We start from the raw sequence: 72,089 nt of genomic DNA on the forward strand, positions 1-72,089 counted from the left end.
GCGGGGCGGGGGGAGTGCAAACTGCTTTGTGATGCATGGAGACAGCTCAGTTCTGGCCTGGGCCTGGCCTGCCGGGGCTGCTGCCGCTCAGAACTCAACAGAAATACCAGAGCTCTGAGGATAGCAGGGCCTGGGCCAGGAGACAGGAGCGCTGCAGGAGGAGAGCTGCAGGTCACAACAGTGGTGCATTGACAGAGCTCTGAATGTGTGTGGGGGGTGGGGGGACTGTGAACTTGGATCGCAGAGGGTCAGGATGGAGGGGAATTGTCAGCGTTGAGTGTCTGGGACAGGACAGCAATGACAGCCCATTACTGTGACATATCGGCAGAGCCGGGGAGCAGCGTTATTACAGGCTCAACAGGGGTGTTGTAAGTCAGGGCTGAGATCCATCGGCAGAGCCGTAAGGGAGTCAGGGCTGGGACAGCAGGTTGGGATTGAGGGGCACCAGCACAGTTGTGTGTGTGTGAGCCCAGAGATGGAACGGGGTGGGGGAGAAGGGGACTGTGGGTTAGGACCGAGGACATCGGCAGAAGTAGGGGTTGCGGGCAGGACAGCAATGCCCGTCAGTCACTGAGGCCTAGAAACCCGGAATTGCCATTTGCTCAGTGCCCCCGGGCCGTGACGCCTTTGCTAACCTCGTGGGAAACTGAGGTTTGTTTACATGTCTGTTTCACTGCAGACCACCCCCCCCCCAGCCCCCTCACTTTCCCTCACTACCTGAGGGTCTGATGGAATTTATGAAGGGAGGGATCACCTGTCACGGGCACTGGGAATGAACGGCTTGACTCCTTTGGCTTTACCCATCGGGGCTATCTGCCATAGGAACAGACCTGTCCCTTCCTTTGTCTAAGTTTAATCAATGCCTCTGACTTTCTGTTCTAATCAGACGAGACTGCCACGGAGACCAACATTTCCCGGCAGCATTGTTGTTCTAATGGCCCGCGGCGGGACCCATTAAAGAGACGAGTAACTTTGTTTCTGCTGCTGGCCTGTAATTCCTCGAGAGTGTTGTCAGCTCTCCAGGCCGGGCCCAGCCCTTCTCGGAGCGCTCATTAAGGCACTTGAAGTTCTAATGACCAGTGTGTCGTCCTGTATGCCTCTGTTTGCTCAGAGGTGCTGCAAGGCTAATTGGAGAGATTTCTTTTTAGAAGGAGCTTTGCTAACAGGACTGATTTTAACGAACACATAATGAAGCAGGCTTCTTTGGGTTTTGTTTTTTTTTTGAATGATTATTTTTGTCCTAAGCAGAGCGTTCCTGTTTCAAATGAAATTGATCCAGGTTGTGCTGAAGGTCACCATGGCCTCCTACAGCTGAGTGTGGCTCTGCTGTGGGCTGCTTCAGTTTCCCCCCTCAATGAGATCACATAGACTCAGAGACTTGAAGGCCAGAAGGGACCATCATGATCTTCTAGTCTGACCTGCTGCACATTGCAGGCCAAAGAACAGCACCCACACACTCCTGTAACAGACCCCTAACCTCCGGCTGAGTTACTGACATCCTCAAATCATGATTTAAAGACTTCAAGTTACAGACAATTCACCGTTTACACTAGTTTAAACCAGCAGTGACCTGTGCCCCATGCTGCAGAGGAAGGTGAAAACCCACCAGGGTCTCTGTCAATCTGACCCGGGGGGGAAATTTCTTCCCAACCCCAAATATGGTGATCAGTTAGACCTGAGCATGTGGGCAAGACTCACCAGCCAGACACCTGGGAAAGAATTCTCTGTAGTAACTCAAAGCCCTCCCCATCTTGTGCCCCATCTCTAGCTATTGGAGACATTTGCTGCCAGGAGTTGCTGATCGGCTCCATGCCATTGTAGGCAGTCCCATCATACCCTCCCCTCCATAAACTTATCAAGCTCAGTCTTGAAGCCAGTTAGGTTTTTTGCCCCCACTGCTCCCCTTGGAAGGCTGTTCCAGAACTTCATTCCTCTGATGGTGAGAAACCTTTGTCTAATTTCAAGCCTAAACTTGCTGAAGGCCAGATTATATTTCATTTGCCCTTGTGCCAACATTGGCGCTTAACTTAAATAACTCCTCTCCCTCCCTGGTATTTATCCCTCTGATGTATTTATAGGTAGCAATCATATCTCCCCTCAGCCTTTTTTAGTTAGGCTAAACAAGCCAAGCTCTTCAAGTCTCCTTTCATAAGACAGGTTTTCCATTCCTCGGATCAACCTAGTAGCCCTTCTCTGCATCTGTTCCAGTTTTAATTCATCTTTCTTAAACATGGGAGACCAGAATTGCACACACTTAAACAGCCTGCTCAAGGAGAAGCCAACCACTCCACTTCACAGCAGAGTCTCTCCCTTTAGTACCACCCTCTGAAAGTGGCACTTGTAGGAGGGTTTAAGGCTCTTACCTCAAAGCCCACATAAAACTTCAAAGCCCCAAAACAATAGCCCACATATGAAGAGACACACATGGGAGGTCAACACATACAGACCCCCCCCCCACACACACACAAAATGCACACACTGGCAAAGATATTGGGCATAAGCACACACATGCAAAATCCCACTAACACGGACACAATGAAATAAATCAGTTACTCCCAGGCAGAATGACCTCAAGCCATGTGGGGTTTAACTCAAAGAGGTGACGTTACACGTGTTCCCACACACGTATCCCACACAGTATGGCTGCCTCTTCCTCACCCATCACCCTCTGCTGCCCCTAGTGCCCATTATACAGTATAGCTGCCCCTTCCCCACCCCTCACTTTCTGCTTCCCCAGTGCCCATTATACAGTATAGTCACCCCTTCCCCATCCCTCACCCTCTGCTGCCCCTACTGCCCATTATACAGTATTGCCACCGCTTTCAGCCCCCACCTTCTGCTTCACCTAGTGCCCATTATACAGGATAGGCGCCCCTTACCCACCCCTCACTCTCTGCTACCCCTTGTGCCCATTTTACAGTATAGCCACCCCTTCCCCACCCCTCACATTCTGCTGCCTCTTGTGCCCATTATACAGAATAGCTGCCATTTCCCACCCCCATCCTCTGCTGTCCCTAGTGATCATTACATAGTATAGATACCCTTTCCCCACCCCTCACATTCTGCTGCCCCTGATGCCCATGATACAGAATAGCCGCCCCTTCCCACCCCTCACCCTCTGCTTCCCTAGTGCCCATTATACAGTATAGACACCCCTTCCCCACCCCTTTTCCTCTTCTGACCCTGGTGCCCACTGTACAGTATAGCTGGCCTTTCCCCACCCCTCACTCTCTGCTGTGCTAGTGTCCATTATGCAGTACATTTTAGGATCTTCTGAGTACCCCACTCACATTTCCTGAAGGACAGTTTTAGACAGCAGTCTCACCTGACAGGTGGCCACCTTGCTCTCCTGGACTTTCAGACCCTCAGACAAAGCCCAGGGAAACCACTCCCATTTATATTTGGAGAACACAGTGAGTAATGAGGGCTCCCGTGTGGGGCAGAGGGGAGACCCCGTGCTTCAGGGACAAGGTAGCTGGTGTACAGAGCCTGTGGGAGCGGAGTATGTCGGCAGGTGCCACTCTGCCTTCGACGGAGTCATCTCCACTTGAGCAAGCGAGACTCTCTGCAACCTTCAGACACCTCTTCTGTCAGTGGACGGTGACCCTGACACTGGGAGAGACCCTTGGATAGAGCAAGAGAGAAACAGGTTGTCCCTCGGCTTGGCCCCCTGGGGCGAGATTCAGCCCAGCCGCAGCTGGGTACACAAGGTACATAGGTGGAGAGGGGAAAGAGAGAGAGAGTCACGCTGGAGGGCCTCCGAGCTCTGATCCCCTCTCTGCACCAGCCTGAGTGGGGGGCCTCAGGGCATTTCTCGGCATGTACCCAACTCACAGACCCTTGTGACACAGTTCCGGGCCAAATTTTCAGAATGAGTGAGCAGTAAAGAGCAAATCTGCATCTGCCCAGGCCGTGCAGGAAATCCCAGAGCCCTCCTAGAACTATATTCTTTGGACACAGCTGGAATTGTAGCTCATTGGGACTTCCAGGGCCAGGGCCCATTGTAATCCCACCACGAACGGGAAACGGAAAACACAGTAAAAGGCCGTAATCACACTTGGACGGTTATTGTTGGGCCTCTGACACAGATACTAAATATCCTAAATTTCTAATGGGGACTGGCATGCAAATCCTGTCGTTTGAGTTGAAAATCTCAGTCTAAAGGTGAGTTTTTCCAGAGTTGGCTTAGATGCTCCCATTGAAATCAGTGGAGCTGCCGTTGGAAGTCAATGGGAGCCTGAAACAGGTAGGTACGCAAAATCGACATGGTTCAGATGTGCTTCTGCTGCAGCTGCCCATGCTGCCGTGGCTACACTTCTGTTTATACTCATGCTAGCTAGTTGAGAGCTGGTGTGGGTGCGTGTACATGAGCAGAGGAATCACACCCCTTGCTCATAGTGTAGACGCAGCCAGTGTGTGTGTGTGAGAGAGAAAGACACCCACACACACACGTGAAGAACAGATATTTCAGTACGTCATCAGATGACGATCTGCCCCTAAAACAATGGGATTTCATTATTCTGTAGATCTTTTGTGTGAACCATCACGGTGACCCACCACGATCCCCCCTCCTGAGCTGTTTGCTAGTATCCAGCATTGTGGCTCTTCCCAAACTCAGACCCTGGGATCTGGAAATTAGCAGGGCAGAAAGTCATCATTAGTAAAATGTTTTATTTTGCGCAACAACAACAAAAAAGTTGGTACAATATCCCCTCTATTATGGGTGGGATTTTTGAAGGGCTAAGAGGGGGATTTAGGTGCCCAGCTCCCCTGGAATTTCCACTGACTCCACTGAGCCCCTTTGATAATGCCAGGCTCTATCATTTTCTTCACTAAATTGGTGTTTGTGTCATGGGAGGAAGTGGTTGGGAGCTGGGAGACCTGCCTTCTATTTCCAGCCCTACCACTGACCTGCTGGGTGACCCTGGGCAAATCACATGCTCCTCCAGCTGAGCGGCGGGGAACCAGCTGAGCAGCGGGGGACAGCAGAGCAGCAAACAAACAGCAGGAGTTTGCCTGGGATATGTGTTGGTGAGTATCTGGGTATCTGAGTGTGTGTTTGTTGAGAGGATCGGAGTGTTTGTAGTGAGGGCAGCTTGAAAGTTTGAGCAAGTGCTTGATTGGTTGGCTGAAAAGGGCGGGAGTTGGGAGTGTTTTGTTTCAGGTGAGCCTGGTTGTTTAAAAAAGCCGGCGCTCCGCGAACCAGCTGAGCGGTGGGGGACAGCAGAGCAGCAAACAGCAGGAGTTTGCCTGGGAGTCCACCTGGGGTGAGCCCACTGAGGCTTACACCCTAACGGCTTCTCTGAGTAATTACTGCATCTCCTGAGGAAGTTCGTAGTAGGAAGGTAATATGGATGGTGAGTGTTCAGCTGTTGTGACCTGCACTGGATGTGTCATGTTTGTCTTTCTTCCACGGGACAGAAGCGACTTTGTGTGTACAAAGTGCAAGCTGGTCTCCATATAGGAAGAGAAGGTTCAAGGTCTGGAGCAACAGGTATCGACTCTGCGTTGCATAAGAGAAACTGAAGATTTCCTGGACAGATGTCAGGATATGCTTCTACAGGCACAAGGTTCTGAAGATTCAGAGCAGGCTGCACAGTGGGGACAGGAGGACGGTGAAGAAATTTGGCAACATGTGACCTCCAGAAGAAGAAGGGGGAACATCCATGTACCAGCAACGCAGATACAGGTAAGTAACCGTTTTCATGTTCTCTCCACAGGTACCATTGCGGGGAGTGGCCCAGATGATATGTCTGGGGGAAGGGAGCAGAAGGAGACTCCACCAGTTGAAAGGCATGAGATGCACTGTCCTAAGGTTGGGGGTTCCACGACCACCACGCCCAAGAGAAGGAGGCGGGTGGTGGTGGTCGGGGACTCTCTCCTCAGGGGGACTGAGTCATCTATCTGCCGCCCTGACCGGGAAAACAGAGAAGTCTGCTGCTTGCCAGGGGCTAAGATTCGCGATGTGACGGAGACTCTGCCGAGACTCATCAAGCCCTCGGACCGCTACCCCTTCCCGCTTTTCCACGTGGGCACCAATGATACTGCCAAGAATGACCTTGAGTGGATCACTGCAGACTATGTGGCTCTGGGAAGGAGGATAAAGGAGTATGAGGCGCAAGTGGTGTTCTCGTCCATCCTTCCTGTGGAAGGAAAAGGCCGGGGGAAGGATCATCAAATCATGGAAGTCAGTGAATGGCTACGCAGGTGGTGTCGGAGAGAAGGCTTTGGATTCTTCGACCATGGGATAGTGTTCCAAGAAGGAGGAGTGCTAGGCAGAGAGGGGCTCCACCTAACAAAGAGAGAGAAGAGCATCTTCGCGAGCAGGCTGGCTAACCTAGTGAGGAGGGCTTTAAACTAGGTTCACCGGGGGAAGGAGACCAAAGCCCTGAGGTAGGTGGGGAAGCGGGATACTGGGAGGAAGCACAAGCAGGAGCGTGTGAGAGGGCAGGGTTCCTACCTCATACTGAAAATGAGGGGCGATCAGCAGGTTATCTCCAGTGCCTATATACAAATGCACAAAGCCTGGGAAACAAGCAGGGAGAACTGGAGGTCCTGGCAAAATCAGGGAATTATGATGTGATTGGAATAACAGAGACTTGGTGGGATAGCTCGCGTGACTGGAGTACTGTCATGGAGGGGTATAAACTGTTCAGGAAGGGCAGGGAGGCCAGAAAAGGTGGGGGAGTTGCACTGTATGTAAGGGAGCAGTATGACTGCTCAGAGCTCCGGTACGAAACTGCAGAAAAACCTGAGAGTCTCTGGATTAAGTTTAGAAGTGTAAGCAACAAGAGTGATGTAGTGGTGGGAGTCTGCTATAGACCACCGGACCAGGGGGATGAGGTGGATGAGGCTTTCTTCCAGCAACTCGCAGAAGCTACTAGATCTCATGCCCTGGTTCTCATGGGAGACTTCAATCACCCTGATATCTGCTGGGAGAGCAATACAGCGGTGCACAGACAATCCAGGAAGTTTTTGGAAACTGTAGGGGACAATTTCCTGGTGTAAGTGCTGGAGGAACCAACTAGAGGCGGAGCTCTTCTTGACCTGCTGCTCACAAACCTGAAAGAATTAGTAGGGGAAGCAAAAGTGGATGGGAACCTGGGAGGCAGTGACCATGAGATGGTCGAGTTCAGGATCCTGACACAATGAAGAAAGGAAAGCAGCAAAATACGGACCCTGGACTTCAGAAAAGCAGACTTTGACTCCCTCTGGGAACTGATGGGCAGGATCCCCTGGGAGAATAACATGAGGGGGAAACGAGTCCAGGAGAGTTGGCTGTGTTTTAAAGAAACCTTATTGAGGTTACAGAGACAAACCATCCCGATGTGTAGAAAGAATAGTAAATATGGCAGGCGACCAGCTTGGCTTAACAGTGAAATCCTTGCTGATCTTAAACACAAAAAAGAGGCTTACAAGAAGTGGAAGATTGGACAAATGACCAGGGATGAGTATATAAATATTGCTCGGGCACGTAGGAATGAATTCAGGAAGGCTAAATCACACCTGGAGTTGCAGCTAGCGAGGGATGTTAAGAGTAACAAGAAGGGTTTCTTCAGGTATGTTGGCAACAAGAAGAAAGTCAAGGGAAGTGTGGGCCCCTTACTGAATGCGGGAGGCAACCTAGTGACTGAGGATGTGGAAAAAGCTAATGTACTCAATGCTTTTTTTGCCTCTGTCTTCACGAACAAGGTCAGCTCCCAGACTACTGCACTGGGCAGCACAGCATGGGGAGGAGATGGCCAGCCCTCTGTGAAGAAAGTAGTGGTTTGGGACTATTTAGAAAAACTGGACATGCACAAGTCCATGGGGCCGGATGCATTGCATCCGAGAGTGCTAAAGGAATTGGCGGATGTGATTGCAGAGCCATTGGCCATTATCTTTGAAAACTCATGGAGATCGGGGGAAGTCCCAGAAGACTGGAAAAAGGCTAATGTAGTGCCAATCTTTAAAAAAGGGAAGAAGAAGGATCCTGGGAACTACAGGCCGGTCAGCCTCACCTTAGTCCCTGGAAAAATCATGGAGTAGGTCCTCAAAGAATCAATTATGAAGCACTTAGACGAGAGGAAAGTGATCAGGAACCGTCAGCATGGATTCACCAAGGGCAAGTCATGCCTGACTAATCTAATTGCCTTCTATGATAAGATAACTGGTTCTGTGGATGAAGGGAAAGCAGTGGACATGTTATTCCTTGACTTTAGCAAATCTTTTGACACGGTCTCCCATAGTATTCTTGTCAGCAAATTAAAGAACTATGGGCTGGATGGATGCACTACAAGGTGGGTAGAAAGTTGGCAAGATTGTCGGGCTCAATGAGTTGTGATCAATGGCTCCATGTCTAGTTGGCAGCCGGTGTCAAGTGGAGTGCCCCAGGGGTCGGTCCTGGGGCCGGTTTTGTTCAATATCTTCATTAATGATCTGGAGGATGGTGTGGATTGCACCCTCAGCAAGTTTGTGGATGACACTAAACTGGGAGGAGTGGTAGATATGCTGGAGGGTAGGGATAGGATACAGAGGGACCTAGACAAGTTGGAGGACTGGGCCAAAAGAAATCTGATGAGGTTCAACAAGGACAAGTGCAGAGTCCTGCACTTAGGACGGAAGAATCCAATGCACCGCTACAGACTAGGGACCGAATGGCTAGGCAGCAGTTCTGCAGAGAAGGACCTAGGATTGACAGTGGACGAGAAGCTGGATATGAGTCAACAGTGTGCCCTTGTTGCCAAGAAGGCCAATGGCATTTTGGGGTGTATAAGTAGGGGCATTGCTGGCAGATCGAGGGACGTGATCGTTCCCCTCTATTCGACATTGGTGAGGCCTCATCTGGAGTACTGTGTCCAGTTTTGGGCCCCACACTACAAGAAGGATGTGGATAAATTGGAGAGAGTCCAGCGAAGGGCAACAAAAATGATTAGGGGTCTGGAACACATGACTTATGAGGAGCGGCTGAGGGAACTGGGCTTGTTAATCTACGGAAGAGAAGAATGAGGGGGAATTTGATAGCTGCTTTTAACTACCTGAAAGGTGGATCCAAAGAAGATGGATCTAGCCTATTCTCAGTGATAGCAGATGACAGGACAAGGAATAATGGTCTCAAGTTGCAGTGGGGGAGATTTAGGTTGGATATTAGGAAAAACTTTTTCACTAGGAGGGTGGTGAAACATTGGAATGCGTTACCGAGGGAGGTGGTGGAATTCCCTTCCTTAGAAGTTTTTAAGGTCAGGCTTAACAAAGCCCTGGCCTGGATGATTTAGTTGGGGATTGGTCCTGCTCTGGGCAGGGGGTTGGACTAGATGACCTCCAGAGGTCCCTTCCAACTCTGATATTCTATGATTGTATGATTCTATGATTCCATGCCTCGGTTTCCCCATCTGAAAAAGGGGGTTAGCCACACTTCTCTTCCTTTGTAAGGTGCTTTGAGATCAATACCTGAAAAGTGCACTGGGGGTGTGATGGGGTGTCCACACCACAGGAGCCCTGAGTGGGTTAATGTGGGCTGGGAGGGGCCAATCAACCTTAGATGCTGTGCATGGAGGGAAACCAGGGCTTGATAGGGCCTAATGGCAGATGAAGCCCAGCTGTGGGAGGAGCTGGGCGAGCATTATCAAGCCAGGAAGCCCAAGCAGGAATGGGCTGCTGGGAGGCAGGATGTCTGCAGTTGCTCACTGAGAGAAATGGAGTTGTCCTGGGACAAGGAGGAGATACAGGGGGTCAATAAGCCCTGGTGTTCTGCCCTGGACTAGGGAGTCTTACAGGAGGCCTAGAGGGGTGAAGTAGCCATAGGGAGTGGAGGAACCTCCAGGGGTGAACCCAGAGGTAGGCAAGGAGATAGAGCGTTGGGGCACAGCAACAGGATCTGAGACTGAGCAGGCCTAGCGTGCTAGTCAGAGGGTCCCTGGAGTGGCACCTGGAGTTGCAGAGGTATCTGGGTTCCCCACCAGCCACTGGCAAAGTGGCCCAGGACCTGGTATTGGGACAGAAGACTGCCTGAGAAGGTATATGGACAGCTCATCGGCTGGGGCTTCAAAGACCACAAAGAGCAAATCCAGCAGGTTCGTGAGGTTGGCGAATCCCAAGAGGATGAAGCCAGGTGTTGGGGTATGATTGCCACTCGCCATTGGATGGGTACATTGAACCTGCAGAGACAATAAAGGCAGAGGACACGGGCATGTCACTTGCTTAGAGTGTTGGCACAGAACTGTCTCTCACAGATGTGAAACCATGCATCTCATCTGTCAGCGATAGAAGCCTGCATAGATACCCACACCCTCCGGACTGTGATCGTCGTATATTCTGGCTAATGTGTGTTGGGAGTGTGGCGAAGTTGCTGCCCCAACACGCCCGTTCTGAGCTGGCTGCAGCAGTCTGGCAACTTTTGCCTCAGTTTCCCCCATTGTCTTTTAGCCTCCAGCTACAAGAGTGTCCTGGCCCTCCACTTTTCACAGTCCTTCACTCAAGGTCCAACAGAAATGTATATTAACAAAACCTTCAGCCTGGCTGGGCTCAGCCGGTAGCCACCTCCTCACAGGTGTGCCTCTGTTGTTCTAGAATGGCCCCCTCTCTAACACAGGCTTCTGTGCCTCAATCAACCCACAGCCCAGGGGCCTAGCACATTCCTCCCTTCACAGCGGGGTTCACACAGGCTATAGCTCCTTGAGGTGCCTGAGTCCTCTCAGGCTTCCAGCTGACTCTGGAGTGACCATTCTACTCTACCCTTCTTTCAGGCTGCTTCCCAGAGAGAGGGAACTTTCTTCCCCTCTTCTCTGAGTCTCCTTTCCCCAGCTGGGCTCACCCTGCTTAGCTTTATCTTTAGTTAGGGCTGGCTAGGTGAGAGCAGGCAGATTAACTGGCCTCTCAGCCCCATTTCAACCCATTCCCAGCATGTGTGGGTGACAATCAGACTTGCTTAACTGTTTGTCAAAGGCCTTGTACTGGTGACAGGTAACACAGATTCTCTTTGAACTCCTTAGAGACTAACCAATTCATGAAAGCTTATGCTCAAATAAATTGGTTAGTCTCTAAGGTGCCACAAGTACTCCTTTTCTTTTTGCGAAAACAGACTAACACGGCTGTTACTCTGAAACCTTTGAACTCCAAAGACTGAGGCCTGTGATTTTGGAGCAGGAAGAATGGGGTTTCATCTAGGGCTGGCTGACATTTTTTCAACCAAAACTTGAAAAATGGGGTATTGACAAAACTTCAATGGAAAAAGTTGAAAAAAGTTATGTTTTTTTTTGTTTTGTTTTTTAAAGGAGGTAAAACACCTCATTGTATCTTAAAACATTTTTTCCCTTGCTGGAAAAGTGTTCAAAAGTTTGAACAAGTAAGAAAAAGTGTTGCTTTCTCTCACATTTTAAACCTTTAAAAAAACTCTGCCCCCTGTTTAATATTGGGGAGAAAAGGGAAGTAAATAAAAACATGAAAGAAAATGACTTTTTCCCACTTTCTTTCATTTTTTTCTTCCACTTGAAAAATACAATTTTTAAACACATTAATAAGCACTAGAAATTAAACAGAGGGACATTAGTAGCAGAGTTCAGATCAAATTTTGGGCGATGCCTGGTGCTCAAGTCATGCATTTTGTTATCGGAAAAGAAATCAGCTCAGCCATGAGTTCAAGCCTGGCTCCAAAAACTTCAGCACCTTTATGGATCCACACAGTCCAGGACTATCTTATCAGATGCACTTAATCTTCGCATTGACCTCTCTGTTTCTCTTTACCAGCTCCCTGAGGGGTGGCATGTTTACAAGGAATACCCCAATGACAACTGCACCCAACTCCTTCTAACGTGAGGAGAAGGAATCCAAGTAAGGTAATGTTGGCCATGAACAGTCTGCGGCCAGGAGTAAACACTGTACCATGGTGATAAGTGTCTGTGGAATCAGGCCTGAGCACCAGAGCTGGATTTTCAAAGAGGCCTAAAGGGGTCAGGTAGGAATACCTAGTGAAATTCAATTGGATTTGGGTGCCCAACTCCCTGAGAATCCTTTAAAAATCCCAACCCAGACTGCTGCCACTCACCCCTCCAATGAGTAACACCTAACTCCAGGAGTAGTTCCGAAGAACTGATATGTCTATTCAGAGATTAAGGCACTACACCGTGAGAGGGAGAAAGGCAGATTCCAGCCCTTGATGAATTTAAAGTAGAACTGTCTTCCCAAAAATTAATTAATGGAAGCTGAAATAAGAAAGGTTTCAATAAATTAAAATTCAAATGTTATTTGAGAAGCTGGGAATCAGAAAGCAAAAAGATATGAGGAAAAGCACAAAAACCAAATCCAAATAATGGGGCAAAATTTTATAGCAAAAAATCAATGAAGGAAAATATTAGATCATAAAGAAAAATGGATTTTTTAAAATAAAATATACATTTTTCTCAGACATGGTGTAAAAATGTTTTGCTCTTTTTTGATCAGTTTATAGAATTATTGGTATTTTTCAGAAATGTGAAATTTTGATTTTTTTTAATATTGAATATGGGTATGGGAAAACAAATCTTTTGTTTCTCCCACCCCCCTATCCAATCCTGCCATTACTAACACCCGTGATGAATATTATTCACCAGTGTAGTCTGACTGACTCTTGAAGCATCAATAACCACATGGGTTTTGTTGTTTTGTGAGCACAAGGGAAAATACAATCCATTGAAACTTAATGGGACAGACTCTGCTCTCAGTTATTTTAGTATAAATCTGAGCTAGCTCCACTGAAAATGAGGTCGCCCAATGACTAGTACATCAAATTCAGACCCTCGACACACAAGTTCTATTCCTGGTTTTCCTGTTTCTTTGTTTCTAAAATGGGGCTATGGCTCATTTTGGCTGATCTGTTCAAAAGCTCAGACACAAATGCAAAAATACATATCTGCATGCACACACACAATTATACAATAGGCACAAACACAGACACAATGGTATAAACACAAATGTGTTCTTATTCACGTAGAAACAAAGCAAACATGCTAATTATGAGCATTAAAAACATACATGTTCAAAGGGTCAGAGGCACCACACACACACACACTCTCTTACACAAGAACAATACATATACACAGGATGCACTCCCTAAGAAATCCCTAACACATATACAGGGATACAGGTGCAAACAGTGTTACAGGGTCTGTAACACAATCACAGACAGACACAAATACACAACTCTGCAAATGCACTCTCATTTTTGTGAACACACATTTGTTATAAACATACACGAGGACTTTTACAAACACATAGAGATTACAACAAATACACACAGCAATTACTGTGAAATACACCCATGGACTCCCCAACAAACACCTGTTCACAAACTCACAATTCAAACACATGCTCTTGATATTACATTTTGGGAGGAAAAGTCATGCATTTCTTTTGTTATAGCTTCTTATTTTAATGACCTAAAATACAAATGATTTATTTAGATGGCTGACCAGGTCATTGCCTTGAATCATAGAATCATAGAATCATAGAGTTGGAAGGGACCTCTGAAGGTCATCTAGGGGTTCACTCCATTGTCTTCCGTCTCCTGTCTCTCCAAAGTATCAGTGGGGTTCTTGGGGGTGGAGATGGGGTCTCCACTGAGGACGGCGTCCAGTTCCTTATTGCAGCAGCATGTCTTCGGTGCACCACCGGAGTGACGGTTTGCCTCCCTTGCCTTCTGGTACGCTTGCCTGAGCTCCTTTATCTTGGATTGGCACTTCACCGTGTCCCGTTTGTAGTCTTTCTCGCTCAAGCCATGAGAAATCTGCCCGTAGGTGTTGAAATTCCTGTGGCTTGAGCGGAGCTGGGACTGCACAGCTTCCTCTACCCATATACTCAGGAGATCCAACAACTCAGCCGTGCTCCAAGTGGGAGAGTGTTTGCTGCATGAAGCCACCATGGTCAGCTGGGAAGATGCGATGTGAGGTCTCTACGCCAAGCAAACAGGAAGTGGAATTTCAAAATTCCCGGGACTTTGGGGGGTGGGTGGAAGGAGTGGATGTCTGTGTACCTGGGAGCAGAACAGCGGAGTTTGAACTGCTGACCACAGCGGTCAGAATGGGCATTGTGGAACATGTCTGGAGGCCAATTACAGAGAAAAAACCAAGTGCGGTGTCCATACTTTCAGTTTGTTGCCAAAACGTTGCCACAAAAACCTCTACACCTCTCTTTGAGGTGGTTTTATTTTGCCGCAAAAACAGGGGACTTTTGTCACTTGGACGGACATTGCAGTGTGTACACTTCCACAGTTTTGTCGCCAAAAGGTGACTTTGGTTGACAAAATTCTGTAGTGTAAACAAGGCCCTAGACTTTGAGTTCTTTTCTGTTTCCCATTCACAAAGAGTAAGCATGTACTTTCCAGCTGAGCCTTTGAAAACTGTCTAGGGTATTTGGACACCCAGTTCCCAGTGATTTTATTTGGATTTGGATGACTGAATCCCTTAGACAGCTTTGAAAATCTCAGCCTAAGTCTCAATCATAGAATCATAGAATATCAGGGTTGGAAGGGACCTCATGAGGTCATCTAGTCCAACCTCCTGCTCAAAGCAGGACCAATCCACAACTAAAGCATTCCAGATGAAGTGGTTCCACTGTGGCTAAATAATTAAAAAATGCAGTGGAGCAGGGGGACTGGATCCTGGGTCTCCCACCTCCCCAGGAGTGCTCTACCCACTAGACTAGAGCCATTCTTGTGCTTGTGATTTCTCTCTCTCTATAGCCCAGTGACATTTTCATTATTTTCCAAAGTAGTAGGCAAGCTTTGAGCCCTGATCAAGTTTAAGTTTCCACAGGGTTTGGCGGCAGAATCCCAGAGGGGCCTTATTCTGGGATTTAGGCACCTAAGGTGGCAGTTAGGTGCCTAAATCTCTTTGTGAATCTAGCTCCTGGTGGGATTTAAAAAAGCATCTAAACAGTGTAGGGACCTTAACACCTTCGAACATCTGGCCCAAAGAGACAAAGCAATTTGCCCAAGGTCACACACAAAGTCCGTGGCAGAGTAATACATTGAATCTAGGTTTCCCACCTCTGAAAGTAGGATGCTAATCACTGTACTGTCCTTCCAGGCAGCTGTTTGTGGGCAAATTAAAGTCTTTTTTGATTGTATGTTCTTCAGGGGCAGGGACTGTGGATAATACTTAGCAGAATGAGGCCCCAGTTTTGACTACAATCTTTGTTAGCTACCTCAATAATAAAGAAAAACAACAGGTCTGAATGTGAACTCAGTTCAATTTTTGAGAAAATGTTTCTGGGAAACAGTTTATGATATTCATCCTGATCAGCAGGGACTATAACATGGGATTCCCTTGTCTGTTAAATCGGGGGGGGGGGGGGTTGGCATGGACCAGATCTGCAGCTAGTACAGGCAGTCCTCGGACTTAAGACCCAATTGGTTCCTGAAAATCGCGTCTTAAGTCGAAATGTCACAACTTGGAACCTATTTTCCCATACATAGAGTGTTATGAATGGGGGAGCATCATAAAGTCGAAACCGGCGTTCTAAAGTTGATTTTATACTTCAATTTATAAATGTCGTGCCATTTGTCATAAAGTCGAGGACTGCACAAACTTGCACAGCTCCACTGATTCAAATGAAGTTATGCCAGTTTACACCATCTGGGTATGTGGCCCAGTATTTTTCATTTTAAAATCCATCACTCTCCCTTTTCCCTTTATCTCCTTCAAAAATCCATCAGTCTAGCGGCCATGGTCCTCAGGGCGTGAGCTGTAGCTCACGAAAGCTCATGCTCAAATAAATTGGTTAGTCTCTAAGGTGCCACAAGTACTCCTTTTCTATTCACATCATTGTTTCTCAGGGAGTAGACCAGGGGCTTGAGCAATGGGGTGACAAGGCTGTAGAGAAGAGAGAATATTTTGTTTAAGTTTACGGCTGAGTTGGCTTTTGGGACCATGTAGACCATGGCCAGAGCCCCGTAGAAAGTGCTGACCACAGTAAGGTGGGAGGTGCAGGTGGAGAAGGCCTTCTGTCTTCCAGTGTTGGAAGGGTTTTTTACTATCGCTGCTATGAGGAATGCATAGGATGTCAGGGTTAGTAAGAAGGGGATCGGGGTGGCTGAAGCTGATAGCAGCAATGATGATAAAGTGATCAGATGGGTGTCACTGCATGACAGCTTTACCAGGGGCATGAAATCACAGAAGAAACGGTCGATTTCCTTAGGGCCACAGAAACGTCGCCTGTAAATCTAGGCAACTAGCACTGGGTTGAAGAGGAAGCCACCCAGCCAAGAGCAGGATGCCAGCTTAATGCACACCCTCTGGTTCATGAGAGCCATGTAATGCAGTGGGTTGCATATCGCTAAGTAGCGATTTGTAAGCCATCACCATTAGCAGTAAGATCTCTGTGGCAGCCTGGGAGCCAAAGATATAAAGCTTCATGACAGAGGCACTGAAGGAGTTTGCCATGCCCTTCTCAGCCAGGAAACCTTGCAGCATTTTGGGGACTATGTTGGACGTATACCAGATATCCAAGAAGGACAAGTTTCCCAGGAAGAAATACACGGGGGTGTGAAGGCACATGTCAACCAGAATAGTGACAATGATCAGGGTGTTCCCAGCCACGGTGGTGATGTATGTTAGGAGAACCAGCACAAAGGGACCCATCTGGAATGGGTAGAGGTTCCTGAACCCGTGGAGGATGAATTCTGTAACGTCATTTTGATTTCCCCTCTCAACATCTGTCATGTGCGGGGTGTCTAGAGAAAGCACAGCGCATAAATCAAGCACAGACAGACAATAAACCAGAAAGATTCTGGGACTAGACCCAGCCTTTCAAATGCAGTCCTATGTCAATAAATGGCTTTCATCCCTATGGTTGCAAAACCAAACACCATCTACTGAAAGAAGATTGACCACCACCAACGAATTGAGAGAAATGGGATGTCTTACTGCCTGAATTAGGTTAATCATGGAGGTATTCAAGGAAAGATGGACCAAATGGAATGAAATGATAGGAACAATCACTCATGTAACTGTCACACAAACATTGGATGGGATTTTCCAAAGCTGCCTAGGGGATGAGGATGCCAAATTCCCATTAATTTTAATTGGAACTGAGCATCTGAGTCTATTAGGGCACTTTGAATATTCCCACCTCTATGTTTACCTGCTGTGGGCATATGGGAGTTTGGCATGCAACTCCCATTAAACTACAAAAATCCCACCTGTAACTCACTGAGTATTACAATCTTTACTGTCTCAGTTTTGCTGGTGTTGGATAAAAGTTTTTCAGAAAAATTCCTGACCAGCTGTACTCTTAACCTTCTCTTGGATCATAAAAAAACAACCTTCCACACAAAATTCCTCGTGGCTGGACTTTACTAAAACTAGACAAACCATTTACAACGCACACTTTGCTTCTCTACAAAAGAAAAAGGACACTAAACTTTCTAAACTACTACATGCCACAAGGGGCCACAGCAATGCTTCCCTCAACCCACCCAGCAATATTGTTAACCTATCCAACTATACTCTTAGCCCAGCAGAAGCAGCTTGGGGCCTCTCCTTCTGCTCCTCCACCCCCACAAACATGATACAGTTCTGTGGTGACCTAGAATCCTATTTTCGATATCTCCAACTCAAGGAATATTTCCAACACACCTCAGAACAACATACTAATCAACAGAGACCTCCCTACCAACACTACAAAAAGAAGGATTCTAGGTGGACTCCTCCTGAAGGTCGAGACAGCAGACTGGACTTCTACATAGAGTGCTTCCGCCGACGTGCACGGGCTGAAATTGTGGAAAAGCAGCATCACTTGCCCCACAACCTTAGCCGTGCAGAACACAATGCCATCCACAGCCTCAGAAACAACTCTGACATCATAATCAAAAAGGCTGAAAAAGGAGGTGCTGTTGTCATCACGAATTGGTCGGAATATGAACAAGAGGCTGCTCAGCAGCTCTCCAAAACCACTTTCTACAAGCCATTACCCTCTGATCCCACTGAGAGTTACCAAAAGAAACTACAGCATTTCCTCAAGAAACTCCCTGAAAAAGCACAAGATCAAATCCACACAGACACACCCCTGGAACCCCGACCTGGGATATTCTATCTACTACCCAAGATCCATAAACCTGGAAATCCTGGCCGCCCCATCATCTCAGGCATTGGCACCCTGACAGCAGGATTGTTTGGCTATGTAGACTCCCTCCTCAGGCCCTATGCTACCACCACTCCCAGCTACCTTCCAGACACCACTGACTTCCTGAGGAAACTGCAATCCATCAGTGATCTTCCTGAAAACACCATCCTGGCCACTATGGATGTAGAAGCCTTCTACACCAGCATTCCACACAAAGATGGACTACAAGCCGTCAAGAACACTATTCCCGATAATGTCACGGCTAATCTGGTGGCTGAACTTTGTGACTTTGTCCTTACTCATAACTATTTTACATTTGGGGACAATGTATACCTTCAAATCAGCGGCACTGCTATGGGTACGCGCATGGCCCCACAGTATGCCCACATTTTTATGACTGACTTAGAACAACGCTTCCTCAGCTCTCGTCCCCTAATGCCCCTACTCTACTTGCTCTATATTGATGACATCTTCATCATCTGGACCCATGGAAAAGAAGCCCTTGAGGAATTCCACCATGATTTCAACAATTTCCATCCCACCATCAACCTCAGCCTGGTCCAATCCACAGAAGAGATCCACTTCCTGGACACTAGAATGCTAATAAATGATGGTCACATAAACACCACCCTATACCGGAAACCTACTGACCTCTATTCCTACCTACATGCCTCCAGCTTTCACCCTGACCACACCACACGATCCATTGTCTACAGCCAAGCTCTGCGATACAACGGCATTTGCTCCAACCCCTCAGACAGAGACAAACACCTACAAGATCTCTATCAAGCATTCTTACAACTACAATACCCACCTGCAGAAGTGAAGAAACAGATTGATAGAGCCAGAAGAGTTCCCAGAAGTCACCTACTACAGGACAGGCCTAACAAAGAAAATAACAGAACGCCACTAGCCGTCACCTTCAGCCCCCAACTAAAACCCCTCCAACGCATTATTAAGGATCTACAACCTATCCTGAAGGATGACCCAACACTCTCACAAATCTTGGGAGACAGGCCAGTCCTTGCCTACAGACAGCCCCCCAACCTGAAGCAAATACTCACCAGCAACCACATACCACACAACAGAACCACTAACCTAGGAACCTATCCTTGCAACAAAGCCCGTTGCCAACTGTGCCCACATATCTATTCAGGGGACACCATCACAGGGCCTAATAACATCAGCCACACTATCAGAGGCTCGTTCACCTGCATATCCACCAATGTGATCTATGCCATCATGTGCCAGCAATGCCCCACTGCCATGTACATTGGTCAAACTGGACACTCTCTACGTAAAAGAATAAATGGACACAAATCAGATGTCAAGAATTATAACATTCATAAACCAGGCGGAGAACACTTCAATCTCTCTGGTCATGTGATTAAAGACATGAAAGTTGCAATATTACAACAGAAAAACTTCAAATCCAGACTCCAGCGAGAGACTGTTGAATTGGAATTCATTTGCAAATTGGATACAATTAACGTAGGATTGAATAGAGACTGGGAGTGGCTAAGTCATTATGCAAGGTAACCTATTTCCCCTTGTTTTTTCCTCCTCCTCCCCCAGACATTCTTGTTAAACCCTGGATTTGTGCTGGAAATGGCCCACCTTGATTATCATACACATTGTAAGGAGAGCGATCACTTTAGATAAGCTATTACCAGCAGGAGAGTGGGGTGGGGGGAGAGAAAACCTTTTGTAGTGGTAAACATCCATTTTTTCATGGTTTGTGTGTATAAAAAGATCCTCTGTACTTTCCACAGTATGCATCCGATGAAGTGAGCTGTAGCTCACGAAAGCTTGTGCTCAAATAAATTGGTTAGTCTCTAAGGTGCCACAAGTACTCCTTTTCTTTTTACAGTAAATCAGTTGAGCTCATCACCATTTTGCCTTGAGAACAGATTGAGGTTTCTGAATTCTCATAAAATCTAGACATTTGCTGACAATTTTTCTCAGGACCTCCTTGTCCTCTTTGTTTCTCAGGATGTAATGAAGGGATTGGCCATAGGAGTCAGAACTGTGTAGCAGACAGAGAACACTTTGTTGAAGTCTCTCAGTGTGTTGGTTTTTGGTAGCAGATACACAATGATTAGGGTCCCATAGAAAATTGTCACCACAATGAGGTGAGAGGAGCTGGTGGAAAAGGCCTTTTGCCTCCCAGTGGTGGAAGGGATTCTCAGGATGGTGGAGATGATACAAATGTAGGATACCAGGGTTAATGCAAATGGGGGCAGAGTGAGTAAAGTAGCCAGGATGGTAATGACAATCTCTAGCTGGTAGGTGTCATTGCAGCAGAGATTTATTATTTGCGTAGATTCACAGAAAAAGTTATCAGTTTTATTGGGACCACAGAAAGATAATTGTAACATAAGAAATACTATTATGGGAATAGTCAAAAATCACCATATCTAAGAAACAGCCGCTAGCCGGAGGCATAAGCTGCCACTCATAAGGGCTGCATAATGCAGTGGTTTGCATATTGCTAAATACCAATCATAAGACATTGTGGCTAAGAAAACATTCTGTAGCCCCAAAGAAACTGACAAAATACAATTGCGTCATACAGCCACTGACAGAAATGGTTCTGTCCCCAGTCAGGAGACTGGCCAGCATTCTGGGCAGGATGGTCGAGATGTAGCAGGTCTCCAAGCAGGAAAAGTTCCCCAGGAAGAAGTACATGGGGGTGTGAAGGTGCTGATCAACCACAACTGCACAACAATGAAGATGTTCCAGGCTGTGATCACAAAGCAGATTGCTAGAAACAGCAGGAAGAGGAAAACCTGCAGTTTAGGGAGGTTCCCGAATCCCAGGAGGATGAATTCTGTGAGGGACGTTTGATTTCCCTGTTCCATGTCTGCCATGGGATGCACCTGGGGGAAGTGACAAGCTCTAGAGCACACCTCAAACCCCTTCCCTTTTAACAGGATTTGCAGGTTGTTTTATTTCCCCTCTTTGTCTCAGACTAAGGTGATTCATGGTTATTCAGAGCAGGGAAAATTCCCTCTACTTGATCACCGGGATGTCTCAGTGTTTTCCCCTTAACTGTAAGGATCCATTCATTGTTCTTTCCCTGGGTTGTACAATGCTAGGGGCAGAGGTGAAAGTAAGCCGGTACGCTCCGGTACGGCATACTGGTAAGAGCCGGTGCGTCGTACTGGGACCGGCTTTCCCACACGACAATTTAAAGTTCTGGGGTAGCGGCAGCGGGACTGTGGCGGGGACTTAAAGGGCCCCCGAGCTTCAGCCGCTGATACCACCCCAGCCCTTTAAATCTCCACCTGAGCCCTGCTGCCGAAACCCTGGGGTAGCGGTGGCGGGACTCTGGCGGGGATTTAAGGGCCCCGGAGCTCCAGCCCCCACTCACACCCTGGCCCTTTAAATCCCTGCCGCCGCTACCCCAGGGCTCAAGCAGCAGGGCACGAGCAGGGATTTAAAGGGCCCCGGAGCTCCAGCCGCCGCTACCCTCCCCCACCCGGAGCCCTTTAAATCCCCACCTGAGCCCTGCTGCCCGAGCCCTGGGGTAGGGGTGGGGGTCTCTGATGAGGATTTATAGGGCTCTGGAGATCCAGCTGCCACTCCCGCCCCAGGTCTTTAAATCCCCACATGAGCCCTGCTTCCCGAGCTCTGGGGTAGCGGCGGTGGGGCTCCGGAGTGGATTTAAATGGCCGGGGCGGTAGTAGCGGCTGGAGCCCCAGGGCCCTTTAAATCCCTGACGGAGCCTGTCAAGGTTCCTTCCCCACTCTGAACTCTAGGGTACAGATGTGGGGACCTGCATGAAAACCTCCTAAGCTTACTTTTACCAGCTTAGGTTAAAACTTCCCCAAGGTACAAACTATTTTATCCTTTGCCCTTGGACTTCCACTGCCACCACCAAACGTTTAACAGGGTTTCTGGGAAAGGGTTGTTTGGAAACATCTTTCCCCCTCAAAATCCTCCCAACCCTTGCACCCCACTTCCTGGGGAAGGTTTGGTAAAAATCCTCACCAATTTGCATAGGTGACCTCAGACCCAAACCCTTGGATCTTAAGAACAATGAAAAAACATTCAGTTTCTGAAAAGAAGTGTTTTAATAGAAGTAAAAAGTAAAAAAGAATCACCTCTGTAAAATCAGGATGGTAAATACCTTACAGGGTAATTAGATTCAAAACATAGAAAATCCCTCTAGGCAAAACCTTAAGTGACAAAAAGTCACACAGACAGGAACATCCATTCCATTCAGCACACTTAATTTCCCACCCATTAAAATAAATCAGAATCTAACGCATATCTAGCTAGATTACTTACTAAATTCTAAGACTCCATTCCTGTTCTGTCCCCGGCAAAAACTTCACGCAGACAGACCCTTTGTCTCTCCCTCCCTCCAGCTTTTGAAAGTATCTTGTCCCCTCATTGGTCATTTTGGTCAGGTGCCAGCGAGGCTATCCCAGCTTCTTAACCCCTTACAGGTGAAAGGATTTTTCCTCTGGCCAGGAGGGATTTTAAAGGTGTTTACCCTTCCCTTTATATGTATGACAGAGCCCAGCCGCCGCTACCCCAGGGCTCGGGCAGCAGGGCTCAGGCGAGGATTTAAAGGGCTCGGGGCTCTGGCAGCTGCTACCACAGCGAAGCCCCAGGCCCTTTAAAGCTCTGCCAGAGCCCAGAGCCCCGGGGTAGCGGTGGCAGCTGGGAGCCCCCAGGGTTCCTCAGTGATTTAAAGGGCCCAGGGCTCCACTATGGTAGTGGCAGCTGGAGCCCTGGGCCCTTTAAATCGCCCCCAAGCCCTGGGGTTCCCAGGCACCTCTGCAGCTGGTAGCTCGGGGGTGATTTAAAGTGCCCCGGGCTCCCAGCCTCCACTACCGCAGCTGGACCCCTGGCCCTTTAAATCAAGATTTAAAGGGCCTGGGGATTTAAGTCCCTGCTTCCTCCGGTCAAGGCTACGCCTCTTCCAGTTGAGGCCACGCCCCCTGCTCAACGCTCAGGCTTACCAGTAAGTCCTCTAACTTACTTTCACCCCTGGCTAGGGGCTTCGAACTAGTCTCATTTGGTGGTGGTGGGCAGCCCCTCCCTGCCTGACTGGCCACTGTGAGGTGAAGCTGAAGTTGTAATCCAGGTTATGAGCACCGTTTATCTATAGAGATACATAACCACAGTCTGTATATATCTCAATGATTATTAAGTTTAGAGCATTACAAGATTTCATAAGAGATCTTACTCAACATATTTGTATACACAATAACACAATATGCAATCAGTTGGTTTAGCTGCTTATTTTAAACCTTCTGTTCTTTCCTTGAGGTGTCTGGACCCTGATTGTCACAGTCATGTATTGGCTTTTGGATTTCCCCACCAATGGATATGGTTGATTCAAACTGCTTAGCAACATTCTGAAACTGAATGACAAAAATATTCATTAACATCTACACTAGCAAAGGTATGCATTTATAAGGGAAATAGACTCATAGAATCATAGAATCATAGAATATCAGGGTTGGAAGGGACCCCAGAAGGTCATCTAGTCCAACCCCCTGCTCAAAGCAGGACCAATTCCCAGTTAAATCATCCCAGCCAGGGCTTTGTCAAGCCTGACCTTAAAAACCTCTAAGGAAGGAGATTCTACCACCTCCCTAGGTAACGCATTCCAGTGTTTCACCACCCTCTTAGTGAAAAAGTTTTTCCTAATATCCAATCTAAACCTCCCCCACTGCAACTTGAGACCATTACTCCTCGTTCTGTCATCTGCTACCATTGAGAACAGTCTAGAGCCATCCTCTTTGGAACCCCCTTTCAGGTAGTTGAAAGCAGCTATCAAATCCCCCCTCATTCTTCTCTTCTGCAGGCTAAACAATCCCAGCTCCCTCAGCCTCTCCTCATAACTCATGTGTTCCAGTCCCCTAATCATTTTTGTTGCCCTTCGCTGGACTCTCTCCAATTTATCCACATCCTTCTTGAAGTGTGGGGCCCAAAACTGGACACAGTACTCCAGATGAGGCCTCAACAATGTCGAATAGAGGGGAACGATCACGTCCCTCGATCTGCTCGCTATGCCCCTACTTATACATCCCAAAATGCCATTGGCCTTCTTGGCAACAAGGGCACACTGCTGACTCATATCCAGCTTCTCGTCCACTGTCACCCCTAGGTCCTTTTCTGCAGAACTGCTGCCTAGCCATTCGGTCCCTAGTCTGTAGCTGTGCATTGGGTTCTTCCGTCCTAAGTGCAGGACCCTGCACTTATCCTTATTGAACCTCATCAGATTCCTTTTGGCCCAATCTTCCAATTGGTCTAGGTCCTTCTGTATCCTATCCCTCCCCTCCAGCGTATCTACCACTCCTCCCAGTTTAGTATCATCCGCAAATTTGCTGAGAGTGCAATCCACACCATCCTCCAGATCATTTATGAAGATATTGAATAAAACCGGCCCCAGGACCGACCCCTGGGGCACTCCACTTGATACCGGCTGCCAACTAGACATGGAGCCATTGATCACTACCCGTTGAGCCCGACAATTTAGCCAGCTTTCTACCCACCTTATAGTGCATTCATCCAGCCCATACTTCCTTAACTTGCTGACAAGAATACTATGGGAGACCGTGTCAAAAGCTTTGCTAAAGTCAAGAAACAATACATCCACTGCTTTCCCTTCATCCACAGAACCAGTAATCTCATCATAAAAGGCGATTAGATTAGTCAGGCATGACCTTCCCTTGGTGAATCCATGCTGGCTGTTCCTGATCACTTTCCTCTCATGCAAGTGCTTCAGGATTGATTATTTGAGGACCTGCTCCATGATTTTTCCAGGGACTGAGGTGAGGCTGACTGGCCTGTAGTTCCCAGGATCTTCCTTCTTCCCTTTTTTAAAGATTGGCACTACATTAGCCTTTTTCCAGTCATCCGGGACTTCCCCGGTTCGCCACGAGTTTTCAAAGATAATGGCCAGTGGCTCTGCAATCACAGCCGCCAATTCCTTCAGCACTCTCGGATGCAACTCATCCGGCCCCATGGACTTGTGCACGTCCAGCTTTTCTAAATAGTCCCTAACCGCCTCTATCTCCACAGAGGGCTGGCCATCTCTTCCGCATTTTGTGATGCCCAGCGCAGCAGTCTGGGAGCTGACCTTGTTAGTGATTCACATGATTCAGAAACTATGCCAGCTACCATGTTGAAGGTTTGTTCACATTTAAGTCTCTTTTGTTCACAATTCATTGTTCTTTTTCCCACTCTGAATTTCTACAGTTTGAAAAAGTTGCAGAGAGATAAAAGGAAAAGTGAATGTCTGCTACTTTGCCACAGGGTAATTTTTCAGAAGTTGAAGAAGTTGTGGAAAGTTACCAAGTAGCAAAAAGGAATAAAAGACGGAAAAGAGCAGGGGGAGGTGACACTACTTATTTTATTACACACAGCAGTTTAAAAAGTTTGAAAAAAATGTAAACGTCTTCCTGATTAACAGAAGTAACTTTCAAATGCCAACATTTTTAATGAAACTGGTTTTCCGATCAATTCTAGTGACCACTAAGCAGAGAGAGAAAGCAAGAGAACAACCTGATTGCCTGGATAGCTTTTTACCAGGCTGTGGCTGAACTGAAGGAAACTCCTCTCTGCAATCCTTCAGTCTCTCTAGCAGCTAACCCACCCAGCTGCTCTGCAGCCCTTTTATCTCTGCAGCTTTTGTGAGGCCACAGATGAGCCCCGCCTATTGAAATCCGGGGATGGGCGGGTGCAAGCCCCCCCATACCTGAAGCCCCCCCCCCCGCAGCCTCAGGGGTGGAGCTACTGGTCCCAGATCTCAAGCAAGTTCAGGGGGCAACTAATATTAAAAAAATGATCAGGAGTGAGGTCATAGGTCATAAACTGGGAGCCAGAGGGGGACACCGAGCAGAGAGCGCCCACTGCTTCTCAAAGGTGTCTAGGGAGCCAGTGGATGTGGCCCAGAGGAACTCTACCTGGACTCATGATTGAAGAGAGGAGCATAAATAGGCCCCACAGTCGCAGAGCACCTCCCCGTCCAGCATCCTCCTCCTGGTGGAATAGATAGCCGCCTTGGCTTGTGGGGCAGGGGCCTGATAACAAGGTCTGGAGGGCCAGGGGTGAGAGGTGGGCGGGGAACACCCTCCCGCAGGACCCACACAAGGAAGGCCCGAGAGGTGGGCTGTAAGGCTGCCTTCACCTCCTGAAGCACGCAGCGGTGGGTAGAAGGGGTGGAGAGCCCCATGCACTGGCCGAGTGCCAGGGAATCCACCCACTCCCCCCGCTCGTAGTCCAGGAGGTCTCTGATCCTGGTGGCACCTGCCAGGACCAACCTTCAGTGCGCCAAGGGGGACTCTGCCACCTGCACACGAAGCTGGGGATTGTGCAGCAGGGGCTCGGCAAGGAGATCTGTCCCCTCGGCAGTCACCATGGTTCTGGTCACCAAAATCAGCCTCCAGGTCCGGAGGAAGTCCTGGTGGAAGACTGGTGGCCCGGAGGGGTCTGGTGGAAGACCTCTCGGATGGAGATAAAGGAGCTGTCGGTCATATCGGAGCCCTTGGAGGCAGCAGAGAAAGGCGTGCGCCAGTCCACACCAGACAACCTGCACCGTAAAGGAATCTCTGCAGAGCCTGGAGGCGGAATATGTGGACCTGACTGCAAAGGCAGTTCAGGTCCTGTCCTCCCTCTTCCAGGGGAAGACTCAAAACCTCTGCAGACACCTATTGCAGCCTTGGCCAAGAGGACTCCAGAGCTAACCTCTGGAGCCAGGCCAGGATACCCCGGGCTGGGCTCAGGGTGTTGAGTCAGTGCCAGAACATGGGCAGGACCAGCTGAACAGGCAATGTTTCCCTAGTAACCCTTTAGTGATGTCCCCTGACAGACAGGTTCAGTCTCAGTGCATAGCAGCAGCATGAGGGATAACGCTCACCTGAGACCTCACGATATTCACCCTCCAGTAGATCAGCTTGGATCTCTCAGGGTTGCTGACCAGGAGTTAAGTTCTTCTCTCACTTCCCTCCAGAAATTGGGTTCTCTCTGTAAAGTGGCCCACATCCCCCTGAAGAGACAAGCAGGGGCAAAGATCTCCCTTGGAGCATGCTCTCCTCCCTCTGTGGACAGAGTGCACTCGCCTCCTCATATTTGCATCCTGTGCAGAAGGTCGTGTCTCCCCTGATGTTACTTCTGAAGGGCATTTCCATCAACTGGGTCTGGGGAGCTGCTGCTGGGTTAGCGACATAGACAGGACAAACGCCAGTCCTGATGAAGTCAGCCTGTTTAGCCCAAAGTTCCCTCCTCTTGGGGAGAATCTGCCAGGCCAAACAGTAATCACAGCCTGGGCTGGGCAAGAGACCTGCCTCCCAGTGCATTCACTCCCAGTGCAGCCCAGTCATCCAGACCAGTTACTGGTGCCCCACCAGCAATTTACTCAGACAAGACCTGGTGCACAGAGCAAGGATCTTCCACCATAAGCTCGCTTCAGTGGGGCATGCTACAGGCTCGTCAACACAGGGAATAATGTCACTACAAATACACCACTGTCGCAATACTGGCAAAACTCCCCATGTGAAAACACTTATTCTGGACTCAGCGCCATTTTCTGCTTCAGCTTATACTGCTTGGAAAGTGATGCCAGCTACACTGGGGAAAAGCCAGCTTCATGCAGAATAAGGGTGTCCAGATGGGGCGTTACAGTGGTGTAACTGTGGCTGTATAAATATGCTGGTAAGAGTTCCCATGTAGACAAGCCCGACAGCAACAACATGAGTCGCAAAAGGGCTGAGTTTAGGTCAGGCTCAGCTAAACCCGATCGCTTTCCCTGACTCCGCCACCACTGCTGAGTGAGACCTGAGCAGGCAGGGCCGGGCTCTCACTAGCCATTGTTAGGCGGCCCCTCTCTGATGTCTCTCTTCATCTCCATCACTGCCGCATCCTTCACTCATATTTCTGCTCCACTTCTTCCAAATGGTCAGTTCAGGTACTAGCCTATTTAGAGGCGAATCCAGTGTCAGACCCTAGCACCTGTGTTGTGCGGGTAATCTCATCTCCTCCGGGTGTGTTCAGGCTCTCATACATGAGACAGCCCTGCCTCTCCTGCCCCCTTGCCGTAGTATCTGGGTGACCCACAGTCTATAATGTATTGATCCTCACAACACTCCCATGAGGTACGGAATGCCTGTTTTCTCCATTGTACAGCTGGGGAACCGAGGCACAGAAATGTCCATGGTCATACAGGGTATCTCTGGTTGAGCAGGGACTGGAACATGGGTATCCCAAGTAGAACTGAGCAAACAGCTGATTTTTTTGGTTTGGTGGCAGTTCCAAAAAATCGAAAAAGAAAATTGCTGCAGGTTGAACTGAATCTGAAGTTTTTTGGAATTTTCAACAAGCCAAAATGCAACAGAAAATCCACTTTGGGTCAAAAATACCCCCATGTCATTCAACCTGAAACTTTTAGCTTCCAGGCATTTTTAAAGGGGTAGATTCACAAGGATCCTTAGGTGTCATTCATTAAATGGGCAGTGGAAAATGGGGCCCTGCTTGCCTATATGAGCTTTGGCCCAGTGATTAGGGTACTAGCCTGTGATGTGGGAAACCCGGGTAGAAGTCCCAGCCTTGGAACCCCCCTGGTGAGCGTCCTGACCAGAGCTACAGGCTGCTCTAGGTGGGGAATCTCTGAGATTCATCTCTTGAAGAATGTTCAATGGTGCAGGGACTTGAACCAAGTTCTTCTATGTCCCAACTCCATGCTCCAGCCACTGGGCTGTAGAGTCATTCTCATGCTTGCTCCCTGGGCCAATGACTATTGAGGTATTTTATACAAAGTGGAATATCTTCAAGAGAAAGGTTGGAAGAGATCCACTGTTGAACACTATTGAAAGGGGGAGGAGGCTTGCATTAAATCCCTGCTCTAGTAAGGGTCCCTGTGATCATCTAGTCTGAACCGCTGTGTAACACAGGCTGTAAGGCTTCCCTGAATTAATTCCTGTTTGAACTAGAGCAGACCCTTGAGAAAAAAATACCCAATCTCGATTTAAAAATTTCCACTGATGGGAAATCCACCATGACCCTGGGAAAATTGTTCCAATGGTTAATTACCCTCACTGATAAAAACTGTGCCTTATTTCCAGTATTAATTGTCTAGCTTCAACTTCCAGCCATTGGATCTTGTTCTATCTTTCTCTGCTAGGTTGAAGAGCCCTCCATTATCACATTTCTGTTCCCCACATGGTTGCTTACAGACCGTGATTAGTTCACCCCTTAACCTGCTCCTTGTTCAGCTGAACAGATAGACTCAAGGAGTTCAATCACAAATAGGCAGGTTTTCGAATCCTTTAATCATCCTCATGGCTCTTCACTGAACCCTCTCCAGTTTTTCAACATCCTTCATGAATTGTGGGCACCACAACTGGACACAAAATTCCAGTAGTGGTCACACCAGGGCCAAATACAGAGGTAAAATAGCCTCTTTACTCTGGATTACCCTGTTTATATATCCAAGCATCACATTAACCCTTTGAGCCACAGGCTGTTTTTTTATCCACTTCAAAGTCCTTTAGTTCAGGGTTCCTGCCCAAAGGTCCCCTGGGGGATTGAGAACGGCATCTGAACCTGACTACACTGGTTCATGCAGTATAGTAGCTAAAAGCTTGTCTCTCTCACTAACAGAAGTTGGTTCAATAAAAGATATTACCTCACCCATCTTGTCTCTCTAGTAAACTGGTTCATGCATTTCCCCCAAGGGACTTTTCCTAGGATTGTCCTTTTGAGCACCGCATCATTGAGCTCTGTCTACATCTACCACGTGTGGGTTCCTGCAGAATATAACCCTTATCTACCTTTGAGCAAGCCACCCAAAGTGGCTGTAAGTATCCGCAGGACTTGAACCTGTAGAGTTACCAGGTAACTAATAGCTCCACGTAGCCACCTGCCAGCAGCTGCAGCTGATTTATTCCCTGCGGCCCACAATCTGCAGTGGTTGGGTGCCACAGTAAGCTTCACCTCGAGTGATCGGACTGACAGTGGTCTTGACTCCCATATGTGCCCATGGGGCGCACCAGGAAGTGTCCAGGGAACAACATGGATTCCAACTAGCTGCCACAACCGCCCTGCCTCTCTGTTCCTGAACGCACGGTACTGACCTCTGCTCTGACTTGGATTCTGACTCCTGATCGACCCCTGGAACCTTAGAGTGGGACACCAATACCTGGTATTCAGCTTCAGCCCAATTCCTGACTCTGCCTTTGACACTGACCCTCAACTTGACTGGGACCCCAAGCTCCTGCCACTACTCCTGCCTACCTTTGTCCAGGATCCTGACAGTTTGTCTGGACCACCCCTAACATTTGCAGAAGGCTGTCCTTGTGGGACATGGAGGCAGTGGTCCTATCCAGCATGTTCCAAGGGGTGCGAGGTACACCTGAATGGGCTGAGAGATGGAACTCCCCATGTTGCAAACAAAAGGGGGGCAGCTTTGACCAGCACTCCATGGAGTACTTGGGTTATTCTGAGAGCCTTTGGATGGACCCCAGGAAGGTGAACGCTGTCCGGACCTGGGTGGCCTTCCTGGAACATCAAGGAGCTGCAGTGCTTCCTTGGGTTCGCTAATTTTTATAGGCACTTCATGCCTGGGTTTTTGGACCAGATAGCCTCATTGACAGTGCTCCGCAAACAACCTCCTTCATCTGCTTTCTGAAGCTCAACGGGTGTTCAGCCAACTCAAGATGGCCTTCACCAGTGCTCCAGTCCTGATCCATCCTGACCAAACATGAGCCTTTGTCGGTGAGACCGATGCATGTAATCTTACAATTGGGACCATACTTCCCCAAGATCTGGCCCCCAACAGCACCTGCTCCCTTGTGCCTATTATTCTCGGAAACTCACACCAGCACAACAAAATTATGATATTTTAGATATGGAGCTTCTCGCAATCAAAGCCACTTTCGGGGAATGGTGCCACCACCCCGAAGGCGCCTGATACCTGATACAGGTATACACAGACCATAAAAATATGGAGTATCTCCATAGGGCAAAGGTGCTGAACCAAAGACAGCTTCAAGAGGCCCCGTTGTTCACACACTTCTATTTTTCCATCACCCAGGAGCCCAGAACAAGGCAACCAATGCCCTGTCCCAAAAAGGGGACTACCTCCCTGACCATTACCACACCCATACAGAGCTGACATACATCCTCAAGCCCCATAATTTACTAGGTGTCCTATTCCCCAAGGCCTCCTGTCCCTTATTCATTCAGTTAGGAAGGAGGAGCCCCTCAGCACCCGAACACCTTCAGAAACCCCATCTCGGCCCTGGGTGGCCATTATGGTGGATTTTATAGACAAGCTTCCCTTATCTGCTAAGCACACAATCATCCTTACTGAAGAAACTGGCTGGGCAGCACTGCCAACAGGGGTGATGTAAGGCCTGGGGGGACTTTCACCCTGGTCTATAGGGCTACCAGGCAACCAACGTTGCTACCTGTCATTTGATTACTCCCCACAGCACGCAATCTGCAGTGGTAGAACACCATGGCACATTCCGCCTCAAGTGATGTGACTGACAGTGGTTTTAGCAATCCCTGATTGGCTCCTTGACCCTATATAAGCCCATGGGGTGTGGCAGAAAGTGTTTAAGGTCTGAAGAGGGGTTGTCTCAGTGATGATTGTCGGCTGTCAATGCTGAATCCGAACTCTGTCACTCCAAGTGCAGAAGCGGGGCCCACAAGGATTTTAAAAATTAATACTGGCCACTCCAGGCTTGTATTGAACTCCCAGGGTGACAGCTTTTCTCTGATCTTGGCTTGGTAAATGCTGCCACCACCCAAATGCAAAAAAACCCCAACCCCTTGGAACCCAGGCAGGAGCACTTGGGAATTCTTCCCAGTAGGGTACCCTCAAGCCCTTTCAGCCCCTCTCTGGGGAAGAGCTGAGAAAGAAAACAAAGGAAATTAGCTGTGGCTACCAGCTAATCAAACAACAGGCACAAACCTCTTGGGACACCAAAAGTCCGATCCTGTTCTTAAAAAGGGTACATTTTATTAAAAACAAAAAGAAAGAAAATACATTTGGAACTTAGGTTTTGGCTAGATTTTAAAAGAGCAATTCCAAAAATCAAGAACCCAAAATAGCTTTCTTGAGGGATCAGCTTAAAGGTTACAAGCAAACAAAAGCATCTGGGGTTAGCACAGAGAAGTTCACAAGCCAATAAGAACTTAAAGAAACAACCCTAATCGCATCTAGCTAAACATTCTGATCTACTTACACAGCTGGAGTTCAGGTAAGTAGTTCTAGGCATGATCTGGTCATTTGCAATCATACCTGGCTTAAGCTGCTTATAGCATGGCTGCTCTGTCCCTCCAGCCCAGAGAACAACAGACAAAGGGAAAGTTTCTTTCCCAATTTTAAAAAGCTCTTCCTTCCTATTGGCTCTTTTGGTCAGGTGCCCACTTTTTTTTCTTTACCTGGGGGACTTTTTAACCCTTTACAGGTAAAGCAAGTAAAGAACAGCTACCAAGAGAGATTTTACAGCAAACTGGCTGGCTGGGTGTCCATCAAAGGAAGCTACTCCCTCCCACCCCCACCTTTATTTATCACATGGTCTGACAGAGGAGCTACTGGCTGACTGGCAGTGTGAGATGAAAGAGATAAGTGAACTGAAACCAGGCTAGACCATGAGGATAGAGGAAGCACTGAAGAAGAGTGGATGCAAGCAAGGAAAAAGAAAAGAGTAGATTCTCTGGAACCAGAAGAAGAATAGGAGGGCAGGAAAAGGAAATGGGGGGAAATGACCTAATAGTAAAATCCCTAGATAAGGACAGAAAGATAGGGGTCTCCACTCTGCCTGTTGCGCAGTCTCCTCTGTCTGTCGCGCAGTTAAAAACTCCATGATGGGACCATGGTTATGGCTACTTCTCCCCCGGTCCTTCCACTTAAATGGACCACACTGATCTGAGCTCCAGCTGGATTCTCCATCGTGTCCTTAGGGGCATAAGAAACGGTCTGCAGCAAGAAACATGAAGATGTCACCCATTGCGTTTTGTTTGTATGAGACTGTCTGAATTTGATTACAAGACTTAAGTATCTAGCACAGAGAAACAATGAACAGCGGATACACACAGGGATTTACTTTGATCGTTAGTGGACTTTGTGCCTTACACAATGTCAGCTCTGTGCAGTTTCAGACGCTGTACACGCTCCTCACAGAGGGTGAATGTTAAGACAAGACGATGGAGAAAAATACCATCATTCTGCGTGTGTCAGTGGTGAACATGAGAGCGTGACAGAGCTGTCCGCAATCTCACTTTCCTCTCTGTTCTGTTCCATGGAGACAGCGTGGGACTGCCAACACTGTCTCAGTGACTCCATACAGATCATCTCCATTTTTTTCACATTAGTGGTGAGAAGTTCAAGGGGGGATTTCAAATGAATTTCAGTGGAGGCTGATAGCCTGAGGTTTTCAAAGCTGCTTGGGTGATTTAGGCTAAGTTATAATCTAGGATTCTCTGCCTGTTTTTGTGAAAGCCACATATTTACTGACTGCTTTGCTCAAGGCTTCCTTGACATCTCTGTTTCTCAGGCTGTAGATGAGTGGGTTAACCAGGGGAGTCAGGACTGTGTAGCAAAGAGAGAGCACTTTGTTTAGGATGTTTAATGTGTCGCGTTTCGGTAGCACGTAGACAATCATTAAGGTTCCATAGTAAATCGTCACCACGATGAGGTGAGAGGAACAGGTGGAAAAGGCCTTTTGCCTCCCAGTGGTGGAAGGGATTCTCAGGATGGTTCTGAGGATACACACATAGGAAGTCAGTGTTAGTAGGAATGGAGGCAGAGTGAATACAAAGGCCAGTACAAAATCCAGCAATATGATCAGATATGTGTCACTGCAGGAAAGTTTTATCAATGGGATGAGATCACAGTAGAAATGGTCAATTTCATTCGGGCCACAGAATATTAAATGAGACATGAATAATACAAAGATTGCAGTAGCCAAACAACCATTTAACCCTGACCCAGCAGCCAACTGGAGGCAAAACCTGGTATTCATAATAGTTGAATAGTGCAGGGGTTTACATATCGCTAAATACCGATCATAAGACATCGCTGCTAGGAGACAGCATTCTGTAGCCGCCAGAGCACAAAAGAAATATAGTTGTGTGATGCAGCCACTGAATGAGATGGTTCTGTCCCCAGTCAGGAGACTGGCCAGCATCCGGGGCAGGATGGTTGAGGTGTAGCAGGTCTCCAGGCAGGACAAGTTCCCCAGGAAGAAGTACATGGGGGTGTGAAGGTGCTGATCAATCACAACTAGTGCAGTGATGAGCATGTTCCCAGTCACGGTTGCAATGTAGATCACTAGGAACATGAGGAAGAGAAGACTTTTCAGATCAGGTTGATCCCCGAATCCCAGGAAGATGAATTCTGTGACAGCTGTTTGATTTTTCCAGTCTCTGTCTGCCATGGGTTGAGTCAAGGAACAAGAAAACAAACTGTGCAATTGAATTGGAAGAACACAAAGTTAAAAGTTAATCAAGTCTCATGAATTAATTGCATAAATATTCAGAAACGCACCTTCCTCTCTTGGTTACAGGCTGAACGTTTTAGACTAAATGTAGACTTCAGAGCTAAGTGCCAGGAGTTTCAGTCTGAGGACACATCATTGGTATGAATGTAGACCTCCTTCTGCCATATCAGAGCAATGACTAATATAACAGGCCATTTCTCTGGTAGCTGAGTACTGATAAGACACATCAGACCACTTCTTTATCTACTGTCATATCCCATCTAGTAACATACTAGAGCTTAACTATGATGCTTAAATGCTGTATTTCGCTTCTGGCAATGACCGGAGTCAAAATCAATAAATACATCAACCAATACTTTGGACTGAGATTTCTAGTGCAGTCTAGTACCCTTAGGCAAAATCTTCTGTTAAAATTAATGGAAATTAGTCTAACCATATATTCTGGTCTATTCAGCATTTCAGTGCCCTGTCGGAGAAGGAATAATTTTCAGCCCCTCACAAGAGATCTGTTTTTGCCATACATTCTGACATGGCATAAATTCTCGCTTAGTTCCTCTGGGTGTGATGGTGATGTTGTCAGAGACTGACAATGCCTTTTCTGTTGCCTGATGTTGACTGGTGAAGTAATAAAATACAGCTCTTTGGAGGGTGGATCTTCGGAAGGGGCAAAACCAGGTTCATGTTCAACCCTAAGTGGGATGTGACCCTCTGCACTCCATAACGAATGTGGGATGAAAATACAGGAACAAGAAAGGCACAGGGTGGGGGGGTGGGGGGATGATGCTGTCCCTGAACTCGGAGTCTAGAAACAATCTGGCATATGTGATCTGGGCTAGTAAGATTCCAGCACCACTTGCCAGCCCATTGGGGCACACACTGAGCCAGATCCCCAGCTGGTGTAAGTCAAGGGAGCTCCATTTGTGTCAGTGGGGCAGATCCCCAACTGAGGACTTGTCACAAGACATGGATCTCAAGCTCCATCTCTGTGAAACGCTGCTGTGAACGCTGACTGGCACTGCTGTGGGAAGGTGAACCTAAAACTACATATATTAATCTGAAGAAGAGCTCTGTGTAGTTCAAAAGCTTCTCTCATTCACCAACAGAAGTTGGTCCAGTAAAAGATATTACCTCACCCACCTTGTCCCTCTAATATTCACAAAACACATTCATGCCCCTATTTGGTGGAGGTATAGAAATGCAGTCAGGAAGACGGTGCTCACCTGTAACCACAGCACACCCCAAGCTTGAAGTGATGAGCTCTTATTTCTCAGGGCTTGGCCACTCGGACTCAGGATCCTCAGCTGAGGTTCTTGTCTCTCCTCTTTCTGCAGAAACTGGATTTTGTCACTGAAGAGACCTGCAGTTACCTGAAGGAATGAGCAGGTACAGTTGATCTACCTTTGGAAAATGAGCTTCCCCTTTGATCTACAAAGTGTAAATGCTCCCTCCTATTTGTATTCGGTCTTCACACTTTTTAATACGGTCCCACTTCAACCTTTCTCCCACATGGTTCATTTTGTTTCTCCAAAGCATTGAGGCTAACAATGCCCAATGGGACTTGTACAGTGTGACTTGTACAATTGCATTTTATTTAAGTCTAATGATCCTATATGGAAAATATTTGGATGATGAACAAACACGAGCTTATATTTTTGGAAGATGCCTGTCCAAGGTGATGGCCTGTTATAATGTACAATGCTGGTTTCGACTTTACAACTCTCGGTTCCGAGTTAGGACGTTTCGACTTAAGACGTGATATTCAGGAACCAATTGTGTCTTAAGTCCGAGGACTGCCTGTATAACAGACCCTTTCTCATTCCTCAACATCTGCTACTATCATTACATACCTAGAAGCCCATTCTTCATCACTTATATGCCATTATACAGCTTCACCTCCCTTTCCACTTCCCTCTGATGGTCATTTGGCAACAAAAAATCTCCTTTTTTGTCCTTCTGCTTTGACTGCTATCCATTGGCCATTGGTCAGCATGGCTGCACATTTTCATTCCCCTTCCCTCTAGTGACCCTAAAGAGCATAATCACATCTTTCCTCATTTCTTACCTACTGCTAGGTGTGCGCTGTTCCAAATTAGAGCCGCAGAGAACCAAATCGTAGAACAGCTTGAATGGAACATTAGTGGCTACAACAGCACACCCAACAGTGGACGCTCTCAAAGGTTTCGCAGGGGTTTCCCATCAGTCCAGTGCATTTCTGTTGCTGTGGTGTCTGTTTCCAATGGAAATGCATAGATTGAACCGAATCATAACAGAATCTCACTGGCTCTCCAGGCTGAGATTCTCAGAGGCGTCGAAGGGAGTTAAACAATGAGGAGTCCGGTGGCACCTTAAAGACTCAGTATTTTTGTGGAAACAGACTAACACGGCTACCCCCTGATAAGGGAGTTTAGCGTTCAACTGCCATTTCACAGGGATGTGGGTGCCTAACTCCATTCGGTCTCTTGGAAAATCCTTTCCGCAGTGCTGAAATTCTACCGTGCTCACCGGTGCCCAGCTCCCCTGCCTCTGGCCAAGCCCTGACGTGCTCCCACTGACTGAGCCAGCACTGCCATTTTGGCGTGACAGGAGTTCTGTCCATTGGTAGGTGGTAGCCACTTCCTCTCACCATAGGTTGCCTCATTCCCTGAGGAGGGGACCCTGCGTGGAGCAGAGCTGTCTGTGGTACCTGAGGCTGGCTGGACACGGTGCCCTGAGAACTAGCCCTCTCGGGACGGGCACTTGTTACAGTCAGTTTTGGGGACACTCATTGTAACAGGTCCCCTCCCTTTGAACTGCTCTGTGCAGTTGGTGGTGGCAGAGCAGCTGCTGCCCTGAGGGCCACAGGCCAAGTCCCTCCTCGCTGGCCGTTTGACAGACCCAACCCCAGAAATGTCCTGCGTTCTACGTGTGCCTTAGCAAACCCCCAGCTGGGTCTAGACAGTCCCAGTGGCCCTGGTTTGTGAGTCTACCTCTTTGTCTGCCCAACCTCTCTGCCTCCAAGGGCCCTGTGACCTTTGCTGCAGCTGGTCACAGCTGGGCTTAGCCTAGATAAGAGCGATGAAGCTGTTCCTGGTGAAGTGTCAAGAGGTCATTGCTGGGGCCTGGCTGTTTGCATCCGGCGTATGTTAGTGCAATGGTGGTAGCTGGTTTGCAGGGGGATATGGTGAGGATGGTAATAAGCACAATTTCAGGGGTGGCATATTTCCCAGGCTTACGTCCCCATCTATGCTGCACCAGGTGTTGCTATTTTCATTGTCCAAACATTAATTTTGATCAATAAATAAAAATTGGTCAAACAATTGTATCCACTCCACCTCTTAGAAACTGTATGATGGGAACATGGTTATGGCAACTTCCCTCCTTGGTCCTTTCACTTAGATAGACAACACTGACCTGAGCTCTTCCTGGATTCTCCACTGTGTCTTTAGGGGCATAAGAAATGATCTGTCGGGACCAACACGTCATCCCTTGTGTTTTATTTGTATTAGACTGTCTAAATTTGATGACAAGGCTTTATTATCTAACAGAGAAACAATGAACAGGGGTCAAGGGGAGTGCCCCAGAGGTCGGTCCTGGGGCCGGTTTTGTTCAACCTTGTTGCCGGCACCCAGTGCCAGAGGGGAGCAACAGCAGGGGTTTGCTGCCCGGTGTGTGTTACTTAATAATTATAATGGGTTGGAGAAGCAGAAAAGTTTATTTGAAGCTTTAAAGAAGGTATAGAGAGAATAGAATCTCAAATCCTGCACACAGAGCAGGAAGTTACACAGGCTTTTATACATTTTTTTTAGCATACTTATTTAATAGCAAGCTGTCCTAAGTATCCATATAGCCAGCCAATTTAGTTACCAGCTAGTTTTTTTGTCCTTTGTACCAGCTGTTAAACTATACATAAAGCTGCTTTCTTTAGCATTGTTTTTCCATATTTGTCTTGTTTGGCCTTGTTTCGTTTCAGGCAGTCTGACTCTGCAACATATTGCAAGGACACTTGGGCCTAGTATGCATAGCTGCTGCGAGTGCCTCCAGGCCGGGGCGCGGGGGCAAGGACACTTGGGCCTAGTGCGAGGGGGCTTCATCGACACTCGTGGTCTTCCATCCCCTCGAGTTACCTAGTGGCCATGCCCCAGTGTTCCCAACAACTCCCTCCTTTGAGAACACTCAACAGTCTTGGCTCTGAGTTTTTTTACTTGGGCTACTTATTTTTTTACAATAGGATTTTGCATAAGCACTTTGTGATAGCCCTGAAGAGAATGACTTATTAACTTTTGCAAAAGGGTCTTCACACATGATACTGCACAGCATAATACCAGTAATATAAGCAATACAGGGAAAAAAAATTCAATAACAGGCTAAATAAACCACCAAGCCAAAATGACAAACCCCAGCTTGAAAACAAGGTTTGCTACCAGTCGCTCTCGGGGGCAGTATAGGCAAGCTGTGCTCCGGCTCGGGCATGGGCCTCAGCCTGTACCACCTTTTTATAGATTTTATAACTGCTATTATTTATATATATACAACATTGTGGCCCGACGAGGGCACAACCCCCCCCTTGGGATGCCAAGAGATAGTTCAAAGCCAGCCTGTTTTGGAGGGAAAACGTCCTGAGCTGCTGTACCTTTTTATTTAATATTTTTATTGCTGACTTTAAATTACTAACCGAGTCCTTTAACTTTTAGGCAACTTTCTCAAGTACCATTTGCAGCCTTACAGTATAGCGGCCTATGCATGCCATGGCTGGCCCGGTAAACAGTGGCGCTATTCTCAATACAAAGCACCCTACAAGCTTCTTGGTTGTGAGGGAATTCTTTATGTTGCCCTTTAATGCCGTAGTCAGTCGCCGCAGGGGTTTTTTTGTGTGACTTAACAGAGGTATCTTGGGCATTTCTAATTTTTTGCGGGGGGGCAGTGTGGCAGTTATTGACAAATGAGGAACTCCATGAGCTATATAACAGCTACCTGTCCAGTTGGCTGGCAGCACCTTGTAAGCCTTTTGGCCACATAGAAAATAGTGACCCTGTAGGGCCCAGTAAGGACTGTTTTGTAAGGGATATTTAAGGCTGCTTTGGCTGCTTTTTTAAACAGTTTATATGCCCCTAAGGGGGCATCCCATCCTCCTGATTGGGTGCAAGTGGGGGGGTTTCTAATTGTGCTGTTTAAATTACACTTGCCAGAGGGACCACTATAAACCCACCATTGGTCTTGCTACATTGGAGATATTATATTTCCAGCAAGTTATATTTCCAAACCCTTTTTTTGTGGTAAGATTATTTGTAAGAGTTTTTTTTTAAAGGGGAGGAACCATTACATTTACACTGCTGACCTTTTTTTTTTTTTTTTGGTTTTTATTTAATATCCATTAGCCTACTGTGTAATAACACAGGAGCTTTTTTTCACAGGACGCCCATGGTGATCAGATTGGTTTCGGGTAAAACATAATACTCCCTCAGTGAGTACTGCAACTGAATACTCCTGGTCCTGATAGGTGGCTTGCTGTAAAGAGGTTTTGTTCCAGAACGGCGAGTCCGTTCTTTTTTGCTTTTTGGTGGCAGCTAATTCTGCTAGGGTCAAGGGCAGCATGTCAAGGGGCATTCCCGTTTTGGGGGACAGTGGAGTTGGAGCACATACCTAGCAATCAGTCTGGTTTGTTAAAGTAGCAACATGGTGCGCAAGCAAAACAAAGGAGTTATTCTCCTGATATGCATAGTTTGGAAATACCAATACAGAGAATACCAATGTTACCCAATTAATTACTACCAGAGTTTTTTTTTAACCCAGGGTCTCCAGTACCTGGGTGGGCCCATTTTAGCATTAAGGTGCCCGCTATTTGTGTCTCTTAAACAGTAGCGTTAGCCCGAGATCGTCACTAGATGAGGAGTCAGCAGGTTGGACGGTCCACTGTTCTGCTGACGAGAGGGCGGGTACTGCCTTTAGACAAGAGTGATGGATCCATTTCTTGTGTCCCTCGACCTTTGCCACTGTATGGGAGATCAGCAGGACGGTATAGGGTCCTTTCCACTTTTTCTGGAGAGGCTCGTCTTTCCAGGTACGAACAAGCATGGAGTCACCAGGCTGTAAGGAGTGGACGGGAGAGTCCAAGGGGAGAGGCTGGGAATCCTTGGTATACCTGTGAAGAGACAAGAGAACAGCAGACAGGGAACACATATGCTGTGATGAAAAAACATTACCCAACTCCTATTCCCCTGACAGAACCGGGGTGCCATTCATAGGCCATGCCCTTCCAAACATAATTTTAAAGGGACTAAGCCCTAATCTACCCTTTGGGAGAATGCGGATACCGAGTAGGACGAGGGGCAAAGCATCAGGCCATTGCAGTGAGGCTTCTTGGCACACTTTTGAGAGATGCCGTTTAAGGGTCCGCTCCACTACCCCACTGGCTTGCGGTCTCCAGGGCATATGGAGTTTCCAGGGGATCTGTAAGGAATGTGAGATGCTTTGAATGATTTTTGACGTGAAATGTGTCCCGTTGTCAGATTCCATCCACAGGGGGAGTCCAAAGCGAGGAATAATCTCCTTAACAAACTTAAGGACCACTGTTCTGGCAGTGAAATTACGGCAGGGGAAGGCTTCTGGCCATCCGCTGAACTGATCCACTATGACAAGGAGATATTTGAACCCTTGGGTCTGGGGAAACTCAGTAAAGACTCAGTTAAAACTCAGTAAACTCAGTAAAACTCAGATAGGCTCAGTAAACTCTATTTGCCCATCTTGTCCAGGGCCCGGAGTGGGTTCTAGGGCAGCTGATGGCACAGGATGACCCGGTTGGGGGTTATTCTTTTGGCAGACTAAGCAGTCTGCTTGTACCTGGGCAGCCAGGGGTCGGAGTCCGGAAGCGATAAAGTATTTTCCGATTAGTTGGATAAGTGCTTCTCTGCCAGCATGAGTGGTTTGATGTAGTTTCTGCAGCACCAGCCGGATCAGGCCCTTTGGTAGGAGGACCTTACCTTCCGGGGAATGGAGCCATCCCTCCTTTTCCCGGAGACCGAGTTTGTCAGTTAGCTGTCTCTTCTCCCCAGAGTACTGAGTGGTTGGAAGCTCCCCTACTGATGGGATAAGGGCATGCATATGGGCGTTCTCAGTCTGAGGGGATGGCAGGGTGGCAGCATGCTTAGCCTCTCTATTTGCCCAGGCGTTACCTCTGGCCACATCTTGATCTTCCCTTTGATGGGCTTTACAGTGTACCACCGCCACTTCCGAGGGGAGTTGTACGGCTTCGAGGAGCCGGAGAATTTGGGGCCCATACTTGGCTGGGACCCTTGGGCTGTCAGCATTTTCCTTTGCTTTCATAGGCCAGCATGAGCATGCAGCACACCAAAAGCATACTTTGAATCAGTAAAAATGTTGACCCGCTTTCCTTTTGACAGTTCAAGTGCACGGGTCAGGGCTATTTGTTCGGCAAGCTGGGCAGAGGTCCCAGCGGGCAAACCTTCAGCTTCAACAGTCTCATGGAGGGTCACAACAGCATAACCCGCCCTCCTTTGCCCATCTATTACAGTACTGCTACCATCAGTGTACCACTCATAATTTGCATTTGGGAGGGGTACATCCTTTAAATCTGGACAGCTGGAGTACTGGGCATCTATGATCTTTAAACAGTCATGTTCCTGTTCCTCTGTCTCTGGCAAGAGGGTGGCTGGGTTAAAGGAGGGGCAAGGCTGTAAGGTGACTTCAGAGTTCTCTAACAGCTTAGCCTGGTACCGAGCAATCCGAGCCTGGGTGAGCCAGAGCCCACCCTTTGCATCCAATAAGGCTGGGACCATATGGGGAGTATAGATTTGCATAACCCCTCCCAATGTTAGCTTCTCGGCTTCCTCAAGCACTAGGGCAATAGCTGCGACTGCCCGTAAACATGCCGGCAAAGCCTGTGCAACATGATCCAGTTGCTTAGAAAAATAAGCCACGGGACATCGCCATGCTCCCAACAGCTGTGTGAGCACTCCTAGGGCCACCCCCTTTCATTCATGTACATACAACTGAAACGGCTTAGAGAGATCCTGCAGGCCCAGAGCCGGGGCTTCCATCAACTTTCTTTTTAAGATTTTAAATTCCCTGTCAGCCTCTGGGGTCCAACAGAAAGGGTCATGATCCGCTCCTTTTACGCAGTCGTACAGGGGTTTAGCCCATAGTCCAAACTCTGGGATCCATATCCTGCAAAAGCCTGCCATACCCAGAAATCATAGCATCATAGAATATCAGGGTTGGAAGGGACCTCAGGAGGTCATCTAGTCCAACCTCCTGCTCAAAGCAGGACCAATCCCCAATTAAATGATCCCAGCCAGGGCTTTGTCAAGCCTGACCTTAAAAACTTCTAAGGAAGGAGATTCTGCCACCTCCCTAGGTAACGCATTCCAGTCTTTCACCACCCTCCTAGTGAAAAAGTTTTTCCTAATATCCAACCTAAACCTCCCCCACTGCAACTTGAGACCATTACTCCTTGTCCTGTCCTCTTCTACCACTGAGAATAGTCTAGAACCATCCTCTCTGGAACCACCTCTCAGGTAGTTGAAAGCAGCTATCAAATCCCCCCTCATTCTTCTCTTCTGCAGCCTAAACAATCCCAGTTTCCTCAGCCTCTCCTCATAAGTCATGTGTTCCAGACCCCTAATCATTTTTGTTGCCCTTCGCTGGACTCTCTCCAATTTATCCACATCCTTCTTGTAGTGTGGGGCCCAAAACTGGACACAGTACTCCAGAGGAGGACTCACCAATGTCAAATAGAGGGGAACGATCACGTCCCTCAATCTGCTCACTATGCCCCTACTTATACATCCCAAAATGCCATTGGCCTTCTTGGCAACAAGGGCACACTGCTGACTCATATCCAGCTTCTTGTCCACTGTCACTCCTAGGTCCTTTTCAGCAGAACTGCTGCCTAGCCATTCGGTCCCTAGTCTGTAGCTGTGCAATGGGTTCTTCCGTCCTAAGTGCAGGACCCTGCACTTATCCTTATTGAACCTCATCAGATTTCTTTTGGCCCAATCCTCCAATTTGTCTAGGTCCCTCTGTATCCTATCCCTGCCCTCCAGCATATCTACCACTCCTCCTAGTTTAGTACCATCCGCAAATTTGCTGAGAGTGCAATCCACCCCATCCACCAGATCATTAATGAAGATATTGAACAAAACCGGCCCCAGGACCGACCCCTGGGGCACTCCACTTGACACCGGCTGCCAACTAGACATGGAGCCATTGGTCACTACGCGTTGAGCCCGACAATCTAGCCAGCTTTCTACCCACCTTATAGTGTATTCATCCAGCCCATACTTCCTTAACTTGCTGACAAGAATACTGTGGGAGACCGTGTCAAAAGCTTTGCTAAAGTCAAGAAACAGTACATCCACTGCTTTCCCTTCATCCACAGAACCAGTAATCTCATCATAAAAGGCGATTAGATTAGTCAGGCATGACCTTCCCTTGGTGAATCCATGCTGGCTGTTCCTGATCACTTTCCTCTCATGCAAGTGCTTCAGGATTGATTCTTTGAGGACCTGCTCCATGATTTTTCCGGGGACTGAGGTGAGGCTGACTGGCCTGTAGTTCCCAGGATCCTCCTTCTTCCCTTTTTTAAAGATTGGCACTACATTAGCCTTTTTCCAGTCACCTGGGATTTCCCCTGTTCACCACGAGTTTTCAAAGATAATGGCCAATGGCTCTGCAATCACAGCCGCCAATTCCTTCAGCACTCTCGGATGCAACTCATCCGGCCCCATGGATTTGTACACGTCCAGCTTTTCTAAATAGTCCCTAACACCTCTTTCTCCACAGAGGGCTGTCCATCTACTCCCCATGTTGTGATGTCCAGCGCAGCAGTCTGGGAGCTGACCTTGTTTGAAGACAGTGGCAAAAAAAAGCATTGAGTACATTAGCTTTTTCCACATCCTCTGTCAGTAGGTTGCCTCCCTCATTCATTAAGGGGCCCACACTTTCCTTGGCTTTCTTCTTGTTGCCAACATACCTGCAGAAACCCTTCTTGTTACTCTTGACATCTCTTGCTAGCTGCAGCTCCAGGTGCGATTTGGCCCTCCTGATTTCACTCCTACATGCCCGAGCAATATTTTTATACTCTTCCCTGGTCATATGTCCAACCTTCCACTTCTTGTAAGCTTCTTTTTTATGTTTAAGATCCGCTAGGATTTCACCATTAAGCCAAGCTGGTCGCCTGCCATATTTACTATTCTTTTGACTCATTGGGATGGTTTGTCCCTGTAACCTCCACAGGGATTCCTTGAAATACAGCCAGCTCTCCTGGACTCCTTTCCCCTTCAAGTTAGTCCCCCAGGGGATCCTGGCCATCCGTTCCCTGAGGGAGTCGAAGTCTGCTTTCCTGAAGTCCAGGGTCCGTATCCTGCTGCTTACCTTTCTTCCCTGCGTCAGGATCCTGAACTCAACCAACTCATGGTCACTGCCTCCCAGATTCCCATCCACTTTTGCTTCCCCCACTAATTCTACCTGGTTTGTGAGCAGCAGGTCAAGAAAAGCGCCCCCCTAGTTGGCTCCTCTAGCACTTGCGCCAGGAAATTGTCCCCTACGTTTTCCAAAAACTTCCTGGATTGTCTGTGCACTGCTGTATTGCTCTCCCAGCAGATATCAGGATGATTGAAGTTGCCCATGAGAACCAGGGAGTGCGATCTAGTAGCTTCTGCGAGTTGCTGGAAGAAAGCCTCTTCCACCTCATCCCCCTGGTCCGGTGGTCTATAGCAGACTCCCACCACTACATCACTCTTGTTGCTCACACTTCTAAACTTAATCCAGAGACACTCAGGTTTTTCTGCAGTTTTGTACCGGAGCTCTGAGCAGTCATACTGCTCCCTTTCATACAGTGCAACTCCCCCACCTTTTCTGCCCTGCCTGTCCTTCCTGAACAGCTTATAACCATTCATGACAGTACTCCAGTCATGTGAGTTATCCCACCAAGTCTCTGTTATTCCAATCACGTCATAATTCCTTGACATCACCAGGACCTCCAGTTCTCCCTGCTTGTTTCCAAGGCTTTGTGCATTCGTATATAAGCACTTGAGATAACTTGCTGATCGCCCCTCATTCTCAGTATGAGGCAGGAGCCCTCCCCTCACAGACGTTCCTGCCTGTGCTTCCTCCCGGTATCCCGCTTTCCCACTTACCTCAGGGCTTTGGTCTCCTTCCCCTGGTGAACCTAGCTTAAAGCCCTCCTCACTAGGTTAGCCAGGCTGCTCGCAAAGATGCTCTTCCCTTTCTTCGTAAGATGAAGCCCGTCTCTGCCCAGCACTCCTCCTTCATTGAACACCATCCCATGGTCAAAGAATCCAAAGCCTTCTCTCCGACACCACCTGAGTAGCCATTCGTTGACTTCCACGATTCGATGGTCCCTACCCAGGCCTTTTCCTTCCACGGGCAGGATGGACGAGAAATTAGGATGACATTGAGGATGGACAGCAATCGAATTCCAGAAGGATAAATTCTGTGACAGCCGTTTGGGTTCTCCAGTCTATGTCTGCCATGGGACAAATCTTGGAATAATCAAACAAACTGTTCAATTGAATTGGAAGAACACAGAGTTAAAAGTTAATCAAGTCTCCTAAATTAATTGCATAAATATTCAGAAACTCCCCTTCCTCTTCTGGTTACAGGCAGATTTTAAGGTTAAATGTAGAAGTCAGAGCAAGTGCCAGGAGTCTCACTTTGAGAACAGGATATTGGTACCCAGGTAGACCTCCCTCTGCCGTGATCAGAGCAATAACTACTGTAACCAAAGCCCATTCCTCTGGTAGCTGAGTACTGATATGACAGATCAGATAATTTCTTTATCTACTATCATACCCCATCTAGTGACATACTGGAGCTTAACAATGATGCTTAAATGCTGTATTTCACTAATCATGCATTATCTTGTGAATCAAATTCAATAAATACATCAACTAAAATCTGGGACTCAGTCTAGTGTCCTTAGGCATCCATCTTTTTTTAGAATTAATGAAAATAAATCGAACAATATATCTTGGTAAATTCAGCCTTTCAGTGCCCTGTAGGAGAAGAAATAATTTTCACCCACTCACAAGAGATCAGTTTATGCCATAAGTTCTGAAGTGGGCTAAATTCTCCCTCAGTTCATGTGGTGGTGATGGTGATATGGTGAGGGACTAGCAATGATTTTTCTGTTTCTTGACGTTGACTATGTAGCAGTAATAAAATTGTACTCTTTAGAGCGTGGATCTTAGGAAGAGGTAAAACCAGGCTGATGTGCAACCCTCACTGGGGAGTGATCCTTCCCATGCCATAATGATTGTGAGATGATAGTACAGCAACAAGAAAGGCAGTGGTGGGGTGAGGGTGTGGAAGATGCTGTCTCTGAACTCGGAGTCTAGAAACACTCTGGCATGTGTGATCTGGGCTAGTAAGACTCTATCAGCATTCTCCACCCCATTGGGGCACACACTGAGCCAGGTCCCCAGCTGGTGTAAAACAAGGTAGCTCCATTTCTGTCAGTGGGGCAGATCCCCAGCTGAGGACCTGTCACAAGATATGGATCTCAGCCTCCATCTCTGTTAAGTGGTGCCATGAATGCTGACTGGCACTGCGGTGGGAAGGAGAGGCTAAAACTGTTAATATTCACCTGAAGAAGAGCTCTGTGTAGCTCAAAAGCTTCTCTCGTTCACCAACAGAATTTGGTCCAGTAAAAGATATTACCTCACCCACCTTGTCCCTCTAATATTCACAAAGCACATTTATGCCCCTGTTTGGTGGTGGTATAGAAATGCAGTCAGGAAGATGGTGCTCACCCATAACTACAGGATACCCCGAGCTTGAAGCAATGAGCTCTTATTTCTCAGGGCTTGGCACCAGGATTCAGGATCCTCAGCTGAGGTTCTTGTCTCTCCTCTTTCTGCAGAAACTGGTTTTTCTCAGTAAAGAGACCTGCAGTTACCTGAAGGAATAAGCAGGTACATTTGATCTACCTTTGGAAAATGAGTTTCCCCTTCAATTTACAATGTGTAAATGCTCCCTCATATTTGTATTTGGTCTTCATACTTTTTAGTACGGTCCCACTTCAACCTTTTTCCACTTGGTTCATTTTGTGTCTCCAAAGCTTTGTAGCCAACAATGCCCAATGGGACTTGTACAATGGGACTTGTATAATTGCATCTTTTTTAAAGTCTAATGCTCCATTGTGGAAAATCTTTGAGATCGTGATTAAACACCAGCTTACACATTTGGGAGATGCCTGACCAATATTATGGCCTAATATTCAATATATGCTGCCATCTAGTGGGCATTTCTGAAAATAGCTGCCCATATATCAACCTTACCACATGCTGCCACTGAGTGGCCATTTAACATTCTGCCCCACCACCCCCACGCACATGATACAGTTCTGCAGTGATCTGGAAGCCTATTTTTGCCGTCTCCGACTCAAGGAATATTTTCAACATACCACTGAACAGTGTACTGACCCACAGGAACCCTCCTACCAACACTACAAGAAGAAGAATTCTCTGTGGACTCCTGACAGTCGAAATGACGACCTGGACTTCTACAGATCTGCACAGGCTGAAATTATGAACAAACAGCATCACTTTCCCCATAACCTCAGCCGTACAGAACGCAACGCCATCCACAGCCTCAGAAGTAGACCAGGAGTAGACTATCTGCTATCCAAGATCCATAAACCTGGAAATCCTGGATGCCCCATCATCTCAGGCATTAGCACTCTTACAGCAGGATTATCTGGCTATTTGGACTCTCTCCTCAGACCCTATGCTACTAGCACTCCTAGCTATATTTGAGACACCACCGACTTCCTGAGGAAACTACAATGCATTGGTAATCTTCCTGAAAACACCACCCTGGCCACCATGGATGTAGAAGCTGTATATACCAATATTCAACATGAGGGTGGACTACAAGCTGTCAGGAACAGTATCCCTGATGTGGCCATGGCACACCTGGTGGCTGATCTTTGTGACTTTGTCCTCACTCACAACCATTTCAGATTTGGGGACAACTTATACCTTCAAGTCACCGGCACTGCTATGGTATCTGCATGGCCCCACAGTATGCCAACATTTTTATGGCTGACTTAGAACAACGCTTCCTCAGCTCTCGTCCCCTAGTGCCCCTCTTCTACTTGCACTACACTGATGACATCTTCATCATATGGACCCACGGGAAGGAGGTTCTTGAAGAATTCCACCGGGATTTCAACAATTTCCACCCCACCATCAACTTGAGCCTGGACCAGCCCACACAAGAGATCCACTTCCTGGACACTACAGTACAAATAAGTGATGGTCACATAAACACCACCCTATACCGGAAACCTACTGACTGCTATTCTTGCCTACATGCCTCCAGCTTCCATCCATGACACATCACAAGATGCATTGTCTACAGCCAAGCCCTAAGATGCAATCGCATTTGCTCCAATCCCTCAGACAGAGACAAACACCTGCAAGATCTTTATCAAGCATTCTTATAACTACAATACCCACCTGGGGAAGTGAAGAAACAGATTGACAGAGTGAGACGGGTACCCAGAAGTCACCAACTACAAGACAGACAAGGGAAATAACAAGGGAAATAACAGGACACCATTGGCCATCACGTATAGCCCCCAGCTAAAATCTCTCCAGCAGATCATCAACGATCTACAACATCTCCTGGAAAATGATCCCTCACTCTCACAGACCTTGGGAGACAGGCCAGTCCTCACTTACAGAAAGCCCCCCAACCTGAAGCAAATACTCACCAGCAACTACACACCACACCACAGAAACACTAACCCAGGAACCAATCCCCGTAACAAACCCTGTTGCCTACTCTGTTCCCATATCTACTCTAACAACACCATCATAAGATCCATCCACATCAGCTGCACCATCAGGGGCTCTGTCATAAATATAAAGGGAAGGGTAACCCCTTTAAAATCCCTCCTGGCCAGAGGAAAAATCCTCTCACCTGGAAAGGGTTAAGAAGCTAAAGGTAACCGCACTGGCACCTGACCAAAATGACCAATGAGGAGACAAGATACTTTCAAAAGCTGGGAGGAGGGAGAAAAACAAAAGGTCTGTGTCTGTGTGATGCTTTTGCCGGAGACAGAACAGGAATGGAGTCTTAGAACTTAATAAGTAATCTAGCTAGGTATTTGTTAGATTATGATTTCTGTAAATGGCTGAGAAAATAGCTGTGCTGAATAGAATGAATATTCCTGTCTGTGTGTCTTTTTTGTCACTTAAGGTTTTGCCTGGAGGGATTCTCTATGTTTTAAATCAAATTACCCTGTAAGGTATTCACCATCCTGATTTTACAGAGGTGATTCTTTTCTTTTTACTTCTATTAAAAGTCTTCTTGTAAGGAAACTGAACACTTTTTCATTGTTCTAAGATCCAAGGGTTTGGGTTCTGTGGTCACCTATGCAAATTGGTGAGGATTTTTACCAAACCTTCCCCAGGAAGTGGGGTGCAAGGGGTGGGAGGGTTTTGGGGGGAAAGACGTGTCCAAACTCCATTTTTTCAGGAACCCAGATAAAGTTTTGTGGTGGCAGTGGAAATCCAAGGGCAAAGGGTAAAATAATTTGTACCTTGAGGAAGTTTTAACCTAAGCTGGTAAAAGTAAGCTTAGGAGGTTTTCATGCAGGTCCCCACAACTGTACACTAGAGTTCAGAGTGGGGAAGAAACCCTGACAGGCTCATTTACCTGAATATCTATTAATGTAATATATGCCATCATGTGCCAGCAATGCCCCTCTGCCATGTACAGTGAACAAACTGGACAGTCTCTATGTAAAAGAATAAATGGACACAAATCAGATGTCAAGAATGATAACATTCAAAAACCAATCGGAGAACACTGCTACAGCTGTAGCAGGAGAGTGAGTTTGTGTGTAGGAGGGTGGAGGGTGAGAAAACCTGGATTTGTGCTGGAAATGGCCCAACTTGATGATCACTTTAGATAAGCTATTACCAGCAGGACAGTGGGGTGGGAGGAGGTATTGTTTCATGATCTCTGTGTGTATATAATATCTGCTGCAGTTTCCACGGTATGCATCCGATGAAGTGAGCTGTAGCTCACAAAAGCTCATGCTCAAATAAATTGGTTAGTCTCTAAGGTGCCACAAGTACTCCTTTTCTTTTTGCGAATACAGACTAACACGGCTGTTACTCTGAAACCTGTCCACTGACTTAGTGGAGTTAGTGTGGACTTACCACAATGCATACAGCATTTTGCATAAAAAAACATCACATACCATATTTTTATGGGGACAATAATGTCATCAGTTGATTGTATTTGGAAAAAAAACACAGATAAAACCATTCATCAGAGAAACACAGACATTTTATTCTTGTTGAATAACCTCCACCCAGTCAGTTTCCTCAGGGAAGCTTTGATTTCCTTGTTCCTTATGCTGTAGATGATCGGATTCATCACTGGAGGCAGCATGGAATAGAGAACAGCCACCACGAGATCCAGAGCGGATTCATCACTGGAGGCAGCATGGAATAGAGAACAGCCACCACGAGATCCAGAGCTGACGGAGAGCTGGAGATGGGTTTCATGTAGGCAAAGGCACCAGTAGAAACAAACATGGAAATTACGATGAGGTGAGGAAGGCATGTGAAGAAGGTTTTATGTCAGCCCTGCTCAGAGGGGATTCTCAATACCATGGTCAAGATCTGAACATATGTCACAATTATAAAAACAAAGCAACTTACGGTTAAACACACACCAAATCCAATAACCCCAACTTCACTGAGGTACGAGTTAGAGCAGGCGAGCTTGAGTAGCTGGGGGATTTCACAGAAGAACTGATCCACCATGTTGCCTCCACAGAAGGTTATCGAAAACGTGTTCCCGGTATGCAATGAAGCAAAGAGAATTACACTGATCCAGACACTGGCTGCCATTTGGACACAAGCTCTCCTGTTCATTATAGTCTCATAGTGCAGTGGTTTGCAGATGGTGACATATCGATCGTACGCCATGATGGTGAGTAAGACAAAGTCGGCTTCAGCAAAGAAGATGAGGAAAAAGACTTGGGCGACACATCCAGAATAGGAAATGGACCTGGTGTTCATAAGGGAATTGGCCATAGATTTAAACTCATCAGGAAGAAGTACATGGGGGTGTGAAGGTGGTGGTCAAGAGCTATGGCTATGATGATGAGAAGGTTCCCTGTCAGGGCTGCCAGGTAAAGCACTAGAAACACCATGAAGTGCAAAATCTGCAGCTCTCGAACATCAGAGAATCCCAGGAGGAGGAACTCAGTCACGGTGGTTCGGTTGGACATTTTTTTTCCTAGTTCATCGTGTGATTGCTGTGGAGGGAAGGACAAAAGCAATGGTCAGGGTTATAGTGAGAGAGGGAATGACTCTGATTCCCCTCTCCATGATTTCTCATGGTGTGAATGTCAAAGGGGCACAGCACTTGTCACTTCCATTGACTGGAGTAGTGAGGGCTCCTCACCGCTCACAACCAGGGCACTACTCTGGTGCATTATCACAGGAGTGTAAATTGGCATCGCTCCCTTAAAGTCACTGGAGCTGGGTCAGTTTTACACCATCTGAGGAGCTGGCCCAAGATGTGGCTTGATCAAAAGCAGGATGAAAGATGGAACAAAGTACAACCCAAATCCAACAATTTGAGCCAAAATTATGCCCCTATTGCTACAGACAGCAGGCTCCCAACTTGGCCAACTCAACTAAAATACTGAAATGCCAGCACAGTCTGATTCCCACTTAACAGAAATACAGCACAGAATCACCCAGCTTCCCCCATGGCAGCTTTTCTGTGATGATCCCACCCCAACATCCCACATACCGCCTGATGCCTACTTACACATTGATTTATGGCACCAGATCCCAGCTGCACTCCCATTGCTGGGTGATGATGGGCTGGTCGCATTGCTCAGTTACAGCTAGGTTTTGTGGTTCCCCTCTGTGACTTTATTTCTGTTCTGTGTGAGTCAGGAGACTTTGGTTCTAGTCTTGCCTCTGTCACTTTGTGACCATGGAGCAGTCACTGTTGCCTCTCTTTCCTCCCCTTCCCTTTGTCTGTCTTGTGTACTTTGAATGTGAACTCTTTTGGGGATGGATTGTGTCTTCTTATGTGCATGTTCTGTGCACATGTTGACAGTATTTTTGTTTAGCAGGCAGCAGTGTGGGACAGAGGCTATGATGGTAGAAGTGGAGATCTGGGTTCTTGTTCCATCAACCTCCTGACTGTCCTTGGGTAGGATCAAAATAGACAGGCTTTGTCTGGGAGCTTCGACTCTCAGGACTTTAGTTTAGAGAGGTTAGTATGTTTAAAACACATTCTCTGGGCTACCAACTTTGCTACTTATTCAGTTTTACCATCCTGCAGCTGCCCCTTTGAAACAGACAAACACGGTTGCAATAGAGGGAATGGGGTTGGAAATTATGGTGTTATTGGGCAATATTCATGTTTCCCACCCTGGCTTAAAGCTAAGTTTCCAGTTAGGAGAAGTCAGACAATTTCTACTTTATTTCAAAGGAAAATTCAGTTTTCAGTTGAATATATTTTCATGGAAAGTCTCTGATATCCATAAAAAAATCAAAACTTTTTTTGATTATGCCAAAAATGTTCAGGTTCCAACAGTTTTTGGCTGAAACTATTTGGTTCTCACAACATCAATGAAAAGTCTGGTGGAAAAAAAAATCGGATCATCTCTAGATGTCTGCATAATTTGATAGTAAAAGTCTTCAAGAGTTCTAATTGCAATTCATATTTCTGATATTAAATTTGCCCCATATATTAATACTCTAACATATTTAATTGAAATAGAAAACTTACTTTGTTGGTCTTTATTCCAATTTGCGATGCATTTGATCTGACTGTGTTAGGAATCATTGGTCATTATCTAATCTAATCTAATCTAATCTTTCTATCTATTCACCCGCTGCCAGGATTCTTTGGTTCTCTCTCTCTCTCTCTCATGCACCACCACTGTATTATCCACCAGCTGTTGTCGCATCCCTTCGCTGGATGTCCTGAGTTGCAGGGGTCTCTCTGCAGTTCCTAGCACAGATGGGCGCTCCCTGCTTCCCTCCTAGGGCAGGCTTGGGTGAAAGGTGATGGACTAAATGGGATCAGGGACTGAAAGACAGTCCCAACTCTAGAGCTGATCCTGGTTTGTGCCAGCTTCAGACCAGGTCACAACCCAAGATATCCCTGCTCTGGGGCTAAATAGCTGAATCTGGTCTCCAGGGCTGTGAGCCCAGCTCTGCTCTCACCTCAGGAGCAAACCATCCTGACAACCTGCCCTAGTTGACCCTCACCCCCCAGAGGGGGAACAGCCCCTGCCCTGCATCTCACATGGTGACAGCATCTCTTGAAGGACCTTTAGCTAAGGCTGGATCACAAAGGGGGTCCCCACAGGATGGCAAAATAAAACAGATATTTGTAGCACAGACATGGGATCTACAGGAGCCAAGAGCCTCTTGGCACCAGAGTCTCAGCTGGCCTGGAATAGCCTGTTCCTTCATTAACTCCACATAGTCACTTCTAGGGGAGCAGAGATGTTTTTCTCCTGCATTGCACCAGCAGCTCTTGGGATGCAGCCACCAGAGGAACCCACAGCTCAGGCTGCTCTGGCTGCTTGAAGTTCCTCACTGAGAGACAAACACTAAAAATTAAGGACCAGCTCCTGAACTGATGTAAACTGACACACTTTCACTGACTTCAGAGTAGCGTGGGCTATTTACACGACTTGGGGATCTGACTCATTGACTTTCAGGGAGCTACATCCGTTTACACCAGCTGGGGATCTGGCTCATTACACAGTTTCCAACCCACATCTTTTGCCTGTAAAACTGAACCAAAGAAGAATCAAACATTCGTAACCAGTCTCCTCTTTCCTAGCTCTTTGTCCACTGGGATGAATTACAAGTATAACTTGTAAGGGTGACAGAGCGATTCATTCCCACTTGGGACAGAACTGGGGACAGTGTTGTGGAGATTTTCTGCATCTGATCTTCAACTTTTATTGGGATGAATAGCCCAGGTCTTTCCTTTTCTTTCTTTCTTTCTTTCTTGCTTTCTTTCTCAGTAGTAATATTTTTTTTTCCTTTCGGCAGACAACATTAAAATAAAAGGCTCCTTTGGCTGTAGATGCACTGTTTAAAAATGTGTAATTTACACGAGACATTCATGTCAGAGAAACTGATGAAATACAAAGAGCCAGAGAGTAGAAATCAGCCCGAGACCTGTTGGAATCAGTGGTTCCGATCCTCAGCAAGTTCAAATCAGGGTAGCTCCACTGGAGTGAATGGGTCAATGCCCCAGTTTTTGTAAATCACCTCTAGCTGCCTTGGACTCAAAGAGTCCAGATCCCCAAACAGCTGTTGTGTAAATCAGCCCCAGCCCCACTGAAGTCAATTAGACCAGTTCCTCAGCGAATGTAAATTGGCAGAGTGCTATGGAACTCGGCCAGGTTACATGAGCTAAATATCTGTGCCATGATTTCTAGTTTTTTCTTTGTTCCTGTCTCTGAGATTCTCATTGCTGAACATCACAATCCCATCTCAATGCTCCTGGAATATTCCAATAGCAGGGTTCATAGAAAGCTGCAAGATGGGTACCCAACCAGTAAATGAACTGATGAATATTATTACCATCACAGCAACGCCGTTCTAGTTAAGGTTGCACCATGACTTCTGTTTAAAGGTCCTCCTTTCTTTAAAAAAAAAGGAAAAAACAGAAGACAAGCTTAGTCAGATTCTTTTGAAATTTAATGTGCCTTAGGAGGGTGCAGGGTAGGATTAGTGACCTAAATGTGGGGTCATTTGAGTGAAGGGTTGTGGAGATATGAGCCCAGTTACAAGTTTCTAGGTTTTGTTTATTTTGCTCAAAGCTAGAGATCAAACTATTGATGTGAGGCAGGTCAAACTGGTCTCAATCTGTCTCATTTTACCCAAGGTAGTGCACGGCCCCCACTAAATCTTGGGGGACCCGAAATGAGAATGGAATTTAAGAAAGTCTGCGTGTTGGATTGTGTGCTTGTGCCAATGCAGAAGGAGGGCTAGAGGATTTCCATTCCCGCCATTTTGTATGGTTTAAAGCTCAGTTTCTGGAAGTGCACTAGAAGCTGAATGGTTACTCGGATAGCTTTGAAATTTGGGTGCCTCAGGCAGGCCTGGGTAGCATTCGAGTTCCAAATTTGTTGTCATTTGACCAAGGGCTTCCAGAGTTATAAGCCCCTCCATAACTTCCAGTTTCCTTCTGCTGCCTTGTATTGTTAAACTGTGAGGTACGAATGACAGGATCAATCACAGACCTCATTGAGATTGATGGCTGTGAATTCATCCTTCAATTAACATAACTAACAATAAATTAACCAAAGCCCCCACTTTAAGCTTTGTCTACACTACCAGTTTTGTCAGTCGGGATGTGAAAAAACCACCCCGACCGACAAAAGTTTTACAGACACAAGTGGTAAAGGTAGTAAAATCTGAAGGGTAGACACAGCGGTAAAGGTAAAAGCTGTAAGGTCCATAGTGTCGAAATGGCCTGACTCTGTTGAGTCACTCACTGGGTGAGTAAGAGGAGAAACAGCTCCATTTCCTCGACTAGAGTTACTCTTTATTTACACCAGGCTGAGGGCGAGAAGAATGAGTGTCACTGAATCCAGTGGAATCACTCCTGGTTTCCATGGGGGGAGAGTATCCGCACCAATGACCAGTGGGGGAACACACAGGGATGCCATTAACGTCTCTCTGTTTGAACTGGGCTAAGACAGCTTGGAAGCCCCAGCCCATGTTTGTAGCTCTCTCCATTCTTAACTGTGCAACACTGGACTAGGTCACTTCATTTCCTTTCCCACCTACATTTCCATCCATGCAAATGTCCTTTGCTTGATGTGGCCACCTCTGTATGGAATGGAGGAAAATGAAACAAAAAACTTGTGAAATGAAGAAATTTCCTTGGAGAAATTTGCTCTAATGAACACACGGCGTGCACCTCTATGATCCACCCCTGGAACTGCTGAAGTCAGTGGGAGCATTGCTAGTGACTGCAGTGGGATCAGGACCGGGCCTTCCCTGCTATGTAAGAGCTGAGGGTTGTGTGGCTGACAGAAGAAAACTATTTCTATCAGGAAATTGCAAATTAATTTGAGATGGGCCCAGCTCAGACACTGGGCCCTTCTTGGGATCCTCACTTCCCCAAAGCTCGGGCGAAGGGGCTTAGGATCTGAGGTTCTGGTTCCACCCTAAAGCCCATCCCTACAGAACCCACCTTTACTTTGACTGGCAACAATTGGCTCCTTTGATGGCTATCACAATCTCCATGGAGAGACCATGTAGTGTAGGGGACTGGGAGCCTGATCTACCCTCTCCCATTTTGAGATGATCTCTTCAGGTCCGCGCTGGTCCATGGTCTCTGCTGAGGCTCCTCACAGGGGATTAACGCATCCTAGTTTGGATGGATGAGATGTTTGGTGCGTGCTTTCATGACTTGTCCAAGGAGATGAGGCACAAAATTCAATTTTTCACAGAGCTCAGAACGGGAGGACACTGGGGCACTGCTCACTGGGGCTGGGTTGAATAGGTGACCTAGACATGAAAGCAGCTGCTTCATCTGTTATCTCCCAAGCCAGCATGTCCCATCCTGCGCCGAGATGGCTATAGCATTCATGTGGACATGGGGTGGAACTGAGACTTCCTCTCCTTTCATACGTCCAGTGCTGGAAGCTAAGACCAGGGACTGTCCTGCTCTCTAAAGATGCTGTTTCGGGGAACAGAGAGACAAGGTGGATGAGGTAATATCTTTTATTGACCCAACCTATTTCTGTTGATGAGAGAAACAAGCTTTCCAACTACACAGAGCTCTTTCTCAGGTGTGGGAAAGGAATTCAGAGTGTCACAACTAAATACAAGGTAGAACAAATAGTTTGGCATAAGTAGTTGGCACATATTCAAGGGACCTCCGAGGTGAATTGTCCCTTTCACACCCCTGTAGTTAAAGGAAAAAAATATCAGGGTAGTGAGTAGAAAACAGCTCAACAGAATGGGCACCATGTATCCCGGGTATTAATTGCTGATTTCTATGGAGAGGCCCCAGGAATAGGCTTGGCCCTCTGCGGGGGACCTGTAACTGACTCTGCAGCATCCTGTGTAATTAGAGCAGAACCAAGGGGGTGTGGGTGCTGCAGACAGTGGACACTTGGTCCAAGGTGTGGGATATGACAGTGATTTTCAGAGTGGTTTCAGGAAAACAGGTGCCCAAAGCCCATTGTCTGCACAATGGGAGTTAGATGCTTAACTGCCTTAGGGTATGTCTACACTACGAAATTAGGTCGATTTTATCGAAGTCAATTTTTAGAAACCGAGTTTTTACAGTTGATCGCGTATGTCCACCCTAAGTGCGTTAAGTTGATGGAGTGCGTCCTCAATACCGTGGCTTGCATCGACTTACAGACAGGTGCACTGTGAGTAGCTGTCCCACAGTTCCCGCAGTCTCCACTGCCCATTGGAATTCTGGGTTAAGCTCCCAATGCCTGATAGGGCAAAAACGTTGTTACGGTTGATTTTGGGTACATGTCATCCGGCCCCCCATCCCTCCGTTCCTCCCTCCCTCTGTGAAAGCAACAGCAGACAATCGTTTCTTGCCTTTTTTCCTGGGTTATCTGTGCAAACGCCATACCACGGCAAGCCTGGAGCCCGCTCAGCTCACTGTACGTCTCCTGGGTGCTGCTAGCAGACGCGGTACTGAATTGCTACACAGCAGCAGCTCCTTGCCTTCACAGCAGACGACGGTGCAGTAGGGCTGATAGCCGGCGCATGCCTCCTGGGTGCTCCTGGCAGACCTCGGTGACGTCGATCAGGGCAGCTGGACAGACATGGCCATTCTCCTCTTAGAGCACCAAATGGGAGTCAGAGACTCCAGGTTATTCTCTTCTTTATGTTTCGTCTCATGGAGATTCAGTCCTGCCTGGAATATCATGCGAGCTGGAGGCTTCTGCCTCAGGCAGCTCTCCCAGCCGGCAGCACTGCGCGGTCGCACCTACCCAGCTATAATGATTTAGACCAACTGAGAACCTCTCCCTTCACTTTTAAGAAACCTGTGTAACCCTTCTGCCAGTTGGAGTCGGCAGCAACAAGGGCCGGGTTCAATATCTAGGGGGTCCTTTTCAACAATGCAACACAACACCGGCTTGAGCCCCCAGCTAGTAACCTGGGACAATTACACATCCCCCGTTGGGCGCCTCTAGAGATAACACTTCCCCTCTCACAAGCACAGAGCCCGAGTGTAGAAAAGAAACTTTTAACAATGTAACCCTTCTGCCAGGCCGAGTTGGTAGCAGCAAGGGCCGGGTTCACTACACAGGGGTTCCCTCTGAACAAAGCAAACGCAAAACCAGCTCAAGACCCCACCCAGTGACCTGGGAAAATCTTACACACAACTCTGGGTGCCTCAAAGAGACAATACTTCCCCTCTCGTAAGCACAGATTCTCGGTGGAGCAGAATATCTTTAATAACATGAGGTAAACAACATCAGCATTAAATTGGGAAAACAGCACAACTAGGGTTCATCAACCAAACCATGAGCAAAGACCCACCCCAGCAGATTGGGCCATGTCCTTTCCCTCTGGTTCTTGAGTCTAACAACCCAAATATCTCTTGAGTCCAGCAACCCAAAGATCACCCAAAGTCCCAGAACCCAAAAGCCCAGCGCCAGAGTTCAAAAGTTCATCTGCAGAGTGTTACTCCCCAGTCTGGGGTGGGTGTGGTAAGGGGCACCTTACATGATCCTAAGTAGACTGCCCCAGCGCTCCATGGGGCTTTGCTCTGCTCTACCAGCCATCCTGCAAGCAGTTCCCACCATCCTACTCCACTCAGCAATATATTGTCAGGTTCCCCACTGCTTAATACAGTGCTCAGTAATTTTAGCAATTTCATCTTGTAGTAGTAGGAACCTCAGTGCTAGTACACCATAAGCCCAAAACAAATTCAGCTCAGCACCTGTAGCTAGACTCCTAATAAACCCAAAATTAACTCTGATATTTCACACTAGAGAAAGAAGAATGCACAACTGATGTTTCAAAGCCTCCCCCCAAAAAACCCATAACACCAAGTACTAACACCTCTCTCAATTCACTGAATTTTGGAACCAATGTCTCTTGTCTAGCGACTGCTACTTAGTTGATGGCAAGCCCCTCCATCATAACAAAAGGCCAAGTGCAGTTCCACTGTCCTTGATTCACATAATCAGGATAATAACAATTTATTCTTCCTGCCCCAATAACAGAGACACTGGGGAGCCCACACCAGCCAAAGTGACCATTTGGGCAGCTATGGGCTCATGCTAGGCGGGGTGTGTGTACCTATGCAAATGAGATCAGCCCCTGAAGTTCTTTTCCACAACTTGCCACAACTCACCACTAGATGTCAGGGTGGAGCTCATCCTGACTCTGCTTACAATAAAAAAGGGGAAAGGAACCTGGCATTAACTTGGGAAAACACTGCAAGCAGGATTCATAACATAAACCATGAGCAAAACACCCACCCCAGAATATGTTGGGCAGTGTCCTTTTGCCTCAGGTTCTTAAGTCCCACAACCAAAAGTTTCTGTAAGGTGCCCATCCCTTCACCGCACCCCACTCACAGCTGCTGTCCTTGGTCAGTAAAGGCCCAGAGTTCAGAGGTGCATCTGTGGAGTTCAGTACCCACCCTGGTGGATGGAAAGAAAGGCACCTTGCTCTCTCCGATGTAAAGGTAGTGGCTCTGGCCCCTGCTGCTCTGCTGTGCCAGCCATCCTGCACCTTCTGGGATGTTGTGAGGTCTCACCATATAACACAGCTCTCAGGGATTTCAACTGTTATTGGGGGAGCCTTATGCATCAGAGACACTGTCCTAAAGCAGGACTCATGCTTAAACCTGATTATTAGCAGCTTTAGTTCTATTGGTCTGCAACAGGACTCTCAAATTAATCTTAATCAGCTCTGTTATTACACAGTGGAGAGAGAAAGAAACAAACCATGTCCAAAACCCCTTACGAAGGATCCATGCTAGCAGGCAGGCAAGCAAGCACACACACACCCATAACTCCCCTGGCCTTTGGCACCCATGTCCCCTGCTTAGCAAGTGCAGTTTAGTTGAGGGTGAGTTCCTCAATTGGGGTATGTCAAGCACAGTTCTGCTGCCCTTGATTCACACAAGAAGCATACACAACCCTTTATTACCCCTCCCCCAATAACAAAGTGACTTGTGATCCAACACCAGCCAAAAGTCACCATTTGAGCAAAGCATTCCCATCATGCTGTGTGCCTAGGCAGAGTGGGAGTGTGTGATGATGTTCCCCAGGGTGCAACCTGGGACTGTGGGACTGCTGTGGATCCTGAATTCACTAGCCTGGGGTGTCTTTCACAATGCTCTCCTAGTGACTAACAGCAACCCCCTCCAGGTACTGTTATCACTGAGTCCAGAAGCATGTAAAGCCCCACACCCAGCTAGATTACATGAATGCTCCCAGAGCCACTCATGAATCCCCCAAAGAAAGGCACCAGACAGCTCCCCCCAGCTCCTAGCCTTGTACCTCAGGAATATACCATCTTGCACTGCTCAAGGCATTTAGGCACCTACCGATGGAGACAGGCACCTAGGGAGATTAATCAAAGCTCCTAAGTAAGCCAGGTGGCTAAATCCCATGGACATTCAATGGGAGTTAGGCACCTAACCTGCTTAGGTGCTATTGTAAATCCCACTGGGCACCTATTAGAATAGGTAGGTGCCTAAATCCCTTTATAATCCTAACGCTGTGTCTATCTTCTCAAGTTCTAAGTCCTGGGCTTCACTTGAACTTCAGAAACATTACACCTATCATTTGAAAAAGAGCCTATTGGAGCAAACCTTGGGTTTCTACAACTGATACACCACCATCTCCATACCTCTGCAATAGCGACCACAGTGGACTTTATCCAGGGAAATATAGGTGCTTACAGGGTTAGCCAGCAGCTGAGCAGAGGTTTTGAGGATGTAAATTTTGGACTTCGGCACCTAAATGCTTTTGCGCATTTAGCCCTCGGCTCCTGCTCAGTGGGGCTGGGTTTGGACAGGTGACTTAGAGGTGAAAGCAGCAACTTCATCTCTTATCTCCCGAGCCAGCCTGTCCCATCCTGCTCGACAATATTTGTAGCATCCACATGGAAATGGGGCGTGAACTGAGACCTCAGCTCCTCTCAGACGTCCTTAGACCCCTTTGAATATCCCAGACTTAATATACAGAGATTCCTGTCTTGTCCCCTTGTATCCTAATTTTCTTTGCACCACCCTAACCCTGAGCAGCCAGATGATTAGCCCAAGGTTCTGAAGTCTGACATTTTTCAGTAGTATATATAGAAGCCCAGGTAGCAGCTGTGCGATTTTCCCTCACTCCCCACTCCCCGCTCGTGTGCTTCTCCCCTGCCCTGGAGGAACCCTTGCTATATAGGACAGAGGATTCCTTTCTTCATACTTCTGGACCTCTCTATAGTAATGGAGCACAAGAGTGCAAATCTATTTCCAGTGATGCCTACGTTTGTGTGTTGGGGACACGTCTTCTAGAAACCGCACAAAAACCCCCAGTCCATTTCTTAAGGCCACCATGAAGCCATCAGAAGGCACAAACTTTGATGCTTATGCCAACATAGTCACTAGCAGCCTGGCGGGGGAATGGTCCCTGTGCACCCCTAGGCAGTGATGAAGGCAAGGCTGGATGTTGAACACTGCAAAGCTCAGGGATGGATGTTTCTGTTTGGCCAATGATGAAGAGAGGGGGCATTTGTAAAATCTGACAATAGATAATTTTCCACTTGACAAAGCCCTCAGCTGGCATTTTCAAAGAGGTCTCATTTTCAAAGCTGCCCAGTTACCACTGGCTGTCAGCTATCCAATGAATATCAGCCTTTCTCGTGTACCCTGCTGGGACCAGATTGTTCTGCATGATCTAGAGGTGAGGTGGTCCCTATCTCAGTTGAGAAGGGAGCAGCCTTATATTTTAAAAGCTCAAACTCATGAGTGTTTGGTTCTGGGGTCTGTGTCTGGCTCATTTTAAAGGGACAGGGCCATTTGTAGAACCCATGTCTGGATATGGCTGCAGTTTACAAAGCCCTTCAGTGTCAGGAAGGGCTCAAAAATATTGTTTTTGGATCTGTCTTCAGTCTTCTGGGATGATATTGTTAAAGCCTCTTAGGGGATGTCAGACACTCGGGGCTAGATTCACAGAAGGAATTAGGACCTGATTTTTTAAGGTATTTAAGCGTCTAGTAGGACTTTCAAAACACCCTTTGATTTCAATTGGATTTAGGTACCTAAATGCTTTTGAAAATCCCACCAGGCACCTAAATACCTTTAAAAATTTTGCCTTTAGATATTCTAACGATGAGCGTTGCAGCACCTAACATTTAGGCACTTAGAAAATCCCCATGATTCCTAAAGCCTGTGTTCGGAGCCCAGTCTCCCTGTTCAATGAATGGGGAGAGGTAAACACCTAAATGGGATCCACAGTTGCCAGCAGGTGGTGGGGAGGTGCCTAACCTGACCACTGGGAGATGATGACTAGATACGGATGTGCCAGGCTCCGCCCCCTCACAGAGATAGTTGCCTATGTCGAACTGTTGGGTGATGCCTATCCCTGCTTGTGATGCATAAGTGGGAACCCTCTCCTTGGGTCAGGCACCTCTGGTGTTTTGTGTGAGAAGGAGAAGGCCCTCCTGTTTAACTTTTAGCCCGGTGGTTAGGGTACTTACCTGGCCATGGGGAAACCCCCAGTTCAAGTCCCCCCTCAGCCTGAGGGAGAAGGGATTTGAAGGGGGATCTGCCACCTTTTGGGTGAGTGTCCTAATCACTTGGCTGTGGGATATTCCGATGTGGGGCTCCCTCAACCTCTCCTGTTCAAGCTGTTCCACTTTGAATTAAATAATTAAACAATCATTGGTCAGAGAGGGAGAGAGAGCACATGAGAATTACCCTGTAGCCTGGTGGTCAAAGCACTCACCTGGGAGACCCAGTGTCCAGACCCCCTGCTCCAACAACTCTTTAATTATTTTTCCAGACTGGAACAGCTTCAACTGGCGTGATTGTGGGAGCCTCACATCAGAATACGCCTAACACTGATGACATGGACAGTGGCACTGCGTCCTTTCTCTGTGCAAGTCCTTGTCAATGTTGCTCTTTCTCTCTCTCTACTCCATTCATCGGTGTGGTGCCGAAAGTCACTGACACATCAGGTCCCACAATCCTAATTTTTGAAAGAAGCCAGATGGGGAGAGTAATTCCAATGCACCAATTGCAGGGCTTTATTTGACTGGGAAAGGAGAGAAATGGAAAGAGTGTCAGAGTCTGGCACTGGTTTGGAGTTAGGCTTAAGCCCTATCCATAGGCCTAACCCATACTCAACAGGGACTTTAACATGAGTTTACCTTTAAACCTTCAATGGGGCAACTCATATGAAAGTGCTGAAGTGGCTGCGGAATCAGGACCATTGTACAGATTATTCAAAGGACATGTGTTTTAGATTCATAATCATGAGTGTTTGGAGCAGATCCCCAGCTAGTGTAAATTCTCATAGATCTGTTGACTTCAATAGAGCTATGACAATTTAAATCAGCTGAGCATTGGCCTAAGGCCCGGCTTGACTAAGCCTTGTCTGGGATGATTTAGTTGGTGTTGGTCCTGCTTTGAGCAGGGGATTGGACTAGATGGCCTCCTGAGGTCTCTTCTAACCTGTCTGTGATTCTTCCATTTGTTCAGAGACGCAAACCAGAGCATGTTAAAAATGTATCCGGTCAAAACAGCTCAAAGTTCAAACACTAAGTGCGTTAGGATGAGCTCTTTGTAAATGAGCGATGGAGTAAGATATCGTCATACAAAATCTTTGCTAAATAATGTGTAATAAGGAATACTTATAAGAAAATCATGATCTGGACATAGACAATCATTAACAGGAAAAGCAGCACAATAATTTGCACAATAATTTCCATAGATTATTCATTATCTAGTGTGACAGGGAAAGGCCAGATGGCTACAGGAGAGTAGTAGAAGGCAGATATATTAGCCCCAGATTAAGTAGGTCCCTTTTCCCTGGGTAAGGTAGCAGGGAAGGTTCCAGAACAATCAGAAACCTTCTTGAGACCATTAAGACAGACAGGCTGATTGGCTGCAGGTGTTCTAATCAAGAAGCTGCTAGAATCAATTAAGGCAGGCTAATCAGGGCACCTGGGTTTAAAAAGGAGCTCACTTCAGTTTGTGGTGCACGTGTAAGGAGCTGGGAGCAAGAGGTGCTAGGAGTGAGAACGTGGACTGTTGGAGGACTGAGGAATACAAGCATTATCAGACACCAGGAGGAAGATCCTATGGTGAGGATAAAGAAGGTGTTGGGAGGAGGCCATGGGGAATTAGCCCAGGGAGTTGTAGCTGTCGCACAGCTGTTTCAGGAGTCACTCTAGACAGCTGCATTCCACAGGACCCTGGGCTGGAACCTGGAGTCAAGGGCGGGCCCGGGTTCTCCCCAAACCTCCCAACTCCTGGTCAGACACAGGAGGAGTTGACCTGGACTGTGGGTTCACAAAAATGGCCAAACTGAGGGCTGTCGTGAAGCTCCAAGGCAAGCAAATCCACCAATAAGTGCAAGACCCACCAAGGTAGAGGAGAAACTTTGTCACACTAGCTAGCTAGCTCATGTAATTCACAATCAAATAGAAATCGATCATTATCACTAAATGAGGTTGTGGGTTAGGACAAGGAATGGTCCTGTCTGTCTGTCTCTCTAGCTAATCACATACTCTGCTTTTGTCTGTCATATATGTAGTGTACACAACCATGCACAAAGATGATATTCTAATACTACCAACAGGCCAACTTCTGAGATCCTTTCTCAGCTTGGGTGTGAGTATATCTACACGGGAAGGCGTATGGAAGACCAGATCAGTGCATGTGATGGCACTTGACCACTTACACCAGGGCTAGAACAAAATGACCCCAGACAAGAAACTTATACCAGTGTTCATGTCACTACTGAGTGTAGCCCAGAGACTTTGGGCCAAAACCTCATCAGTCGTCAACTAGTGATGTCATTGGGTCTGCTCTGCATTGGTGCTGATCTAGCTGAGTTGGGAAAGCTGACCCTTACCTCTCTGTCACACTCGCTTTCTCCAGGGTGCTGTCAGTCAAATCTGGATCCTTGTGTAGATAGTCTATTGGCCAAATCCTGATCTCTTTGAAGTGGGGAGCTAAACCCAATCACTTCTATGGAATCCAGATTTGGCCTCCTTAGTCCAAGTCAGATTTTATTTTGGAAATTCTGGAAAAGTTTTTCTTTAAAACAGTCTTTCCACCATAGCAAGAATGACACTGTTTTTACATCCCCACAACAGAACAGATGTGGACAAATTGGAGAGAGTCCAGTGGAGAGCAACGAAAATGATTAGTGGGCTGGGGCACATGACTTATGAGGAGCGACTGAGGGAACTGGGTTTATTTAGTCTGCAGAAGAGAAGAGTGAGGGGGAATTTGATAGCAGCCTTCAATGACCTGAAGGGGGGTTCCAAAGAGGATGGATCTAGGCTGTTCTCAGTAGTGGCAGATGACAGAACAAGGAGCAGTGGTCTCAAGTTACTGTGGGGGAGGTCTAGGTTGGATATTAGGAAACACTAATTCACTAGGAGGGTTACCTAGGGAGGTGGTGGAATCTCCATCCTTAGAGGTTTTTAAGGCCTGGCTTGACAAAGCCTTGATTGGGATGATTTAGTCGGCGTTGGTCCTGCTTTGAGCAGGGGATTGGACTAGATGACCTCCTGAGGTCTCTTCCAACCCTAATATTCTATGATGCTATACTCATTTAGGTTAAAATAATAAAAAGATGACTAACATATTGTCAAGGTTCCTTCCCCCCTCTGAACTCTAGAGTACAGATGTGGGGACCTGCATGAAAGACCCCCTAAAGATGAGAAACCCAACTTCAATGAGCTACGAGTCAGAGCACGTGAGCTTGAGGAGCTGGGGGATTTCACAGGAGAGCTGATCCACCACATTGCCTGCACAGAAGGAGATTTCAAAGGTGATCCCAGTGTGCAGTGCAGAGTAGAGAATACCACTGATCCAGGCACTGGCTGCCATTTGGACACAAGCTGTCCTGTTCATCAGTGACTCATAGTACCATGATGGTCAGTAAGGCAAAATCTGCTGAAGCCAAGAAGAAGACGAGAAAGATTTGGGCAACACATCCAGAATAAGAATAAGATCTGGTGTTTGTGATGGAAATGGCCATGGATTTGGGGATGGCGACAATTGGTGACACATGTAAAATTGAAAGCAAAAACGAAGTCTGTTGGTCTTTGTGGAATTTTTCCCAAAGTGTGATGCTTTTGATCCTCCAGCGCCATATCCAGCAAGACTTGAACTCTATTTTGTATCTTTTCTCTTTGTACTAAAATATCCCATCTGGCTGTAGGCAGAAGCAACACAGAGTGTGTCCCGCCCCCCTTTGTTCACATATGTTGATATGGGTATGAGACACACACAATTCTATTTTAAAAACCTCAAAATTCCATTGGGCAAACAAAACCCCAAGTTCTATCTCAGGCAAATAAACAGAACTACATGCTATATTACCATCACTAACGTGTGACTATCAAAGAAATGTTAAGTGTACTAATTGACTCAAGTGTTAATTTAGTTCAAAGGAAACGGGATATTGCCTTCACTTATCTGTAACCCGTTGTATGCTATCCCTGTACTTAATTAACCCTAGATCAAAAGTGTGAATTTACTTGATGTGTGAACTTCATGAAAACTAAGGAAGGATTGTTGTATGCTGTTACATTGCAATTTACATCACATGTATCCCGGTAATTACACTTGCCCATCAAATGAAATTGGAGCCTTGGAAATGTAAATGAAGAACATGCTAACTTCAAAGCACTGGTCATTGTGTTAGACAAAGGGAAATCCATAGACCCAGTCTGCATTTAGTCAACAGAGAAAAAAAAAACATGCTGTGATGGAAACACTTGTCAGACTGCTTTCCGGGGAAGACAGCTGTAAGAATGGATCCAGGGAATGGTTCTGTCTCTCTGAGCTGTTTGGACACTTTCAGGAAACATTCCAGATGCAAGACAGAAATCCCCAAAGTTATCTTGGGTAACCCTGAGAGACTTATGGAAAACTAGCAGATACCACATCTCTGCTGTCACTTTGCACTGACAAACTTGGACTGTCCAAACCTGTTCATGTATTTTACCTGCTTTAACCTCTCAATAACTTTCATTTCTTTTCTTAGCTAATAAACCTTTAGTTAGTTTACTAGAGAAATTTGCTGCCAGCATCGCCTTTGATGTGAGATCAAGAGTATCCATTGAGCTTGAATAAGTGACTGACCCTTTGGGGTTGGGAGTAACCCAATAGAATGTGATTCTTTGTTTTAAGAACCTTTTATCACAATGTCCAGTTTATCTGGTTGGTAAGATTGGCTGGAGATCCTAGGGGACTGTTTGTGGCTCCATGGTAATTCTAATATAGTCATCCAGGAGTTCACATTTATTATTGGCTTGGTGAAATCTAATTATCGAATATAGCACCAGTTTGGGGTGTCAGCCCTGTGTTCTGACCATCTGACCTGAGATTGGCACTCATGGTTGTGAGCCGTTCCAGATAGCGTGACAGCAGTGACTGAGGAGGAATGGTCCAGGTGGTCTGGATGCTAACCTGGAACCTGAGAGACCCAGCTCAGCTACCTGTTTTGCCATGGGTTTCCTGTGTGATCTTGAGCACGTCATTCTGTCCGGACAACAGTTCCCATCTCTAACATGGACATAATAGTACTGCCCTGCCTTGTATGGTTGGGGGGAGGATAAATATATTAAAGAGTTAGTGGTTAAACCACAGGTGGTTGAAAATTTTGTTTCCTCATGAAATTTTTTGGGCTTTTTTTGTCAAAGAAAATCCCCAACCTTTCTCAAAACTGAACATTTTTGTCTGAAAACTGTCAAAAAACATTAAATTAAATTAAAAATACATTTTTCAGCCAAAACTATTTGTTTTCCCAGTTTTCATTTCTTTACATGAAAAACAGAAAAAGTTCAAGGAAAGTGAGGACTTTCTGTGCAAATTTTGTTTGCTTAACCCTGTAATGTATACACTGGAAAACTTTGTGATGGAATATTTTTGAGCACACCTGGCTCAGATACTGCAGTCATGGCAGCCATATGGACACTTTAGATAGACAGAGCAGTGAATATTGGGACTTTTTTTCCTGATCATCTCTAGAGTTGAGTTATGACAGGTCCTTCCATTCGAGGCTATCATGAAGCCGATGTCATTCTCAGATTAAAATCATCCATGGGCACCATTTAATTTGGTGCCTGAATGGGAACTGAGTTCTTCTGAGGTGGCCTCCGGGCATAAGGAATACATTCCATGTTCAGCACTGGATGAGTTGATTTTTCACCTGCTGTGAAGCACCAAGTATTGGCTATTGCCCAGAGCCACCAAGTATGTCAGTGGCAAAACCAAAAACCACGTCCCATGAGATCTGGGTGCATAATACCTTGGAGGACTGCACAAACTTCCTTAGACTCCCTTGAAAATAAAAGCCCAAATATGTATTTTTTGCACCATTCTGGAGTCCTTTCAGGATGCAGAATAAAAGTGACATTTGAAAATGTGGCTCAAAATAATTCTTGCAAATTTTGTTTTAAAATTAATAAGACAGCAAATACAAATGTCGAAGGACTCCTGAAATGAGCTAGACTTGGCATGGGAGGAAATTATGCATTGTAGGCATCACATTTGAATGGACTAAAATCTCACTAGCTGAGGAGCTGCAGGAAGACAGCAGCTTTTGATGTTTATCCCAGGCTCAGCGGTAAGTCCTTATTAATGGTCACTTCCAAAAATACACATGCACAAAATAATAGTTACCCATAAATACACAGTTATGTACACGTAGAAACACCCACACAATAATCCACAGTCACAACACACATGTAGTCACACAATATTTTTCACTAATAAACACAAAATATTGTGTGTTCAAAAACACAACAATAATGCACACTTGCATCCCAGAAGAAGCACTGACAACACACACAAAAGTTACACAATATTTTTCAGTAATAAACACATGATATTGTACATTCACGTCATGTATGTTCTCAAGGACACACACAGGAATAGAAAACTCACCTGCACACTGATTTCAACTCAGGTATACACTCACAATAATGTACACTGACAACAACACACATGTGAGCAATGTACTTGACTAGCAAACGCACACTGAAAGCAATGTCTCAGTACATTGCATTTCCAATGTAATCTCACAAAAAGAAACACATAAGCCAGATTGACACTAGAAACTTTCACCATCACAGCAATGTCAGATTGGAAGCGGGATTTTTTTTTGCCACATTTCTATACCCGTAAAACCCCTAGTGTAAACATGGTCAAACCAGCTTACAGATGCTTCTGCGATGTGGCTTGTTTCTCTCAGAGAACCAGTGTAAGCAATACCACCAAAACTACTAGTACATTTACATTAGGACAGTTTATTTGTATTGCTATACCAGCAAAACTTTTCCAGAGTGGACCTGTGTCATCAATATAAAGGGAAGGGTAACCACCTTTCTGTATACAGAACTATAAATCCCTCCTGGCCAGAGGCAAAACCCTTTCACCTGTAAAGGATTAAGAAGCTAAGATAACCTTGCTGGCACCTGACCAAAATGACCAATGAGGAGGCAAGATACTTTCAAAGCTGGAGAGAGGGGAAACAAAGGGTCTGTCTGTCTGTGTGATGCTTTTGCTGGGAACAGATCAGGAATGCTCTTCAGAACTCCTTAAGTTAGTAATTAATCTAGCTAGAAATGTGTTAGATTTCCTTTTTTTAATGGCTGGTAAAATAGGCTGTGCTGGATGGAATGTATATTCCTGGTTGTGTGTCTTTTTGTAACTTAAGGTTTTGCCTAGAGGGACTCTCTATGTTTAGAATCTGATTACTCTGTAAGGTAGTTACCATTCTGATTTTACAGAGGTGATTCTTTTACTTTTTCTTTAATTAAAATTCTTCTTTTAAGAACCTGATTGCTTTTTCATTGTTCTTAAGATCCAAGGGTTTGGGTCTGTGTTGACCTGTACAAATTGCTGAGGATTTTTATCAAGCCTTCCCCAGGAAAAGGGGTGTAGGGCTTGTGGGGATATTTTGGGGGAAGATGTCTCCAAGTGGGCTCTTTCCCCGTTCTTTCACACGCTTGGTGATGGCAGCATAGGGTTCAAAGGCAAGATATTGAACAAAACCGTCCCCAGGACTGACCCTTGGGGCACTCTGCTGTCAACTAGACATGGAGCCATTGATCACTACCTACTGAGCCCGATGATCTAGCCAGCTTTCTAGCCACCTTCTATTCCATTCATCCAACCCATACGTCTTTAACTTGCTGGCAAGAATACTGTGGGAGACTGTCAAGGTTCCTTTCCCACTCAGAACTCTAGGGTACAGATGTGGGGACCTGCATAAAAAACTCCTAAGCTTATTTTTACCAGCTTAGGTTAAAACTTTCCCAAAGTACAAACTATTTTACCTTTTGCCCTTGGACTTTTTTGCTGCCACCACCAAGTATCTAACAAATATATAATCGGGAAAAGAGCCCGCTTGGAAACGTCTTTCCCCCCAAAATCCTCCCCAAACCCTACACCCCTTTTCCTGGGGAAGGCTTGATAAAAATCCTCACCAATTTGCATAGATGAACACAGACCCAAACCCTTGGATCTTAAGAACAAGGAAAAAAGCAATCAGGTTCCTAAAAGAAGAATTTTAATTGAAGAAAAAGTAAAAGAACCACCTCTGTAAAATCAGGATGGCAAATACCTTACAGGGTAATCAGATTCAAAACATAGTGAATCCCTCTAGGCAAAACCTTAAGTTTACAAAAAGACACAAAACCATGAATATACATTCCATCCAGCACAGCTTATTTTCTCAGCCATTTAAACAAAACAGAGTCTAACGCATATCTAGCTAGATTACTTACTAAGTTCTAAGACTCCATTCCTTTTCTGTTCCTGGCAAAAGCATCACACAGACAGAGAGAACCTTTGTTTCTCCTTCCCCCATCCAGCTTTTAAAGTATCTTGTCTCCTCACTGGTCATTTTGGTCAGGTGCCAGCGAGGTTATCCTAGCTTCTTAACCCTTTACAGGTGAAACGGTTTTTCCTCTAACCAGGAGGGGTTTAAAAGGTGTTTACCCTTCCCTTTATATTTATGACAGAGACCATGTCAAAAACTTTGCTAAAGTCAAGGAATAACATGTCCACTGCTTTCCCCTCATCCACGGAGCCAGTTATCTCATCATAGAAGGCAATTAGATTAGTCAGGCATGACTTGCCCTTGGTGAATCCATGCTGACTGTTTCTGATCACTTTCCTCTCCTCAAAGTGCTTTAGAATTGATTCCTTGAGAACCTGCTCCACGATTTTTCCAGGGACTGAGGTGAGGCTGACTGACCTGTAGTTCCCCGGATCCTCCTTCTTCCCTTTTTTAAAGATGGGAATGTAGGTGTTGTGTGTGTTTTT

At 46.7% G+C, this 72,089-nt stretch overlaps 1 protein-coding gene and 4 pseudogenes across 1 annotated transcript; all 5 read right to left on the reverse strand.

Moving 5' to 3' along the window:
* Window positions 1-15,643: 15,643 nt before the first annotated feature.
* Window positions 15,644-16,673, reverse strand: LOC140897448 (olfactory receptor 11A1-like; annotated as a pseudogene).
* A 3,390-nt stretch (window positions 16,674-20,063) lies between these two features.
* On the reverse strand, window positions 20,064-21,214 carry LOC140898159 (olfactory receptor 11H6-like; annotated as a pseudogene).
* Window positions 21,215-33,515: 12,301 nt separating this feature from the next.
* On the reverse strand, window positions 33,516-34,484 carry LOC140897694 (olfactory receptor 6B1). Its single transcript, XM_073310617.1, has one exon. The coding sequence runs from the start codon at window positions 34,479-34,481 to the stop codon at window positions 33,516-33,518; it is 966 nt and encodes a 321-aa protein (XP_073166718.1). The 5' UTR covers window positions 34,482-34,484.
* A 16,362-nt stretch (window positions 34,485-50,846) lies between these two features.
* On the reverse strand, window positions 50,847-51,816 carry LOC140898188 (olfactory receptor 14A16-like; annotated as a pseudogene).
* Window positions 51,817-67,273: 15,457 nt separating this feature from the next.
* Window positions 67,274-72,089, reverse strand: part of LOC140898160 (olfactory receptor 6P1-like) — a 6,160-nt pseudogene continuing 1,344 nt past the window's right edge.

Source organism: Lepidochelys kempii, chromosome 14, assembly GCF_965140285.1.
Source record: "Lepidochelys kempii isolate rLepKem1 chromosome 14, rLepKem1.hap1, whole genome shotgun sequence".
Taxonomy (NCBI): Eukaryota; Metazoa; Chordata; order Testudines; family Cheloniidae; genus Lepidochelys; species Lepidochelys kempii.

Bases quoted from the DNA above. Each gene is read 5' to 3' on its own strand.
- LOC140897694 (XM_073310617.1), bottom strand. From the start codon at position 34,481: ATGGCAGACAGAGACTGGAAAAATCAAACAGCTGTCACAGAATTCATC.